Source organism: Bos grunniens, chromosome 8 (genome assembly GCF_055505025.1).
Source record: "Bos grunniens cultivar Pamir isolate PY7600 chromosome 8, Bosgru_T2T1.0, whole genome shotgun sequence".
Lineage (NCBI taxonomy): Eukaryota > Metazoa > Chordata > Mammalia > Artiodactyla > Bovidae > Bos > Bos grunniens.
This window is the reverse complement of record NC_141172.1, coordinates 19123007-19192510: the sequence shown is the minus strand read 5'-3', so window position 1 is coordinate 19192510 and position 69504 is coordinate 19123007. Positions and strand designations below refer to the sequence as shown.

The 69504-nt window shown below is 42.4% G+C and overlaps 1 long non-coding RNA gene across 2 annotated transcripts; it reads right to left on the bottom strand.

Moving 5' to 3' along the window:
- Window positions 1-9542: 9542 nt before the first annotated feature.
- LOC147366720 (uncharacterized) lies at window positions 9543-34398 on the bottom strand. Of its 2 annotated transcripts, XR_015169037.1 has the most exons (3): window positions 33443-34292; window positions 26140-26345; window positions 9543-11630 (listed from the first exon to the last, which is right to left on the bottom strand). It is a non-coding gene; the product is annotated as an uncharacterized LOC147366720 (long non-coding RNA). The 2 variants fall into 2 exon arrangements; XR_015169036.1 differs by lacking the exon at window positions 26140-26345 and having other exon boundaries at window positions 33443-34398.
- Between the last annotated feature and the right edge of the window lie 35106 nt (window positions 34399-69504).

The window sequence follows — 69504 nt, the reverse complement described above, 5'->3', positions numbered from 1 at the left end:
TCTACAAGCAATAAATGCTGGAGAGGGTGTGGAGAAAAGGGAACCCTCTTACACTGTTGGTGGGAATGCAAACTAGTACAGCCACTATGGAGAACAGTGTGGAGATTCCTTAAAAAACTGGAAATAGAACTGCCTTATGATCCAGCAATCCCACTGCTGGGCATACACACTGAGGAAACCAGAAGGGAAAGAGACACGTGTACCCCAATGTTCATCGCAGCACTGTTTATAATAGCCAGGACATGGAAGCAACCTAGATGCCCATCAGCAGATGAATGGATAAGAAAGCAGTGGTACATATACACAATGGAGTATTAGCCATTAAAAAGAATACATTTGAATCAGTTCTAATGAGGTGGATGAAACTGGAACCTATTATACAGAGTGAAGTAAGCCAGAAAGAAAAACACCAATACAGTATACTAACGCATATATATGGAATTTAGAAAGATGGTAACAATAACCCTGTGTTCGAGACAGCAAAAGAGACACTGATGTATAGATCAGTCTTATGGACTCTGTGGGAGAGGGAGAGGGTGGGGAGATTTGGGAGAATAGCATTGAAACATGTATAATATCATGTATGAGACGAGTTGCCAGTCCAGGTTCAATGCACAATACTGGATGCTTGGGGCTGGTGCACTGGGACGACCCAGAGGGAGGGTATGGGGAGGGAGGAGGGAGGAGGGTTCAGGATGGGGAACACAGGTATACCTGTGGCTGATTCATTTTGATATTTGGCAAAACTAATATTGTAAAGTTTAAAAATAAAATAAAATTTAAATTAAAAAAAACATAAAAAATATATATATATAATTGACATACAGCACTGTGTTAGTTTAAGGTATATATAAGACACATGGAGATTCAACCAGTCCATTCTAAAGGAGATCAGTCCTGGGTGTTCTTTGGAAGGACTGATGCTAAAGCTGAAACTCCAATGCTTTGGCCACCTCATGCAAAGAGCTGACTCATTGGAAAAGACTCTGATGCTGGGAGGGATTGGGGGCAGGAGAAGGGGATGACAGAGGATAAGATGGCTGGATGGCATCACTGACTCGATGGACGTGAGTCTGAGTGAACTCCGGGAGTTGGTGATGGACAGGGAGGCCTGGTGTGCTGCGATTCATGGGGTCGAAAAGAGTCGGACATTGAGCGACTGAACTGAACAGACATGGGTTTGATACCTGGGTTGGGAAGATCCCCCGGAGGAGGAAATGGCAACCCACTCCAGTTATCTTTGCCCAAAGAATCTCATGGACAGAAGAGCCTAGAAGACTATAGTTCATGGGGACATGACTGAAGTGACTTAGCACACAGAGTACAATGAATATACAAAACTGTATATAGAGTGAAAATGAAAGAAGTAGAAAAATTTTTTCCCTTGTGATGAGAACTCAGGATTTACTCTCAACAGTTTTCATATGTAATATAGAGCAGTGTTAATTATATTTATCATGTCCCTAGTATTTATTTATCTTTATACCTGGAAGTTTGTAGCTTTTCACTGCCTTCATCCAATTACCCATGCCTCGCAACCCTACCTCTGGTAACCACAAATCTGATTTTTCTATGAGTTTGTTTGTAATACAACATAGTGATTCCATAATTCTACACATTTCAAAATGATCACCATGATAAGGCTAGTTACAATGTAACCATATAAAGATTTTGCATAGTTATGGACTATATTCCCCACACTATACATTATATACCTGTGATTTATTTTGTGTTGAAGTTTGTACCTCTTAATCTATCTCACCTATTTCTTTCCTTCCTGACCCCTCCTCACCTCTGGCAACCACCTGCTGGTTCTCTTTATCTACAACCGTTTGTTCATTTCTTTTGTTTTTGAGATTCCACATATAAGTAAAATCATACAGTGTTTAAATGTCTACCTCTTCACTTAGCATAATAGCCCCTAGGTCTATCCATGTTTTCACAAATGACAAGATTTCATCCTTTTTCATGGCTAATATTCCTTTATATATATGCCACTTTTCATCTATTGATGGGCACTTAGGTTACTTCCATATCTTGGCTATTGTCAATAATATTGGAATGAACATATGTAAGTATTTTTCTAATTAGGGTTTTTCTTTTATTTGAATAAATACTCAGGAGTGGAAGTTCTAAATCATATGATAGCTTTATTTTTAAATTTTTGAGAAAATTCCACAATTTTTTTCATGGTGGAAAAGAGTGGTATTGGTTGTAACTTTTTAATCTTATTGACTTGGGCCCTCTTTTTTTGTTCTTTTTTTTTTTTTCTATTTTAATCTTTCTTCTACTTTATTCAACATATAATAATCTTATTTACTTACCTTAATGCTATACATATTACATTAAGAAATCATATATCTTTTCATTTGAGTAAAAACTGATTTTAAGCATGGTTACAATTCTTGCTACTAACTACTGCTATAGCAATATTGCATAGTTTACTAATTTTAATTTGTTTTTTTATATTTTTTAAACTGGAGGACAATTGCTTTACAATGCTGTGTTAGTTTCTGCTATACAACAGTGTGAATCAGCGCTAAGTATACACATATCCCCTCTATCCCAAGCCGCCTCCCGCCTGTGCAGGTCCTCACAGAGCCCTGAGCTGGGCCCCCTGTGCTGTGCAGCAGCTTCCCACTCGCTATGTGTATTACACACGGTAGTGTATGAATGTCGATGCTACTCCCACTCTTTGTTCCAGCCTCTGCTTTCCTTGCCGTGTCCACAGTCTGTCCCCTATGTCTGCATCTCTACCCTGCAGGTACATTAGCACCTTTTTTCTAGATTCCATATATATGCATTATTATTCATTTTAAAACTTGGTTTACCAATCTTTCATGCAGTGGTTTGCAGAAAACAGATGAGTTTCTGGGCTTAGTCATATTGCCAAATACCAGTATGAATGTGGGCAATCCATAACCTCTCTTTACATCAGATTCCTCAACAGAAAACTGGAAAAAATAATGTGTTCTGTGGTGTTTAGTCACTAAGTCGTGTCTGACTCTTGTGACCCCCTGTACTGTAGCCCACCAAGCTCCTCTGTTTATAGGATTTTCCAGGCAAGAATACTGGAGTGGGTTGCCATTTCCTTCTCCAGTGTGTTCTAGTTACCCCCCAAAATTATTCCTTAGAGCCCTAAAAATGTTAAATTATGAAGTTTTTACAAATAATATGTATTATTGAGATAGTCATCCATCTATTCATCGGAAAGTTTAAAATTCTTACTACATACAAAACTCTGAGGCAGATACTGCAGTGTTTCCAGGATAGCAAACACAGTCTCTGTGCTCCATACCATATAGAAAGGTAAGTAAGTAGTCAACGTTTCTGACCACCAAATAAGGATGCGTGGGAACCATTTCTGCTTTCCTAGATGAGAATGATGGCTGTTGTTAAATATGTTTAAGATATTTTGATTTTCTAAAATTCTACTTTTAGAATAACCCACCCCTTTGGGAGAATCTTCTAAGTGAGAAGTTATAAAGAGCATTTAGGACATGAGCCAATCTGGGAGAGTTAACCACAGGAAGACTTGTTCATTCCTGTAATTCATGGTGATTAGGTTATCCTGGTTCTGAAAAAAGTTTAAAGCTAAAAATGTTTTTCAGAGAGAAGCAAATTTACAGGTCCATCAAGAAGGGAAAACATTGGGAAAGGAAGATGCCACATTTTTCTGAGTTTTGTAATGGCATCAGCTGATCGAAATCATGGATTGGTATGTGGGCGTAAGAAAAAGAAAAAGGTATGGCTGTCACAGTGTTTTCAAGGAACAATTTCTGTGAGTCATAGTGACTGATTACTATGTGTAATGAATGATAGGGAACATCAATAATGATGGAGTTTCCAAGCCTTCCTAAGTGGGGAAATGTTGGTGTTATTGATGAAGGAAAGGAATTTGGCATGCTGAGCCCAGTGTGGATGGAAGAAGGATGAGCTTAGTTTGGCAAGTGTTCATTTGAAGGAAGAAAATTGAACAGCTGAGTGTGAATGTTCGGCTGGAATTTCAAACAACACAGCTGGAACTCAGGTGAGAGAACAAGATGGAAGGAATAGATTTGAGTATCATTTGTACAGACATTATCCAGGAAGCTGACAGAACTTTGTAACAGGAGAAAGAGCCCAGCAATCAGGCTGAACTTTCAGATATGCTCAGAGTTAAGGACAAACAGAGAAGAAAAGCCAGGGGTAGAGACAAAGATCAAGCAAGAAGGTAGTGACTTACCTTGGAAATGAGTAGAAGGTATTTCAAGGTTTCAACACAGGTGATGAATATATCTTTGAGTTTCTTATTCAAGAACTGTGTCAGTAAAGACAAGATAGTACAATTTTGGAGTTTGCTCTGGATACCAAGATTTTCTCTCAAGGTGAAGAAGAAATACACAAGTTGTGCTGAAATACCTCTATGAAGAGGGAGAGTCTGAAGGTGCCAGAGAGAGGGGGAATAAATATAGCAACAGTATCAGTCAGGTGGGGATGTGGCTTGAGAGAAAAATAAGGACACAGATTCCACAGACAGGAGAGAAGAGGGATGAACATGATGGTTGAAACTGATAAAAAAAAAAGGAAGGGAACCTCTGAAGTTGTCATTAAAATGGAGTAAGGAGTCATTTATCAAGTCAAAATGCATATTTCAAGAGAATTAAAGATTCTGGAGTAGACTACTGGTAGACATGTGGTAGGCCATCATCCACAGATAAGGAAAGGGACTTCAGCTAACTAGTAAGGGTTGATTTTGGTATCAAATATTTGTTGAGTTCCCTCTATGTGGCAGGCACATGTGCTTGAAGCCAGAATACAGGGTTTACACCTTTCAAGTGTAATGCCCTGTGACTCAGACTCAGGGATGTAGAGTCAAGAGAGAGGATTATTTAGAGTAGAATTGAGGACAGTATTGAAGAAAGTGCCAGGCAGATGTCCAGAGGATTGTGGCTCCCATAAAATACTGTTTCACATTCTAATTCTTTTTCTTAAACTGACAAAACTCACCCCCCTCCACATTCCTCAAAAACTGCATTCAAATCTTAAATAACACTCAGTTCAGTGTTGCTTTTAAAAGGGGCTGCTGAGAAGTGAGGCAATGAAGCATTGAAGCTCCACGTCTATCGATTTTATATATTTTAGTTTGGATCATGTGTGTATACTAATAAGATTTGTTTCGATTATAACAGAGTACTAACCTGAACTGGCTTAAACTAAGGAGGGATTTAATGGACCAAATAAAAGTAATTATAGGAAGATTTGGTAGGAAGAAATATAGGAAGATAGGGCCTCTGGGATAAATGAAGCCAGGGATACCACCAGGGCATTCTCTCCACACTGTTCTGCCATGTGGTAGCTAGACTTTCTCTCTGTGCAGAGTGACATGTTCCTCAGTGGCCCCAGTCAGATGCAAAGTCTCATAGGATGACTAGCTGTCTGATTCCAAGGTCAGGATTCTTAAAAGAGTGCTCTGATTGTGATAAGTCCTGGACATAGGGATTGTGGGCATGAGCACAGGAACTATGACTGTACTCAAAACATGGTACTGGCATAAAAACAGAAATACAGATCAATGGAACAGGATGGAAAGTCTGGAGATAAACCCACATTCCTATGGTCAATGGATCTACCAACAAAGGAGGCAAAGAATATGCAATGAAAGATAGTCTCTTCAATAAATGGTGCTGGGAAACACTGGATAGCTACACGTAAATGAATGCAAGTAGAACACTCCCTAACACCGTACACAAAAATAAACTAAAAATGGATTAATGCAAGACACGATTCTATAAAACCCTTAGAGGAAAACATAGGCAGAACACTCCTTGACATAAATCACAGCAATATCTTTTTCAAGCCATCTCCTACCATAATGGAAATAAAAACAAAAATAAACAAATGGGACCTAATTAAACTCAAAAGCTTTTGCACAGCAAAAGAAACCATAGACAAAATGAAAAGACAACCTACAGCATGGAGAAAATATTTGCAAATGATGCAAGTGACAAGGGATTAATCTCCAAAATCTACAAACGGCTCATGCAGTTCAAGATCCAAAAAACAAACAACCCAATCAAAAACTGGGCAGAAGACCTAAAGAGACATTTCTCCAAAGAAGGCATACAGATGGCCAAGAGGTATATGAAAAGATGCTCAGTATCGCTGATTATTAGAGAATGCGAGTCAAAACTACAATGAGGTATCACCATACACCAGTGAGAATGGCCATTACCAAACCTCTATAAACATATAAATAAATGCTGGACAGAATGTGAAGAAAACAGAATCCTCCTACACTGTTGGTTTGAATGTAAACTGGCACAGTCACTATGGAGAACTGTATGGAGGTTCCTTAAAAAATTAAAATAGAGCTACCATACGATCCAACAATCCAGGATACGTTCACCCCTTTGTACACTGCAGCACTGTTTACAACAGCCAAGACAAAGAAGCAATCTAAATGGCCACTGAGGGAAGAACAGGTAAACAGGTAAAGAACATGTTAATACATGTATACAGTGGAATGTTACTGAGACATTAAAAAGAAGGAAATAATGGATTTGAAGCAACATGGATAGACCTAGAGCTTGTCATACTGAGTGAAGTAAATCAGAGGAAGACAAATATATGGGATCACTTATACGCAGAGTCTTAAAAAATGATATGACTAAACTACTTTAAAAAATAGAAACAGACTCACAGACATAAAAAAAAACCTGATGGTTATCAAAGAGGAAAGGTGGGGAAGGGGATAAATTGGGAGTCTGGGACTGACATATACACACTACTATATTTAAAACAGATAACCAACAAGGACTTACTGTACAGCACAGGGAAATATTCCAGAATAACCTAAATGGGAAAAGAATTTGAAAAAGAATAGATGTATGTGTGTGTATAACTGAGTCACTTCACTGAACACCTGAGACTAACAACATTGTTAATCAACTATACTCCAGTATAAAACACAAATTTCAAAAAATAGATAAAGACCTATTGCACATAACATAGGGAACTATATTCAACATCTTATAATAACCTATAATGGAAAAAATCTGCAAAATTATATATATATATATATATCAGGCTGAACACCTGAAACATTGTAAATCAACTATACTAAAATTCAATAAAAATCAAAATATTCACATAAATAGTAGAATAGATAAATTATAGTCTGTTTACACAATGGAATACTATACAGCAAGACAAATGTGGTTATAACAGCATGGATGAAGCCCACAAACACAGTAAGAAAAACTAGAAAAAACTAATATATGATAAATTTTTGCATTTATGAGGAACTCTATGATGTTGAAAGAGGAGCTTCTCATTGTTTAAGAAGGCAGGTACCAGAAAACTGGTAACACTCTGTTTCTTGATGCCAGTGGTGTCACATGGATGTGCTGACCCTGTGATAATTGAGTAAGCTGTACACTTCTAGTTTGTGTGCTTTCTGTAGTATATTATACATAAATGAAAAGGTTTTTTCCTACAAAAATGACTGTTAACAAGGGGATGGGAAAAAAAAAAGAAATCCACTTGAGTTTAAAGGTGGGTTACCACTACTGAAAAACCACTGATAGACTATCCTACCTCCTACTTCACAGACTAGGAAACAAATATTCACATGTATTCAATTCCTGATTCTGAGTTTCACAGATAATTAGTAACAGAGTCAGAACTGAAAGCTGTTCTTGAATGCAAACCAAAATCTAGAGCCTTCCACCAATCTGCCATGAAATACATGTAATATACATAAATATATGCAGATCGCTTAGCTCTGCGACCAAAGACTGCATTCAGTCATTCTTTCAACATCTATTACAAGGCAGCCACTGGACTAGGCTTAGGGGGAGCTCCGTCTCCTCCCTGCAGCACAGCGATACTATGACAGAAATATAAACAGGGGGTGAGGAACACACGTAGGGAGCTATTAATTACCTCCTGGGTGGATCAGGGTGTCTTCACAGACATATGTATTTATATTGTGTATTAGATATTTCACAAGGCAGATATTTAGGTGAAATCATGCAATACTGCTGGATTAGGCAGTATGACCAAACCGCACATGATCTCTGTGCTTCAGTTCCCTCAGCTGTAAAATGGGGACAAATTATGGAAGTTAATATATATAAAAGCTTAGGAAGGTGCTGGGCACACGGAGTGGGTACCAAGGATAAAGGGGGCTGAGAAGTCTGCCCCCATGGGGAGGAGTGTTTTATTACTGATGTTGTTTAGGACTGCCAAAATAGGTTGGTCAGAAAAAAGCAGAATCCATTTTTTGTTTTTAATATGTTTTTTAATTCTCTGTAGACAATGCAACTCCTTATCAGCAAGATCTGAAGCAGGTATTCCCACTGCCACACCATTCAACCCTCTACACTACCAGATGCATAGTAACTACTATATAAAGGCTAGCTGCTGCTGCTGCTGCTGCTAAGTCGCTTCAGTCTTGTCCGACTCTGTGCGACCCCATAGATGGCAGCCCACCAGGCTCCGCCATCCCTGGGATTCTCCAGGCAAGAATACTAGTATTGTTATTACTTAGGTAAGGAAGGCCACATGTAGGAAATTCTCTAGAAGTGAGGTGGGGGTAGGGCTGGGGAATGAGGGGTAGGCTTTCCTCAGAGAGGAAATAGTGCATATGAAGGCAAGTAGGTGAAAAGATTATGTTCATTCAAACCATTAGCTAATACCTGTGCCAGGAAGCGAACTGGGCTTTCCTGAGGATAGCAGTTCCAACACTGGAAAGAAAAGTGAAGCACTGTGACTCTTCTCTGACAGCCATCATTAAAGGCCACTCGTAATTTCACATGAGATCCTTCTACCTTCACTTCAACATTTTCCCTACTCCTCAGCATTGTATGTGGTTGCCTTTCTGCTGGAGAGTTAAGGATGGCTTGAAGATATCTGCCCTTGAGAGTGTAATTCTACCAACAAGCTATTTCTATGCAGTACTTGGTGTGCTGATGTGAGTACCTACTTTGATGATAAGAATAATCAACTGCTTTGTCTTTTAAAGGGTTCTTAATGCCAGCACTCCATAGTTCTTTCCGGTGAGTGCAATTAACAAAGGCAGGGACAAAGCCCAGTTAAGTAATTCATAAAAATACATCTACGGAAAGAAAACTTTAGCTTGGTTTTTCCATCAGTCCGTGACTGGGCTGCAACCAAGGTAAGGGGCTGCCTTACAGTGCGGACTGTCACACCACTGTGGGGCCCACAGCAGAGATCAGTCATCTTACTGAAGACCCACAGGAGTACTGTGCTAAGTCTCCTCAGGCTGCTATACAAAAATACCAAACAATGGGTGGCTTAAAGGGCACTGCTTTCTTGCTATGTCCTCACATGGCAGAGAAAAGGAGAGTGAGCTCTAATCCCATCACAGAGTTCCCCCTCATGAACTCATCTAAAGGTAATTATTTCCCAAAGGCCCCCACCTCCAAATACCATTGCATCAGAGATTGAGGCCTCAATATATGAATTCTGAGGACACATAGATTCCATCCACAGCAAGGATGAATGGTGGGATCATAACAATGCAGAACACCAGCATATCATATGGGTGACTTCCCAAAAAATACCCAGAAAACATAAAACTTTATTTAGGTCAGTATTAAAAATAGGCAATAAATTTACTTTACCTTAGAAAATATCAACTGTAACTATAATCCTATATGACTCCTCCTAAGGAGGGGCTCCCCCAAACTAAAAAGTGAAAAAAAAAATAACACACCAAATACAGTAAGATTATCTAGAATGAAATAATAGGCCAAATACAATAATTTAGAACCAAAATCCAGGATCATTTCCATTGGAGACCATAGATTAGACAGAAGAATTTTTAATCCATGGAAAAAAAAATTAGCCTGAGGTAAATACCATATGATATCCCTTATATCTGGAATCTAAAATATCACACAAATGAATTTACCTAAAAACAGACGAAGAACAGACTTGTGGTTGCCAAGGGTGAGGGGAGGCTGGGAGATGGATGAATTAGGAGTTTGGGATTAGCAAATGCAAACTATTATATATAGAACAGATAAATGGCAAGGTACCACTGTATAGCATGGGGAACTATATTCAGTATCCTCTGAGAAATCATAATGAAAAAGATTATGTAAGAGAATGTGTGTGTGTATATATATATGTATAACTGAGTTACTTTGCTGTACAGAAATTTACATGCAAATCGACTACACTTCAATAATTTTTTTAAAAAAAATTAGTCTTTGAATCTGCAAACCTTTGAACACTATGTATTAATAAAATAGTTTGGACCAAATAAGAATGATTTTTAAAAAACAAACAAACCACCCTATTATAAAACACCGTCATGGACAGGACACAGAGGACTGCCTAGACCAAATGACACATCCGAGCATAAAGTTTAGGTCCTGGAGCCCCCCACCTCCATCTGCATCCTGGATGCACCACTCATTAGTTACATGACCTTGCACATGTTAGTTGACCTCCATGAGCTTCCATGTCCTCAGGTATAAAATGGCCTTAATAGTACTACCCACCTTTAGAGTTGATGCTAAAATTAAACAAAACTTGAACAGAAAGCATTTCCAGTAGTGCCTAAAAAAGAGTAAGTACTCTAATTATTAGAGAAAGGGAAAACAAAACCATAGTGAAATACAATATCACACAGGTCAGAAGGACCATCATTTAAAAAAAAAAAAAACCTATAAAAAATAAATGCTGGAGATGATGTAAAGAAAAGGGAACCCTCCTACACTGTTGGTGGGAATGTAAGTTGGCATAGCCACGGTAGAAAACAGTATAGGTTCAGTTCAGTTTAGTTGTTGAGTTATGTCCACCTCTTTGCAACCCCATGAACTGCAGCACGCCAGGCCTCCCAATCCATCACCAACTCCCAGAGTTTACCCAAACTCAAGTCCATTGAGTTGGTGATGCCATCCAACTATCTCAAACTCTGTCGTCCCCTTCTCCTCCTGCCCTCAATCTTTCCCAGCATCAGGGTCTTTTCCAATGAGTCAGCTCTTTGCATCAGGTGGCCAAAGTATTGAAGTTTCAGCTTCAACATCAGTCCTTCCAATGAACACCCAGGACTGATCTCCTTTAGGATGGACTGGTTGGATCTCCTTGCAGTCCAAGGGACTCTCAAGAGTCTTCTCCAACACCACAGTTCAAAAGCATCAATTCATTGGCCCTCAGCTTTCTTTATAGTCCAACTCTCACATCCATCCATGGCCACTGGAAAAACCATAGCCCTGACTAAACAAACCTTTGTTGACAAAGTAATGTCTGCTTTTTAATACGGTGTCTCGGTTGGTCATAACTTTCCATCCAAGGAGTAAGAGTCTTAATTTCATGGCTGCAATCACCATCTGCAGTGATTTTGGAGCCCAAAAAAATAAAGTCAGCCACTGTTTCCCCACCTATTTGCCAGGAAGTGATGGGACCAGGTGCCATGATCTTAGTTTTCTGAATGTTGAGCTTTAAGCCAACTTTTTCACTCTCCTCTTTCACTTTCATCAAAAGGCTCTTTAGTTCTTCTTCACTTTCTGCCATAAGGGTGGTGTCACCTGCATATCTGAGGTTATCGATATTTCTCCTGGAAATCTTGATTCCAGCTTGTGCTTCTTCCAGCCCAGTGTTTCTCATGATGTACTCTGCAGATAAGTTAAATAATCAGGGTAATAAGTTAATACCTTATTAACTTAATAAGATAAGTTAATATACAGGCTTGACGTACTCCTTTTCCTATCTGGAACCAGTCTGTTGTTCCATGTCCAGTTCTAACAGAAAACAGTATAGATGTTCCTCAGAAAACTAAAAAAAGAGATACCATATAATCTAGCAATCCTAATCCTGAACATATATCTACACAAAGCTATATTTCAAAAAGATACATGCACCTCTATGTTCAAAAAAGCACTAGTCACAGTAGCCAAGACATAAAATAACCTAAATCTCTATCAACAGATAAATGCATAAAGAATATGTGGTACATACATGCAATGGAATACTACTCACCCATGAAAAGTAGAATGGGAAATGTCATCTGTGGCACCAAGGATGATAGACACAGAGACTATCATACTAAGTAAGTTAGAAAAAGAAAAACAAATGTGTAATGGAAGCACCCAAATACATAAATATTAACATACATAAAGGTTCTGTTAATGTTCAGAGAAATACAATATAAATAAGAGACATTAACACCCCACTCACATGAATGGACAGATCTTCCAGACAGAGAATCGTAAGGCAACAGAGGCACTAAAGGATACAATAGAACAGTTAGGCTTAATTGATATTTTCAGGATATTACATTAAAAATAAAAAACAGAATAAACATTCTTTTCAAGTGCACATTAAACATTCTCTAGGACTGACCACATACTAGGGCAGAAAACATGCCTCAACAAATTTAAGAGTACAGAAATTATCACAAGCATCTAACTACAAGGGGATGAAGCTAGACATGAACCACAAAAAAAGAAATGAGAATATAGCTATTTCATGGAGACAAAACAACATGAGACTAAAAAACTAATAGGTTAAAGATGAAGTCAAAGAGGAAATTAAAAGATACCTAAAGACAAATGACATTTCATCTGAAAGCAGCAGAACACACTTTATTCTCAAGTGCACATGCAACATTCTGCTGGAAAGATTACATCTTCAGTCAAAAATCAAGCCCCAGTAAATTTAAGAAGAATGAAATCCTATCAAGCATTTTCTGACCACTATGCTATAAGACTAGAAATCAATTACAGGAAAAAGACACCTATAAAAAACACACATGCATGGAGGCTAAACAATCCACTACTAAATAACCAAGAGAGCACTGAAGAAATGAAAAATGAAATTAAAAAATACCTAAGGAAAAAAATGAAAACATGACTCAAAACCTGAGAGGCAGCAAATGCAGTTCTAAGAGGGGAGTTTATAGCAATACAATCCTACCGCAAGAAATAAGAAAAATCTTAAATAAACAACCTATCCTTACACTTAAGACAATTAGGGAAACAAACAAACAAAAAATAAAAGTAGAAGGAAAGAAACAATAAAGATCATGGCAGAAACAAGTGAAAGAGAAATGAAGAAAACAATAGCAAAGATTAGTGAAAATAAGGGCTGGTTTTGAGAAGATAAACAAAATTGACAAACCTTTAACCAGACTTATCAACAGGCAAGTTTGGCTTTGGAGTAAATGAAGCAGGGCAAAGGCTAACAGTTTTGCCAAGAGAACGCACTGGTCATAGCAAATACCCTTTCCAACAACACAAGAGACGACTCTACACGTGGATATCACCAGATGGTGATATTGAAATCAGATTGATTATATTCTTTGCAATCGAAGATGGAGAAGCTCTATATAGTCAGCAAAAATAAGACCAGGAGCTGACTGTGGCTCAGATCATGAACTCACTATTGCCAAATTCAGACTTAAGTTGAAGAAAGTAGGGAAAATCACAGGGCCATTCAGTTATGACCTAAATCAAATCCCTTATGATTATACAGTGGAAGTGAAAAACTGATTCAAGGGATTAGATCTGATAGAGTGCCAGAACTATGGACAGAGGTTCATAACATTGTACAGGAGGTGGTAATCAAAACCATCCCCAAGAAAAAGAAAGGCAAAATGGTTATCTGAGGAGGCCTTACAAACAGCTGAGAAAAGAAGAGAAGTGAAAGGCAAAGGAGAAAAGGAAAGAGATACTCATCTGAATGCACAGTTCCAAAGAATAGCAAGGAGAGATAAGAAAGGCTTCTTAAGTAAACAATGCAAAGAAATAGAGGAAAACAATAGAATGGGAAAGACTAGAGATCTCTTCAAGAAAATTAGAGATACCAAGGGAATGTTTCATGCAAAGATGGGCACAATAAAGGACAAACAGTATGGACCTACCAGGAGCAGAAGATATTAAGAAGAACTGACAAGAATACACAGAAGAACAATACGAAAAAGTCTTAATGGCCTGGATACCCACAATGGTGTAATCACTCACCCAGAGCCAGACATCCTGGAGTGTAAAGTCAAGTGGACCTCAGTAAGCATTACCACAAACAAAGCTAGTGGAGGTGATGGAATTTCAGCTGAGATATTTCAAATCCTAAAAGATGATGCTGTTAAAAGTACTGCATGTAATATGTCAGCAATTTGGAAAACAAAGCAGTGGCCACAGGACTGGAAAAGGTCAGTTTTCATTCCAAACCCAAAGAAGGACAATGCCAAAGAATGTTCAAGCTACCAAGCAATAGCACTCATTTTATATGCTAGGAAGGTAATGCTCAAAATCCTTCAAGCTAGGCTTCAACAGTACGTGAACCATGAACTTCCAGATGTTCAAGCTGGATTTAGAAAAGGCCGAGGAACTAGACATCAGATTGCCAACATCTAATGGATCACAGAAAAAGGAAGAGTATTCTACAAAAACATCTACTTCTGCTTCACTGAATATGCTAAAGCCTTTGGCTGTGTAGATCACCACAAAGTGGAAAAAAGATGGGAATACCAGATCACCTTACCTGCCTCCTGAGAAACCTGTATGCAGGCCAAAAACAACAGTTAGAACCAGACATGGAATAACAGACTGGTTTCAAATTGGGAAAGCAGTACTTCAAGGCTGTATATTGTCACCCTGCTTATTTAACCTATATGCAAAGTACATCATGAGAAATTCTGGGCTGTATGATTTTTTCTAGCTGGAATCAAGATTGCCAGGAGAAACATCAACATTTTCAGATATGCAGATGACACCACCTTAATGGCAGAAAATGAAGAGGAAACAAAGAGCCTCTTGACAAAGGTGAAAGAAGAGAGTGAAAAAATTGGTTTAAAACTCAACATTCAAATAACCAAGATCATGGCATCTGGTCCCATCACTTCATCCAAATAGATGGGGAAACAATAAAAACAGTGACAGACTTTAAATTCCTGGGCTCCAAAAATCATTGCAGATGGTGACTGAAGTTATGAAATTAAAAGATGCTTGCTCCTTGGAAGAAAAGCTATGACCAACCCAGACAGCATATTAAAAAGCAGAGATATCACTTTGCTGACGAAGGTCTGTATAGTCAAAGCAATGGTTTTCCCAGTAGCCATGTATGGATGTGAGAGCTGGACCATGAAAAGAGGCTGAGTGCCAAAGAATTAATGCTTTTGAACTGTGGTGCTGCAGAAGCCTCTTGAGAGCCCCTTGGACAGCAAGGAAATCAAACCAGTCAATCCTAAAGGAAATCAGTCCTGAATATTCATTGGAAGGACTGATGCTGAAGCTGATGCTCTAATACTTTGGCCACCTAATGAGAAGAGCCGACTCACTGGGAAAGATCCCGATGTTGGGAAAGACTGAAAGCAGGAGAAGGGGATGACAAGAGGATGAGACGACAGAGACTGGCATTCACTGATGGCATCCACTGAATCTGTGGATGGCATCACAGATTTAATGGACATGAGTTTGCGCAAACTGAGGGAGATAGTGAAGGACAGGGAAGAGGGGCATGCTGCAGTTCATAGGGTTGCAAAGAGTCAGACACGACTGAACAACAACAAAAAATTCTCATTAAGAAAAAAAGGAAGAGGACTCAAATCAATAAAATTCGAAATAAAAAACGGAGAAGTTACAAAAGACACCAAAGAAACACAAAGGATCGTAAGAGTCAAGCAACTATCTGCCAATTACGTGGATAACCTGGTTGAAATGGACAAATTCTTAGAAAAGTACAACCTTCCAAGACTGAACCAGGAAGAAACAGAAAATATGAGCGGACCAATCACAAATACTGAAATTGAAACTGTGATTAAAATTTTCCAACAAACCAAAGTCCTGGACCAGATGGCTTCACAGGCAAATTTCACCAAACATTTAGAGAAGAGTTAACAACCACTGTTTGCCAAAACTACAGAGGAAGAAACACTTCCAAACTCATTCTAGAGGCCACAATCTTCCTGACACCAAAACCAGACAAAGATAACACAAAAAAGAAAATTATAGGCCGATATCACTGATGAACATGGATATATAAATCCTTAACAAAATAGTAGCAAACAGATTCTAACAACACAATAAACCGATCATACACCATGATCAAGTCAGGTTTATCCCAGGGATGCAAGGGTTCTTCAATATAGGCAAATCAATCAATGTGATACACCATATTAACAAACTGAATAATAAAAACCATATGATAATCTCAACAGAAGCAAAAATAGGTTCTGACAAAATTAGGTTCTGACAAAATTCAACACAAATTTCTAATAAAAAAAAAATTCTCTAGAAAGAGGGCATAGAGGGAACCTACCTCAAAATAATAAAGGGTATATACAACAAAACCACAGCAAACATTATTCTCAGTGGTGAAAAACTGAAAGCATTTCCTCTAAGATCAGGAACAAAACAAGCGAGCCCACTATTACCACTATTATACAAAATAGTATTGGAAGTCCTAGCCATGACAATCACAGAAGAAAAAGAAATAAAAGGAATCCAAATTGGAAAATAAGAAGTAAAACTGTCACTGTTTACAGATGACATGATACTATACATATAAAATCCTAAACACATTGCCAGAAAACTATCAGAGTTCATTGATGAATTTGAGTAAAGTTTCAGGATACAAAACTAATCCACAGAAGTCTGTTGCATGTCACTATGCTGAGAATTAAAGATCAGCAAGAGAAATCAAGAAGACAACCCATTTACCATTGCATTGAAAGAATAAAACACCTGGGAATACGCCTACCTAAGGAGACAAAAGACGTGTACTCCAAAACCTACAAGATGCTGAGGAAGAAATCTAAGACAACACAAACAGAAGGAAAAGTAGACCATGTTCTTGGACTGGAAAAATCAATATTGCAAAAATGACTGTACTACCCAAGGCAATTTACAGATTCAATGTAATCCCCATCAAATTACCAATGGCATTCTTCACATAACTAGGACAAAAAATTTTACAATTTGTATGGAAACACTAAAGACCCAGAATAGCCAAAGCAATCCTGAGAAAGAAAAATGGAAGTGAAGTTATCAGGCTCCCTGACTATACCACAAAGCTGGAGTCACCAAGACAGTATATTACTGATGCAAAAACTGAAATATAGAACAATGGAACAGGTTAGAGAGTCCAGAGATTAACTCACCAACCTATGGTCACCTAATCTATGACAAAGGAAGCAAGAATATACAATGGAGAGAGAGCCTCTTCGATAGTGGTGCTAGGAAAACTGGACAGCTACATGTAAAAGAAATGAAATTAAAATACTCTCTAACATCATACACAAAAATAAACTCAAAATGAATCAAAGAGCTAAATGTAAGGCCTGATACTATAGATCTCTTAGAGGAAAACAGAGCCAGGACACTGACATAAATCACAGCAACACTGTTTATGTCCCACCTCCTAGAGTAATGAAAATAAAACAAAAATTAAAAATGGGACCTAATTAAATTTAATTTTGCACAGCAAAGGAAACCATAAACAAAAAGACAAACCTCAAAATGGGGGGAAAAAACTGAAAACAAAGCAACCAACAAGGGATTAACCTCCAAATGTGCAAACAGCTCAAGCAGCTCAATATTAAAAAAAAAAAAAAAAAAAAGAACCCCATCAAAAGACAGACAGCATACCTAAATAGACATTTCTATAAAGAAGACATGCTGCTGCTGCTAAGTCACTTCAGTCGTGTCCGACTCTGTGCGACCCCATAGACAGCAGCCCACCAGGCTCCATAGTCCCTGGGATTCTCCAGGCAAGAACACTGGAGTGGGTTGCCATTTCCTTCTCCAATGCATGAAAGTGAAAAGTGAAACATACAGATGGCTAAAGACAAAATGAAAAGATGCTCCACATCACTAATTATTAGTGAAATGCAAATCAAAACTACAACATGGCATCAGTTCAGTTCAGTTGCTCAGTCGTGTCCGACTCTTTGCGACCCCATGAACTGCAGCACGCCAGGCCTCCCTGTCCATCACCAACTCCCAGAGTCCACCCAAACCCATGTCCATCGAGTCGGTAATGCCATCCAACCATCTCATCCTCTGTCGCCCCCTTCTCCTCCTGCCCTCAATCTTTCCCAGCATCAGGGTCTTTTCCAATGAGTCAGCTCTTTACAACAGGTGGCCAAAGTATTGGAGTTTCAGCTTCAGCATCAGTCCTTCCAATGAATATTCAGGACTGATTTCCTTTATAATGGACTGGTTGGATCTCCTTGCAGTCCAAGGGACTCTCAAGAGTCTTCTCCAACACCACAGCTCAAAAGCATCAGTTCTTCGGTGCTCAGCCTTCTTCACAGTCCAACTCTCACATCCATACATGACCACAGGAAAAACCATAGCCTTGACTGGATGGACCTTACTTTATACCAGTTAGAATAGTGCTCACCAAAAAATTTACAAACAATAAATGCTAAAGAGGATATGGAGGAAAGGGAACCCTGCTACACTCTTGGGGGTAATGTCAGTTGGATATGGCCACTATGAAGAACATCATAGAAGTTCCTTAAAAGAGTAAAAATATAGCTACCATATAATCCAGCAATCCCAGTCCTAAGTATATACTGAGAGAAAACCACTGTTCCTTTCGTCTGGGTCCTGGTGTGCACAAGGTTTTTTGTAATTGCTGTAATTCAAAATTACAGTTTGAATTACACTGTAATTCAAACAGTGTAATTCAAAAAGAAACATGAATTACAACGTCCACTGAAGTACTATTTACAGTAGCCACAACATGGAAGCAATCTTAATGTCCATCAACAGAGGAATGGATAGGGACTTCCCTGGTGGTTCAGTGGCTAAGAGGCTTTGCTCCCAATGCAGGGGGCCTGGTCAGGGCATGAGATCCTCCATGTTGCAACTAAGAGTTCACAAGGCACAACTGAAGATTCCACACACCATAACTAACACATCCATCATGCAATAAAGACTGAAGATCCCACATGGCTACAACCAAGACCTCGCACAACCAAATGATAAGTAAACATTTAAAAAACAAGGAAGGAAGGAATGGATAAAGATGTGGTGTGTATATATATATATATATACACACGATGGAATACTACTCATTCCCGCAGGAGACTGAGCCAGACCTGCCTTGGAATGTCTGAGTGTCTCCTGGGGAGACATGGGTCAGCAGTGATCTGCCATGGGGACAGGAGCTCTGGCTGCAGCAGATGTGCGAGGAACAGAGTCTGGCTTATGTATTCTTGGAGGAGGTTGCCATTAGCTCCACTATGGAGCAACTGAGCAGAGCACCCACAAACCAGAGAACAATTATACCAAAAAAGTTCTCTCGCTATTGTGAAAGTTCCAGGGCCCACAGCAAACTTCCAGCCTGGGTATCCAGCAAAAGGACTGAGAACCTTCAGGGAAACAGACTCTTGGAGGGCACAACAAAACCTTGTGTTACCCAGACCCAGGAGAAAGGAACAGTGACCCCACAAGAGACTGAGCCAGACTTGCCTGTGAGTGTATGGGAGTCTCCAGCAGAGCTGTGGGTCAACAGTGGCCTGCTGCAGGGTTGGGGGCATTGACTACAACAGTCCTGGGAGCCACGGCATGCTGCCATTAAGTACTTTTGAAGGAGGTCGCCTATATCACCATTACCCCACCATAGTTTGGCCTCTGAACAAACTACAGGGAGGGAACACAGCCCCATCAGCAGAAAACTGGATTAAAGAATTACTGAGCATGGCTCTGCCCACCAGAGCAGAGCAAGACCCAGTTTTACCCACAGCCAGTCCCTTCTTTCAGGAAGCTTCCACAAGCCTCTTATCCTCATCCATCAGAGGGGAAGACAGAATGAAAACCACAATTATAAAAAACAAACCAAACTGATCACATGGATCATGACATCATCTAACCCAATGAAACTATGAGCCATGCTGTGGCCACCCAAGACAGATGGGTTATGGTGAAGAGTTCTGACAAAATGTGGCGCACTGGAGAAGGGAATGGCAAACCACTTCAGCATTCTTACCGTGAGAATCCCATAAACAGTATGAAAAGGCAAAAATACATGACAGTGAAAGATAAACTTCCCAGGTCAGTAGGTACCCAATATGCTAACGGAGAAGAGTGGAGAAATAACTCCAGAAGGAATGAGGAGGCTGAACCAAAGCGGAAACGACCTCTGTTTGGAAGTGTCTGGTGTTGGAAGGAAAGCCCAATGCTGTAAAGAACAATACTGCATAGGAACTGAAATGTCAGTTCCATGAATCAAGGTAAATTCAAAGTGGTCAAACAGGTGATGGCAAAAGTGAACACTGACACTTTAGGAATCAATGAATGAAAATGGAACAGAATGGGAGATGACCATTACATCTACTACTGTGGGCAAGAATCACATAGAAGAAATGGAGTAGCCCTCACAATCAATAAAAGGGTCCAAAATGCAGTACTTGGGTGCAATCTCAAAAATGACAGGATGATCTCTGTTCATTTCCAAGGCAAGCCATTCAATATCGGTGTAATCCTAGATTATGCCCCAACCACTAATGCCGAAGAAGCTGAAGTTGAACAGTGCTATGAAGACAATAAGACCTTCTAGAAATAATACCAAAAAAAAAGATGTCCTTTTCATCATAGGGGACTGGAATGCAAAAGCAGGAAACAAGACATACCTTGAGTAACAGGCAAGCTTGGCCTCAGAGTACAAAATGAAGCAGGGCAAAGGCTAACAGTTTTGCCAAGAGTACGCACCAGTCATAGCAAATACCCTCTTCCAACAACACAAGAGACAACTCTACACATGGACATCACCAGATGGTCAATACTGAAATGAGATTGATTATATTCTTTGCAGTCAAAGAGGGAGAAGCTCTATACAGTCAGCAAAAACAAGACCAGGACCTGACTGTGGCTCAGATCATGAAGTCCTTATTGCCAAATTGAGACTTAAATTGAAGAAAGTAGGGAAAACCACTAGACCATTCAGGCATGACCTAAATCAAATCTCTTATGACTATACAGTGGAAGTGACAGATTCAAGGGATTAGATCTGATAGACACAGTGCCTGAAGAACTATGGACAGAGGTTCATAACATTGTACGAGAGTTCAGTTCAGTTTAGTCTCTCAAGTGGCCCACTCTTTGCGACCCCATGGAAGCATGTGAGGCTTCCCTGTCCACCACTAACTCCCAAAGCTAGCTCAAACTCATGTCCATCAAATCGGTGATGCCATCCAACCATCTCATCCTCTGTTGTCCCCTTCTCCTCTTGCCTTCAATCTTTCCCAGCCTCAGGGTCTTTTCTAATAAGTCAGTTCTTCGCATTAGGTGGCCAAAGTAGTGTAGTTTCAGCTTCAACATCAGTCCTTCCAATGAATATTCAGGACTGATTTCCTTTAGGATGGACTGGTTGGATCTCCTTGCAGTTCAAGGGACCCTCAAGAGTCTTCTCCAACACCACAGTTCAAAAGCATCAATTCTTTGGCACTCAGCTTTCTTTATAGTCCAACTCTCACATTCATACATAACTACTGGAAAAACCATAGCTTTGATAAGACAGACCTTTGTTGGCAAAGTAATGTCTCTGCTTTTTAATATGCTGTCTAGGTTGGTCATAGCTTTTCTTCCAAGGAGTAAGCGTCTTTTAATTTCATGGCTGAAGTCTCCATCTGCAGTGATTTTGGAGCCCAAGAAAATAAAGTCTCCTACTGTTTTCCTTGTTTCCTCATCTATTTGCCATGAAGTGACGGGACCAGATGCCAAGATCTTAGTTTTCTGAATGTTGAGTTTAAAGCCAGCTTTTTCACTCTCCTCTTTCACTTTCATCAAGAGGCTCTTTAGTTCTTCTTCATTTTCTGCCATTAAAGTGGTGTCATCTGTGTATCTGAGGTTATTGATATTTCTCCTGGCAATCTTGATTCCAGCTTGTGCTTCATCTAGCCTGGCATTTCACATGATACACTCTGCACATAAGTTAAATAATCAGGGTGACAATATACAACCTTGATGTACTCCTTTCCCGATCTGGAACCAGTCTGTTGTTCCATGTCCAGTTCTAACTGTTGCTTCTAACTGCATACAGATTTCTCAGAAGACAGGTGAGGTGGTCTGGCATTCCCATCGTTTTAAGAATTTTCCACAGTTTGTTGTGATCCACAGAGTCAAAGGCTTTGGTGTAGGCAATAAAGCAGAAGTAGATGTTTTTCTGGAACTCTCTTGCTTTTTTGATGTAAGATGTACAGGAGGTAGTGATCAAAACCATACTCAAGAAAAATAAATGCAAAAAGGCAAAATGGTTGTCTGAGGAGGCCTTACAAATAGCTGAGAAAAGAGAAGTGAAAGGGAAAGGAGAAAAGGAAAGATATACCCATCTGAATGCACACTTCCAAAGAATAGCAAGGAGAGATAAAAATTCTTTGGAAAGATTAGAGAACTCTTCAAGAAAATTAGAGATACCAAGGGAACATTTCATGCAAAGATGGGCACAATAAAGGAAAGAAACGGTATGGACCTAACAGAAGCAGAAGATATTAAGAAGAGGTGGCAAGAATACACAGAAGAACTATACAAAATTTATCTTCATGACCCAGGTAACCATGATGGTGTGATCACTCATCTAGTGCCAGACTTCTTGGAGTGTGAAGTCAAGTGGGCCTTAGGAAACATCACTACGAACAAAGCTAGTGGAGGTGATGGAATTCCAGTTGAGCTAACTCAAGTCCTAAATGATGATACTGTGAAGTGCTGCATTCAATATGTCAGCAAATTTGGAAAACACAGCAGTGGTCACAGGACTGGAAAAGGTCAGTTTTCATTCCAATCCCAAAGAAAGGCAATACCAAAGAATGTTCAACCTACTGCACAACAGCACTCATCTCACATGCTAGCAAAGTAATGCTCAAAATTCTCCAAGCCAGGCTTCAACAGAATGTGAACCGTGAACTTCCAGATGTTCAAGCTGGATTTGGAAAAGGCAGAGGAACTAGACATCAAATTGCCAATATCCTTTGGATCACCGAAAAAGCAAAAGAATTCCAGAAAAACATCTACTTCTGCTTCAATGACTTCGCTAAAGCCTTTATATGGATCACAACAAACTGTGGAACATTCTTAAAGAGATGGGAATACAAAACCTCCTTATCTGCCTCCTGAGAAACCTGTATGGACTTCAAAAAGTAACAGTGAGAATCGGACATGGAACAATGGACTGGTTCAAAATTGGGAAAGGAGTACATCAAGCTGTATATTGTCACCCTGCTTATTTAATTTATATGCATCATGAGAAATGCCAGGCTGGATGAAGCTCAAACTGGAATCAAGATTGCTGGGAGAAATATCAATAACCTCAGATATGCAGATGACACCACCTTAATAGAAGAAAATGCAGAGTAAGTAAAGAGCCCCTTGATGAAGGTGAAAGAAGAGAGTGAAAAAGTTGGTTTAAAACTCAACATTCAAATAACTAAGATCATGGCACCCAGTCCTATCACTCCATGGCAAACAGATGGCGAAACAATGGAAACAGTGACAGACTTTCTTTTCTTGGGCTCCAAAACCACTTCAGACAGTGACTGCAGCCATGAAATTAAAAGATGTTTGCTCCTTGGAAAAAAAGCTATGACAAACCTAGACAGCATATTAAGAAGCAGAGACATCACTTTTCCGACCAAAGTCTGTGTAGCCAAAGCTATGGTTTTTCCAGTAGTCATGTACAGATGTGAGAGTTGAACCATAAAGAAGGGTGAACACAAAAAAATGATGCTTTTGAACTGTGGTGTTGGAGAAGACTCTTGAGAGTCCCTTGGACTACAAGGAGATCCAACCAGTCAATCCTGAAGGAAATTAACCCTAAATGTTCATTGGATGGACTGATGCTGAAGCTGAAGCTCCAAAACTTTGTCCATCTGATGTGAAAAGCCAACTCATTAGAAAAGATCCTTATGCTAGGAAACACTGAGGTAGGAGAAGTGGTGACAGAAAATGAGATGGTCGGATGGCATCATCGACTCAATGGACATGGGTTTGAGGAAACTCAGGGAGACAGAGAAGGACAAGGAAGCCTGGCATACTGCAGTTCATGGGGTCTCAAAGAGTCGTACACAACTGAGTGACTGAACAGCAACAACAGTTTGTGGAATCTAAAAAAAAGGGGTACCAATGAACTTATCTACAAAACAGAAATAGACTTATAGATGTAGAAAAGAAACAGAGTTACCAGGTGGTACAGGGGGGATAAATTAAGAGAGCTGGGAGTGACACAAACACACCACTATATATAAAATAGATAGAAATAAGGACCTATTGTATAGCACAGGTAACTCCAATCAATATTCTGTAATGACCTATATGGCAAAAAAGTGAACATATGCACCGAAGAATTGATGCTTTCTAATTGTGGTGTTGTAGAAGATCCCTGAGAGTCCCTTGGATTGCAAGGAGATCAAATCAGTCAATCCTAAAGGAAATCAACCCTGAATATTCATTGCAAGGACTGATGCTGAAGCTCTACTACTTTGGCCACTTGATGCCAAGAGCCAACTCACTGGAAAAGACCCTGATGCTGGGAAAGGTTGAAGGCACAAGGAGAAGGGGGCAGTAGAGGATAAGATGGTTAGATAGCATCACTGACTCAACAAACATGAATTTGAGCAAACTCCAGGAGACACTGAAGGACAGGGAAGCCTGGTGTGTTGCAGTCCATATAGTCACAAAGAGTTGGACATGACTTAGCGACTGAACAATAACAAATGCCTGATTCACTTTGCTGTACACCTGAAACTAACACAACACTGTAAACAGCTGTACAGCAATAAAATTTTCTTAAAAAAGAATATACAATGGGAAAAAATCTGCCTCTACAACAAGTGATGTTGGGAAATTTGGAGTGCCACATGTAAATCAATGAAGTTAGAACACACCCTTCTCAGTAATCTCAAAAAAAAAAAAAAAAAAAATCACAAAATGGCTAAAAGACTTAAACACAGACATGACAACATAAAACTCCTAAAAGAGAATGTAGGTAAAACAGTCTCTGATATACATCATACAAATGTTTTCTTAGGTCAGTCTCCCAAGGCAATACACTTCACCGTAGCCAAAAGGCCTAGAAGCCATCCCATGGCAACAGAAACAAAGAAATGGGACCTACTCAAACTTAAACTCTTTTGCGTCACAAAGGAAATATAAACAAAATGAAAAGACAACCTAAAAAATAGGAGAAAATATTTGCAAATGATGTGACTGAAAGGGCTTAATTTGCAAAATATGCAAACAACTCATGCAACTCAATAGCAAAAATCAAAAAACTCTATCCAAAACTGGGCTGAAAATCTAAATAGACATTTCTGCAAAGAAGGCATACGGATGGCCAATAGACACACAAAAAGATGTTCAACAACACTAATTATTAGAGAAATGCAAATCAAAACTACAATAAGGTATCACCTCACACCAGTCAGAAAGGAAATCATTTAAAAATCTAAAAATAAAAAAAGTTGGAGAGCACGTGGAGAAAAGGGAACCCTCTCACACTGTTGGTGGGACCGTACGTTGGTGCAGCCACTGTAGAGAACAGTATGAAGTTCCTCAGAAAACTAAAATAGCTTTCCTTATGATCCAGCAATCCCACTCATGGGCATATATTCATATGAAAGAATAATTCAAAAAGATACATGTACCCTAATGTTCACAGTAGCACTATTTACAACAGCCAAGTCATGGAAACAATATAAATGCCCATCAACTGACGAATGGATAAAAAGGTGTGGTACATATATACAATGGAATACTACTCAGCCATCAGAAAGGATGAAACAACATGCCATTTGCAGCAACATGGATGAACCTAGAGATTATCATACTAAGTGAAGTAAATCAGAAAGAGAAAGAGAGATACCATATGACATCACTTATATGTGGATTCTATAATACGGCATTAAATGACATTCTATATGTCATTTTATACGCATTCTATAAAATGGATCTACCTGTGAAACAGAAACAGAATCACAGGCATAGAGAACACACTTGTGGTTGCCAAGGGGTGAAGGATGGGGGAGGGATGCATTGGGAATTTGGAGTTACCAGATGCGAAGTATTATACAGAGAATGGATAAACAACAAGGTCCTACTGTGTGTGCATATATCATAAATAGGCACATATAAATGAATCATTTTGTTGTATATCAGAAATTAGCACAATATTGTGAATCAACTATACCTTAAGAAATTTAAAAAGGGGGGCTTCCCTGGTGGTCCAATCATTAAGAATCCATCGTGCAATGCAGGGGACATCAGTTGGATCCCAGGTCAGAGAAGATCCCACATGCTTTGGAGCAACGAAGCCTGCATGCCACAGCTACTGATCATGCGCTCTAGCGCCCACAAGCTGCAACAAGTGAAGCCCATGTGCCTCAAGCCTGTGGTCTGCAACAAGACAAACCGCCACAATGAGCAGCCCGCTCCATGCAATGAAGAGTAGCCCTGCTCACTGTGACTAGAGAAAGCCCTTGTGCAGCAACAAAGACCCACAGTAGTCAAACAATAATTAAAAAAAAAAAAAAATCATTAAATTTTTTTTAAATTTCATTAAAATTAGCTATTTTTTTTTAAAAAAAACTTATCATCCATTGCCTCAGCACAGGCACATGACCAATGTCCCTGTGAAGGTAAGACACTGGTGAAACCAGAAAAGCAAAGTGTTATTTGTGCTCTCAAAATCTGCCAACAAGGGTCTCATGAATCCCTGTGGTCCCAGTGAGAACGTAACAACTCGTGCTGCAGCAGTCAGAACAAAATCAACAGGCTCCCGGAAGTCCGAGGAAATGGAAAGTCCTCACACACAAGGACGCAAGAAATTCCAAACTCAACTCATTATCTTCTCACCCCTCTCCCACCCCGTTTTCCACACCCTAGGCCTGCTCCTATTTTCTGTACTATACGCCCAGCAGACAACTTCCCTGTCACCCCCATCCCTTGGCCCTCCCATCACAAGGACCTTTAAAACATCGCTTCCATTCACTCCCAGCACACTGCTGCTCCCCTATACTCTCTCTTGGCTTAGCAGCTGTAACAGCCTTCTTACAAGTCTCTCTTCTTACAAATCTTCCACACTTTCTCCAGGCCAATCATTCTCTTCAAAATCTCCAGAGGAACCTTTCCAGCTTGCAAAACCAACCAGGACACTTCTCCAGTGAAATCTCCAGCGTCTTTCAAGGCACACCCCTCCTCCTCTCTCTGCTCTCAATTCCTTCCACCCCCACATTCTTATTTTACACGCGCCATATGGAATCAAGACAGGTTCCTCAAGCTCCCACACTCTCTCCCACCTCTGTGCCTTGGGCATAGGCTCTTGCTTCTGTGTGGGATTCTTCATTGGTTTCTACCTAGAAAACTCCAGCTCACCCTACAAGGCCCCATTTCAAATGCTGCCACATCTCTGGAGCCTTCAATACCTTCTGCAGGCCGACCCAGATGCTCTATCTTCTGCACATGTATGGTCTCATATGCAGCTCCATAATCAATGTGCTCACCATTTTGTAGTGGTTTGTTCGCAGGAATATCCTCCAGCACTGAGCCTGAATATGTATGCCATGTTAACACTAATGAGAACAATGTAATAACAACCATAAGAAATCCTTTGTTTCTAAAAAATGCTATTAATGTTGAGTCTTTGGTAGATTCTATGTACTTTGCTAAGCCATGATTAGCTTGGACGACATAAAATTGCTAGTTGTTAATTGGTCAAGATGGTCACACATTGATGATTTCATGTACTTCAACCCAAACATGGATCTTTTAATCTTCACAACAACCTTAAGAGGTAGAGATGATATTTATTAAGAGATAAATATGATGCTATTTCCATTCTATGGATAAGAAAATTGAGGCTCAGAGGTTTCAAGTAACTTTGTCCTAGGTTTCAAGACAACAAAGTGACAGAGTCAGGAAAGTGAAAAATAAAGTAAAAGTGTGTCCAGCTCTTCTGTAACCCCATGGACTGCAGCCCACCAGGCTCCTCTTTGCATAGAATTCTCCAGGCAAGAATATTGCAGTAGGTTGCCATTCCCTCCTCCAAGGGAGTGTCCCTAACCAGGGACTGGACCTAGGTCTCCTGCATTGAAGGCAGATTCTTTACTGTCTGAGCCACCAGGGAAACCCGACGGGAGTCAGGACTCTAACCCAAAACCACTGCCTCTCAGTGCTCTTAACCAGGGCTATATCCCAACTCCCAAATTGTTTGTTTAATTGTTTAATCACCTAATGAGGCAATAACATGAGGATCCCTGGAGTTAGGATGATGGTCGCCTAACACTGAGATACAAGTCTGTGTTCAGCAAGCCTAGAAAGGACAAATTCTGATGTGCATGTGTGAGTTAAAGCAGGTTTCTCAGCTGCCAGCGAAGGCTGTTAAATACTGAAATGAGTTAATAAAGGTTATAGAATCTCTTTCAAGGGAAGGATTTCTTCCCCCAACGGGGGATAGATTCTCATCTGTCTGAGATGGTTGAAATATAATCCTCTGTGAAGGTCAATAAATTGGGCTCACCAAGTCCTTTCCAGATTCCATATGATACTCAGATACATGAGCTTAATGTGGCTCAGAGTGGGGCCTAAAATTGGGAGGGGGCTGATCCTCCAGCCGGACATAATCTCTTCTTCCTTTAAATGCTCTCAGCCTTCTGACTTGACCTTCTTTATGACATATGTAGTGATTTTTCTATGTTGTTGTGCTTTCCGAAAGAGAAACACAATTAAAAGATGAAATGTGTGTGGTTCATTTTCATATCTCCCACAGCGCCTCTGTTCAGTGTTACATTTAAAAATTTTTTATTTTCTCTTCTTTCCTGTTCTGAAAGAATCATACAGTCCCAAACTGAAAATAAGCCCCTGATTTTCATCCAAAATCCATTATCAAAACTCAGCAATTCACACCATGGGGCAAAGTTTTCTAAAATATGCTTTTGGTCCAGTCATTACTGGATACATTTTTTTTCTTTCTCCTTGCATCATTTTGAAATATGGTCATTCAGATGTAAATTCCTTTCAGGTAAAATGTCTGAAAAATAAACCAGCATTTCAGCCAATAAGAAAGCAATCTGGCTAGATTACTAATAAAAGATAACACATTTACATATCTAAGTGTTCCACCATTCCCAGTTAGAGTCACCACCAACTCAAAATAATTACAATGGAAAAAATTTTTCCATAATTGTCACTCCACAGAAGCATAATTTTTCATGATAATAGGTACAATAAGAATTGTTCCAGCTGTAAACCTGAAACTAACCACAACATTGTAAATCAACTATACCCCAATAAAAATTTTTAAAAATTGCTCTAGACCCTTATTCTCAATAAAAATAACAATACCTGTACTGAATATTAAGAAAATAAAACTTTTAAATGATCTAGTTCATCTGATCCATGTAACAGTCCTTACCATTTATATCACCACTTTTGAAGATATTTAGAGGAAACTTGGATCAGAGAGATGAAGAAAATTGCTATGACTCACAAAGCTAGGAATAGCAGAGTCTAGACTGGAACCCAGGCATTTTCCTGATTCCAAATCTCATGATCTTTCTACCAAATCTTTCTGTCCACATGGCCAATCTTAAAAAAAAAAAAAAAAAAAAACAGAAAAAAAAAACAGAAAAATTTATACCTCATCAGTATTAAAAAGAAAATCAAGATCCAGAGATAAATTATTAACTTAATAGAGGGGGCATATTTTCTTAATTTTAGTAATTGAGCTTGAACATTAATTTCTCACATCTGGTTAAAAAATACCACCAGCTAACATTCTTAGTATTTATATCTTGCCACTGCACTCAGTAGGAAATGGCACCCCACTCCAGTACTCTTGCCTGGAAAATCCCATGGACAGAGGAGCCTGGTGGGCTACAGTCCATGGGGTCGCTAAGAGTCAGACACGACTGAGCAACTTCACTGTCACTTTTCACATTCATGCATTGGAGAAGGCAATGGCAACCCACTCCAGTGTTCTTGCCTGGAGAATCCCAGGGACGGCGGAGCCTGGTGGGCTGCCGTCTATGGGGTTGCACAGAGTCGGACACGACTGAAGCCACTTAGCAGCAGCAGCAGCAACTGCACTCAGTACTTTATATGGATCAATTCACCTCATAGTTACAAGTTTAGAAGGTTACTTCTCTTTCCATTTTATAAAAGTGGAAACTGTGATTTACAAAGATTAAATTGTGAGGCCTTAGCTGTCTCAAGGTCACATGATTAAGAAAGTTAAGTGGCAGAACTGTGATCTGAACCCGTATCAGCAAAACCTAGAGCCTAGACTCTAAACCACCAGGGGTTCTCAAGGCTTGGTCCTGGTTAGGTAGCATCAGCTTACCTGGGAACTTGTTAGCCATGTGAATTCTCTGTCCACAACCAGATCTACTCTGGGAGAGGTGCCCAGAAAGCTATGTTTTAAAAAGCCTTCTAGGTGCTTCTAAGTTACACTAAAATCTGAGATCTTCTGTGCTAGACTCAAGTAAGAGTAAATAGTAACCATATATATATATGGATTCTGCATATGCTCTGTGCTATCAGGGAATGCCAAAACGGAGTGAGAGGAGTTGGAGATAACTAATAAGGTTTTCGTAAATGACAATATTCAGGGGCTAGAAAAGCCAAAAAGGGAAGGAATAAGCTTAACTAGTGCATGCAGAAGCTGAAAACAGCAATGATGAGCAATTAATCAGGCAATATGTTACACTGTAATCAAGGACCAGAAAATTCCGGAAGGACTAAATGACACAGAGTTTATTACTGCAATGGTAAATGATCATTAATAAAACGTGGCTATTAAAAGAACTAAAGAGATGAGTAATCATAGAAAGGAAATGTCAGCTGTAGAAGGAAAAACTTGCGGTCTTAATCACTTGAAGGAATTACAGGTCTGGACACAGAATCAAAAGAAAAGAATGGAAATTAGCAGTGTTATGAGAATACGGCACAAACCTGATTGCTTTTTTCATATACAAAAAAAGCTAGTTACAAAGACACCATGCACCGGTGAATAAAAAGTCTGGCTAACATCTCAACCACTAAAAATAAATTTACATAATTGTAGTTGCATATTGTTTAGCATCAATTCCTATCTCTGCTGTATAAATAAGAAATTATCTTGTTGAAACTGCTAAAATGCAGAGATTACCTGACTTGAATTTATCTAGCTCCACTGGTTATTCTTCAGATTTATCTGGCTGATGACCTCTGCTGACCTGTAAACTTCCTAAAGGACTAACTGCACAGGAGTTTCCAAAGAGAGAACCAGGAGCAGCTTCCAGGGCATGTCATTCCAATATCATTCATTGTATCTCCACAGAGAACTGCTTTTTCAAAGCATAATGTGGCGGGACTGAAAAGTGATATCAAGAAGAAAAAAAAAAACCTGCAACAAAGTATAAAAGGAAAAAGGATTCCAATAGAGACACCAAAAGTCATTACCCCACAAAACTGTGGGTTAGTCCTTTCATTTAAGGACTACTGGTTTGAGATCTTTAAAAAAGAAAAATTATCAGTTAAGTAGAAGCAAAAAGAATATGGCAATTAAAGATGTCAAAGGAAATACTAACCAGTAAAATCATCTAACTGGAATTATGAGAAGATATCATAATTTCCATGGAGGAAAAATTATGTTTTTCTCCAACTTCGTGTTTTGCAGGAATTTTTCATTTTCTCATAGCAATGAAAATTAGTTAAATTAGTTAAAATGTAGTGGGACTTCCCTGGTGGTCCAGTGGTTAAGACTTCATCTTTCAATGCATGGGTTGTGTGTTCGATCCCTGGTCATGCAACTAAGATCCCACATGCCTCGTGGCCAAAAAAAACAAAACAAAACAGAAGTAATATTGCAATAATTTTAAAGACTTTAAAAACGCTCCACATCAAAAAAAATCTTTCAAAAAATGTATCAACTACTTGCTATGTGCCAGGAATATGATTTTTATACCAATTCTGTGATGTATGTGTTATTTTTCACCCTCTCTCAATTTCCTATTTTATAAAGAAATTTATGGCAGAAAATTATTCTCCAAAGTGAGTCTTTAATAATTCTGCCCCTCCGTATATGTACATGGTGTTTCTCCCATAAACAGGTGGCACTTACCTTCTTTCCCTTCGAATCTGCTGAGTCTAAGACTAATTTAGCCAATAAAATGCAGAGAAAGAAATATTATGAGTATTCAAAGCAAGATATTAAGAACGCCGGGTAGTTTCTACATCTTGAAATCTAGCCACTGTGTTGTAAGAAAGCCCAAACAGCTCTTGTGAAATATAATCCAAACCTCTGGCTGACAGTCTTCATTTGAGCTCCCGGTCAATAGCCAGTACCAACTTGCCAGGTACCCAAGTGCACCATCTTGAAAGTATATCCTCCAATCCCAGTTAAAACACCCCAGCTGGTGACACATGGAACAGAGCTAAGCTCTACCAAATCCTATCCAAATGGCAAAACCATTGTTGTTTTAAGTCACCAAGCTTTGAGGCAGTGTATTACACAGAAACAAACAACTGAAACACTAAGCTACCAAGTTACATAGTGAGATGGTCCAACATCTGGTAGGCCATGCCTTTCTCTTTCGTATAAATTAACAAGCTGCATCTGAGGATGTGCGAAGAAAGGATTTCCAATCAGAGGCAAGGGTACTGGGGGAAAAAATATTTATATGGACAGTTTATGCCAACAAATAGTCACTGAGAACCTGGGAGGTGCCAGGAACTGAGGCTAGATGCTACAGATAAAAAGCTGAGTAGTCAGAGACCTGAACTCAAGAAATTCTCCATGCAAGGCCATTAAGTCAAAATTTCAATACCACAGGAAACTGGGGATCTGAGTTAAAAAGTTAATACTGCCAGGCTTCCCTGGTGGTCCAGTGGTTAAGAATCCACCTTGCAACGCAAGGGACACCAGCTCCTTCCCAGGTATGGGAAGATCCCACATTCCTTGCCGCAACTAGGCCCCTGTGCCACAACTACTGCACCTGTGCTCCAGAGCGTGCTGGCTGCCACTACTGAGTCCATGTACTGCAGCTACTAAATAAAGCCTGAGCACCCTAGAGCCTGTGCTCTGCAAGGAGGGAAGCTGCTGCAACCAGAAGCCCGAGTTCAGCAACTAGAGAGTAGCCCGCTCTCCAGCCCCCCTACTCTCTGAAACTACAGAAATCCAGCGCACAACAATGAAGACCAAGCACAGCCAAAAATAAAAACAATAAGCAAATAAAGTAAAAGCTTTTTTAAAAGTTAATACTCTTGGCACTGCAACCAGGTGGCCCACCAGTTCAGTCTCTGGTTTCAACAGTGTTTAGACGCAAGAGACCCTGGCTCCTGGCCTCCGACTCTACTCCAACCCCCTTTCCAAATGCGACCTTTGGAACCTAAGCTGAGTTTCGTGTCCTCACTCAACCATGGCCTTCCCAGATTCTCCCTGAATTATTCCACCGAGGTGGAGGACTCAGGCAACTGCCTGGTCTACATGTATCTGCAGGCCCCCTTCCACTTACCTTTTGCTGGGCTTTTATTTTGACTACGACCATGTGACTTGGGAAGACATGGGCCACTTCATGGAGTTGGCCGAGGAGAAAGGCGAGAACGCCAAGCCTGTCTTTAACACACAAACGACTGCAGCTGAGCCCTCTTCCAGAACTTGCCATACGGAAGCCGTTCCAAGACAAGCGGGGCAAAACCTTCGACGCTATGGAACCTACCATCGTTATGGAGAAGAATATGAACAAGGCCCTTTTGGATCCGAACGCCCCAGGTTCAGGCGGCAGGCCCCTAGCTCTCTAACTTCCGGGATGAAGGACTTCCGGATTGAGCGGTGAAACTCAACAAGATAGCAACCACGTGACTAATCTCATTCAGCTGGCAGCCCACGGGCTGGGTATCTGCTCAATAGGCTCAGCTTCAAGCATGTACTGGAGAAGGAAATGGCAACCCACTCCAGTACTCTTGCCTGGAAAATCCCATGGACGGAGGAGCCTGGTAGGCTACAGTCCATGGGGTCGCTAAAAGTCAGACACGAGTGAGCGACTTCGCTTTCACTTTTTACTTTCACGTATTGGAGAAAGAAATGGCAACCCACTCCAGTGTTCTTGCCTGGAGAATGGCGGGACGGGGGAGCCTGGTGGGCTGCCGTCTGGTGGGTCGCACAGAGTCGGACACGACTGAAGCGACTTAGCAGCAGCAGCAGGCACGTACAGAAGCCTCCATGGCCCAGCGGGCCTTGAGAGGCCCCTTTGACATCCCCTTGGTGTCAGAGCTTCTGTCAGAAGCCTCCCTTTGCAGACACGAGGCAGCTTTTTAACCAACCTGGGGCCTTCTCCCAAGTGAAGAAAGTGTTAGCAGCTCAGTCGTATCTGACTGCAACCCCAAGGACTATAGCTCACCAGGCTCCTCTGTCTATGGGATTCTCCAGGCAAGAATACTGGAGTGAGCTGCTATTTTCTTCTCCAGGGGATCTTCTCAACCCATGGACCGAACCCCGATCTCCCGTATTCCGGGCAGATTTTTTACTGTCTGAGACGTCAAGGAAGCCTTGGAGCCTTCTCCCACGCTATGAACCAAAGGTAGACAATAAAGATTTTTTCAGGGGGGGGGGGGGGAAAGTTAATGCTCTTGATTTTTTACATCCACCCTAATGCAAGGAATTACTGGGCAAGATTTGAAATAAACTGTAGTGGGGGTAATAGAATAGTGCAAGTAAGCTTGCAGGGTAGATCAACAACAACACAAAAGAATGTGTGTGTGTGTGTGTGTGTGTGTGTGTACATGTGTGTAAGAAAGGGTTAAATGGGTATTAGGGAAAGGAAATTTAAACCATTCAAATTTGTCTTTGTACATGCAACCATACATGCACACGTGTGCACATAGACACACACACACACACACAATACTCTAATGACAAAGTCCATGGAAATATTCTTACCAAATAGCATGTTAGTTCAGTTCAGTTGCTCAGTTGTGTCCAACTCTTTGTGACCCCATGAACCCCATGAACAGGGAGGCACACCAAGCCTCCCTGTCCATCACCAACTCCTGGAGTCCACCCAAACCCATGTCCATTGAGTCGGTGATGCCACCCACCCATCTCATCCTCTGTCATCCCCTTCTCCTCCTGCCCTCAATTTTTCCCAGCATCAGGGTCTTCACAAATGAGTCAGCTCTTCACATCAGGTGGCCAAAGTATTGGAGTTTCAGCTTCAGCATCAGTCCTTCCAATGAACACCCAGGACTGATCTCCTTTAGGATGGACTGGTTGGATCTCCTTGCTGTCCAAGGGACTCTCACCACAGTTCAAAAGCATCAATTCTTCAGCGCTCAGCTTTTTTTATAGTCCAAATCTCACATCCATACATGACCACTGGAAAACATAGCTATGACTAGACGGACCTTTGTTGGCCAAGTAATGTCTCTGCTTTTTAATATGCTGCCTAGCTTGGTCATAACTTTCCTTCCAAGGAGTAAGTGTCTTAATTTCATGGCTGCAATCACCATCTGCAGTGATTTTGGAGCCCCAAAAAATAAAGTCAGCCACTGTTTCCACTGTTTCCCCATCTATTTGCCATGAAGTAATGGGACCGGATGCTATGATCTTAGTTTTCTGAATGTTGAGCTTTAAGCCAACTTTTTCACTCTCTTTCACTTTCATTAAGAGGCTTTTTAGTTCCTCTTCACTTTCTGCCATAAGGGTGGTGTCATCTGCATATCTGAGGTTATTGATATTTCTCCCGGAAATCTACATTCCAGCTTGTGCTTCTTCCAGCCCAGCATTTCTCATGATGTACTCTGCATATAAGTTAAATAAGCATGGTGACAATATACAGCCTTGATGTACTCCTTTTCCTATTTGGAACCAGTCTGTTGTTCCATGTCCAGTTCCAACTGTTGCTTCCTGACCTGTATACAGGTTTCTCAAGAGGCAGGTCAGGTGGTCTGGTATGCCCATCTCTTTCAAAATTTTCCACAGTTTATTGTGATCCACACAGTTAAAGGCTTTGGCATAGTCAATAAAGCAGAAATAGATGTTTTTCTGGAACTCTCTTCCTTTTTCGATGATCTAGCGGAGAAGGCAATGGCACCATGGGGTCGATGATGGTCGGACATGATTGAGTGACTTCACTTTCACTTTTCACTTTCATGCATTGAAGAAGGCAATGGCAACCCACTCCAGTGTTCTTGCCTGGAGAATCCCAGGGACGGCAGAGCCTGGTGGGCTGCTGTCTATGAGGTCGCACAGAGTTGGACACGACTGAAGTGACTTAGCAGCAGCAGCAGATGTTGGCAATTAATTATTTAAAAATAGTTACTGAGATGTTTAGTTCCAATATTGGAGTAGCCCCATTTCCACCTCTGCAGAAGGCTTGGCACCCCACTCCAGTACTCTTGCCTGGAAAATCCCATGGACAGAGAAGTCTGGTAGGTTCAGTCCATGGGGTCACTAAGAGTCAGACATGACTGAGCGACCTCACTTTCACTTTTCACTGTCATGCATTGGAGAAGGAAATGGCAACCCACTCCAGTGTTCTTGCCTGGAGAATCCCAGGGACGGGGGAGCCTGGTGGGCCCCCATCTGTGGGGTCAAACAGAGTCGGACATGACTGAAGTGACTTAGCAGCAGCAGCAGCATTTCCACCTCTTAGAGAGGCAGAGTTCCTCCCTCTTCAAACTAAGATTTCGAGAACATATATTCCAGACATGGCAGAAGCCTCAAGCCAGAAATCACCAACAAGCATGGACAAAAAAAAAATTACTTGAAGAAAAGCCTATTCCCAAGTCAAAATATTTGAAAAGAGGTGGCCTATCAACAGAAAGCCCTTTGGTAATGCTGCGTTACTCCAGGCAAATTCCTAAAGAAAAACTGCATTTCTCCCACCCCACAGTTTAGGGAGGACTGAATGGAAAGCTGATCTGCCACCCTACACCATTCTGGTAACCCTCAGACTCTTCCATCAGGATAGCATCCAGTGAGGTCCAGCAGCGAGCAGATCATCCCACCCCCATCAGGCAGCAATGAAACTCAATGAACAGTGAGGCACATCTAGTTGGTACCTGCTTTCACCATCACTCATGTGACTAGAGCCCAGTAGATGGCTGAACCTCCATGCCTACCTGGGAACAATGAGGTGTGAGATGCAGTCAGTTGGCACTCAACTCCCTTCCTCTCCCTCATTGTCAAGGATGCCTTGTTGAATTGCCTTCCTCCCCTGTAGCAACAAAGGACTTCCCTGGTGGCTCAGGCGGTAAAGCATCTGTCTACAATGAGGCAGACCTGGGTTTGATCCCTGGGTCAGAAAGATTCCCCTGGAGAAGGAAATGGCAATCCACTCCAGTACTATTGCTGGAAAATCCCATGGACAGAGGAGCCTGGTAGGCTACAGTCTATGGGGCTGCAAAGAGTCGGACACGACTGAGCGACTTTCACTTTCCTGTAGCAACAAAGCAGGTGAATCAGCCCTCTGCACCCCCATCCCTGATGTCAGCAAGACCTGGTTCTACACCACGTGGAGGCAATGAGGTGGTATCAACTGATGTCCCACTTTCACTGGGAAGGTATCAGTAGGACCAAGTGGCAAGCATCCACTTGCAAGGAAACGTGTAAGCCAGTCCTCTACTTCCTGTATCAGCAGAGACCCTTTAGGAAACCTGACACATACACCCATCCAGTCCTCCCTTAAGCTACACCTTAGCAGGGAGATTACCTCATAAAGATGAAAAAGGATTCAGTTCTCAAGAAAATGATATCCAAATTGTCCAGGATACAATCAAAAATCAGTTATTATACCAAGAACCAGGAAAACCACAAGGTAAATGAATAAAGATAAACCTCAAGAAAAAGAAATGCAAAAAGGCAAAATGGTTGTCTGAGGAGGCCTTACAAATAGCTGTGAAAAGAAGAGAAGCTAAAGGCAAAGGAGAAAAGGAAAGATATACCCATTTGAATGCAGAGTTCCAAAGAATAGCAAGGAGTGATAAGAAAGCCTTCCTCAACAATCAATGCAAAGAAATAGAGGAAAACAATAGAATGGGAAAGACTAGAAATCTCTTCAAGAAAATTACAGATACCAAGGGAACATGTCATGCAAAGATGAGCACAATAAAGGATAGAATGGTATGGACCTAACAGAAGCAGAAGATATTAAGAACACGTGGCAAGAATACCCAGAAGAACTATACAAAAAAGATCTTCATGACCCAGATAACCATGATTGTGTGATCACTCACCAAGAGCCAGACATCCTGGAATGTGAAGTCAAGTGGGCCTTAGAAAGCATCACTATGAACATACCTAGTGGAGGTGATGGAATTCCAGTAGAGCTATTTCAAATCCTAAAAGATGATGCTGTGAAAGTGCTGCACTCAATATGCCAACAAATTTGGAAAACTTAGCAGTGGCCACAGGACTGAAAAAGGTCAGTTTTCATTCCATTCCCAAAGAAAGGCAATGCCAAAGAATGTTCAAACTACTGCACAATTGCACTCATCTCAACGCTAGTAAAGTAATGCTTAAAATTCTCCAAGCCAGGCTTCAACAGCACGTGAACCATGAACTTCCAGATGTTCAAGCTGGTTTTACAAATGGCAGAGGAACCAGAGATCAAATTGCCAACATCTGCTGGATCATCAAGAAAGCAGGAGACTTCCAGAAAAACATCTATTTCTGCTTTATTGACTATGCCAAAGCCTTTGCCTGTGTGGATCACCACAAACTCTGGAAAATTCTTCAAGAGATGGGAATCCCAGACCATCTGATCTGCCTCCTGAGAAATCTGTACACAGGTCAGGAAGAAACAGTGAGAACTGGACATGGAACAACAGACTGGTTCCAAATAGGGAAAGGAGTATGTCAAGGCTGTATATTGTTTAACTTATGTCCTGAGTATATCATGAGAAATGCTAAGCTGGATGAAGCACAAGCTGGAATCAAGATTGCTGAGAGAAATATCAATAACCTCAGATATGCAGATGACACCACCCTTATGGCAGAAAGTGAAGAAGAATGAAAGAACATATAATGAAAGTGAAAGAGGAGAGTGAAAAAGTTGGCTTCAAACTCAACATTCAGAAAACAAAGATCATAGTATCTGGTCCGATCACTTCATGGCAAATAGGTGGGAAAACAGTGTCAGACTTTATTTTCTTGGGCTCCAAAATCACTGCAGATGGTGACTGCAGCAATGAAATTAAAAGACGCTTGCTCCTTGGAATAAAAGTTATGACCAAGCTAGACAGCATATTAAAAAGCAGAGACATTACTTTGCCAACAAAGGTGCGTCTAGTCATAGCTATCGTTTTTCCAGTAGTCATGTATGGATGTGAGAGTTGGACTATAAAGAAGGCTGAGCACCAAAGAACTGATGCTTTTGAACCATAGAGAAGACTCTTGAGAGTCCCTTGGACAGCAAGGAGATCCAACCAGTCCATCCTAAAGGAGATCAGTCCTAAATATTCATTAGAAGGACTGATGCTGAAGATGAAACTCCCATACTTTAGCCACCTGATGCAAAGAACTGACTCATTTGAAAAGACCCCGATGCTGGGAAAGCTTGAGGGCAGGAAGAGAAGGAGATGACAGAGGATGAGATGGTTGGATGGCATCAGCGACTCAATGGACATGAGTTTGAGTAGATTTCAGGTGTTGGTGATAGACAGGGAGGCCTGGCGTACTGCAGTCCATGGGGTTGCAGAGTCGGACACAACTGAGTGACTGAACTGAACTGAAAACTCTAGTCACCAACAGTGGAAATTAATCAGATACTGGAATTATCTACCAGGATTTTAAAGCAACCATTTATAAAAATGCTTCCATAGAAATTACAAATTCCCTTTGGACAAATAAAAAACCAGTTATTATCAACCACATCATCTCTTAAGTTACTAAGTTTATATAACTGGCACCTTTTCTTCCAGAGATACACAAGTTCTTTGCTCCTTAAGTGACTGCAGCCATGAAATTAAAAGACGCTTACTCCTTGGAAGGAAAGTTATGACCAACCTAGATAGCATATTCAAAAGCAGAGACATTACTTTGCCAACAAAGGTCCGTCTAGTCAAGGCTATGGTTTTTCCTGTGGTCATGTATGGATGTGAGAGTTGGACTGTGAAGAAGGCTGAGCGCCGAAGAATTGATGCTTTTGAACTGTGGTGCTGGAGAAGACTCTTGAGAGTCCCTTGGACTGCGAGGCGATCCAACCAGTCCATTCTGAAGATCAGCCCTGGGATTTCTTTGGAAGGAATGATGCTAAAGCTGAAACTCCAATACTTTGGCCACCTCATGCGAAGAGTTGACTCATTGGAAAAGACTCTGATGCTGGGAGGGATTGGGGGCAGGAGGAGAAGGGGACGACAGAGGATGAGATGGCTGGATGGCATCACTGACTCGATGGACATGAGTCTGAGTGAACTCCGGGAGTTGGCGATGGACAGGGAGGCCTGGCGTGCTGCGATTCATGGGGTCACGAAGAGTTGAACACGACTGAGCGACTGAACTGAACTGAACTGAACCATAAGAATACTGTATCCAGTTGAAAGTATTTATAGTTCTGGTCTTCATTTTCTAAAGAACCTAAGACATTATTATGCAACTGAATCTTCTAAAGAACCCATAGCCAACGTGATGCTGTTGTAGGAGTTCATCAAGGGGATATGACCACCAGTTGAACAGCAAGTTAGATGTGGGAAATTGGAGGCTCCTTACAACCTCCCATCCTCGGAATGTACACTCTGCCCACCATTCCCACACTAGGACTTTCAAGGACATAGTCTAGAGAGAGTGAGGTGTTCTTAAGACCATTTGAACTGCATAGTGACTGAAGCAGTTAAAGCCTGCATGTAAACTTTTAAGATTCTGGCAGGTGGACAAGATCGCCCTGTCTTGTGACTGCCCAAGACAAGCCTCATGTGTAAGTTTCCTTGCTTATTAAACCTCCACCTACCATTCTGGACTAATATGCCTTTCTCTTCTCTCCCCTTGCCCTCAGTGTATAGGGGCCAGTTTTAGATTTCACCTGGGAAATTCCTCAGTTTTTGAAACAGTAAATGCACAACATATGCCCAGTAATGAATTCCATTGTCATGTTAGCTACTCACCAATTTCCTATAAATTTCATGCCTTGTATTTATTTGCTTAACATCTCTCTCAAAACTTAAAAACCTCTAATTAAAATACTCTGTGCTGTGCTTAGTTCCTCCGGCATGTCCAACTCTTTGAAACCCCATGGACTGTAGCCTGCCAGGTTCCTGTGTCCATGGGGATTCTCCAGGCAAGGATACTGGAGTAAGTTGCCATGCCCTCACTCAGGGATCAAACCCAGGTCTCCCACATTGCGGGTGGATTCTTTACCGTCTGAGCCACCAGGGAAGCCAAAGAATACTGCAGTGGGTAGCCTATCCCTTCTCCAGGGGATTGTCCCAACCCCGGAATCAAACCAGGGTCTCCTGCATTACAGGCAGATTCTTTACCAGCTGAGCTACTAGGGAAGCCCAGTAGCTCTGCTGCTGCTGCTGCTGCTGCTAAGTTGCTTCAGTCATGTCTGACTCTGTGCAACCCCATAGATGGCAGCCCACCAGGCTCCCCATCCCTGGGATTCTCCAGGCAAGAACACTGGAGTGGGTTGCCATTTCCTTCTCCAATGCATGAAAGTAAAAAGTGAAAGTGAAGTCGATCAGTCCTGTCCGACTCCTAGTGACCCCATGGACTGCAGCCTACCAGGCTTCTCTGTCCATGGGATTTTCCAGGCAAGAGTACTGGAGTGGGGTGCCATTGCCTTCTCCTCTAGTAGCTCTAGAACATAGTAAATAAAAGAAATCCTGAGTATTTTGGCTTGGTACTGACTTTTGTTTACCTCTGACACATAAAAGTGTACTTCCTTTTTTTCTGAAAAAAAGTATTTGTCAAATGCTTACCATGGGATAAGACTTCAGAGGGAGAAATGCTTCTGATGATCTTCCTTAAGATTTTGGCTTTCATGGTATAAATCAAGAGGTGCCACCAAAGTATATCTTTAGCTAATTGCTGCCATAAAACCTGAAATTACACAGTCAGAGTCTTTCTGCATTAAACACCTTTCCATCATCAGGTATATCTTCTCTCAACGTGAAACAGTGAGGAAATGTAGCTCTGTGATGAATGCCATTAGGACTCAGAAAACACCAGGTCCATCTGACACCACTGCTCACTGCCCAGTGTGACTTTGGGCAAGTCTTTTAACCCCTCCAGCCCTGTATTCGAAGAAGGTGATGGCACTCCACTCCAGTACTCTTGCCTGGAAAATCCCATGGACGGAGGAGCCTGGTAGGGTGCAGTCCATGGGGTCTTGAAGAGTTGGACACGACTGAGCAACTTCACTTTCACTTTTCACTTTCCTGCATTGGAGAAGGCAATGGCAACCCACTCCAGTGTTCTTGCCTGGAGAATCCCAGGGACGGGGGAGCCTGGTGGGCTGCCGTCTATGGGGTCACACAGAGTCGGACACGACTGAAGCGACTCAGCAGCAGCAGCCCTGTATTATTACTGTTTGTAAAATGTGGATAACCTACCTGTCTGTTCCACTTGGCAGTTAACAAGAAAAATAAAACAGTGCATATGATGGTACTTAATATAATGAGTTACACAAATATAAGTGATTACTATCAGCAGATAATTTTTTGCAGAATTGTATAAAGGTTAACACATCAGGACAAATGTTTGGTAATAAAACATACAAAAAGGATTTGGAGGGCTGTAAGAGGGCTCGTACGTATATCAAAAGGAGTTAGAGGGCATGAGAGGGAAAGGGGGATGTTGACAGAGACACATTTTGCTCCGTCGCAAGTTGCCCCTGCAGGTCTTTCTTTGGAACGAATGGTCCTTGCAACACGTCCATAGACATACGCTCAGGACTGAGAGGAGGCCTGGAGCGAAAGATGCTGTGTATGCACAATACGTATGCACGATACATGGATTCAAGCATGTGGGCAACCTCAAAAGGGCTCAAAACTTACAGACCCTCCCTCTACAGTCAACACTATTCCTGGAGTGTCTTAAACACTTTTTCCTCCACCATTCATTTTCATTAAAAAGTTTTTCTCTCCCGATACCTGAGAAGCTGCAGAGGAAAAAGTAGAATCAGGAAAAAGTACTGGAATGAATGTCCAAAGGCTGGATATGATTCCATTACTAATTTACTGTATGACTGACCTTGAGTATGTCTCAACCTTTTCAGAACACTGAACTAAATATTATATATACTATACTTATTTATTCTCTGGGGTTGGGAGGCTTTTTTCTTCTTCACTCGTTTTTTGGGCATGTTTTTATACATCCCCTCCCCACAAAGGAAATGGCAACCCACTCCAGTACTCTTGACTAGAAAATTCCATGGCCAGAGGAGTCTCATAGGCTACAATCCATGGGGTCTCAAAAAGTCAGACACAACTGGGCAACTTCACTTTCTTTCTTCCTTTCTTTCCCCACAGAAGTTACGGGTCTTGGGAACTATTTCTTGACAGGGTTTAATTTTCTTGCAGCCAAACTACATGTAATATCACTCAAGAGTAGTGACTCGCACTACAGTTTCACAAGTATGCATATGTGTGGATTCTCATAATTTTGTACTCTCTAGGGGAGGAAGAAAAACACATCTCAAGTTGAGAAAAAAATTATCCTCAAGGATATTTCTTTATAAATGTTTTTAGAGACCTTTGTTAAGATTAGAGTTGGAGATAGTGCTAAAGTGGTAAACGAGGCCAGAGGACAATGGAAAAAGGGCAGGTTCAGTGGCCAGAAAGACCCAGGTTGAATCCTTGGTTCTGCTACCCACCAGCTAGTGATTTTTATACAGCTGTAAACTGGGTAACATCTAGATTACAGATCACATTTTTAATAGTGATTAAAAATAATGCAAATAAAGTTGTTGCACATATAGGGAAGAAAGACAATGATACCTCTATTATGACAACAGCTGTGGGGAGCAGAGAGAGAGCAACGAAGGAGGAGGTAATTCTTGGTTCCTATAGCAGCAAAGTCAATCTCAGTGTTGTAGAGCCTCCCAAGAGGGACCTGGAAGCCTGCCATGCATTTTGAGAACTTCAGTCCATGCCCTCTGGTTTCTTTGCAACAGACCCTAGTATACCCTCTGAGACATCAAACTGTCCTCCATGAGTTTCCCTGTGAGGAGTAAAAGGCCCATCTTCTAACTTTTGTAACAGAAAATGGTAATCATAGCTATAATAAGAATTACTATAATAATTATCACTTATTCAATTATTGGGTCCTCTCTATATAGGCCAAGCATTGTACTAAGTCCTTTACATATATTATCTTATTTCATCTTTTCTTCAATTTTGTGAGATAGATATTATTACTTTATTAAAAGATAAAAATCTCAAGTTTCAAAGAGGTTAATAACCAGAATAGCCAGATTCAAGCTCACTTGCTTATTCACTACTCTACTCTGCCTTATGTAATGCACTAAAATACTTAGCCTTGTTTAATACTTAACTCAGACTCCCCAGCTGCTAAAAATTTATGATAATTATATAATTAGAATTTCAAATTTAGGGCAGTGACTGAAAATTATTATACTTCATTATGTGACCTTACAAAAGTATTTACTATAATAAGTTTGCAGAAGTCTTTTGCAGAAGTCTACAGTCTTCTTAAACAGAGTCACATATACTTAAACAGAAAAGGAGTATGAATGAGACTATATCCTCAACAAAGAAGATTCTCAAATTAATAACTGCAAATATTGTCAATGGAAATATATATGAGCAAAAAACTAAGTGCCAGGCACAATTATAAATATCTTACACATATGATTTAATTTAATCCTTACAATAATTTTATAAAGTAGATACTATTAAAATTCCCATTCTCCAGATGAGGAAACAAAGACAAAAGAAGTATAAATAATTTTTAGAGAGTTAACATCCAGGACAGGAAAAAGTCTTTAATAAGAACAGAAAAAAATGCAAATCCAAGAATTATTCTTCATTTTTAACTGAGAACAAGAACAACATAGGAGTTGTGCCTTGACCAAGGGACATTGCTGCTGCTGCTAAGTCGCGTCAGTCGTGTCCGACTCTGTGCGACCCCATAGACGGCAGCCCAACAGGCTCCTCTGTCCCTGGGAGTCTCCAGGCAAGAGTACTGGAGTGGGTTGCCATTGCCTTCTCCGAAGGAACATTAATGTTCAATTTACAAATAAATTGAGTCTGTGTATCGCAGATTTGTGGACACCATTGAGCCAAAGTCATCAAACCCTTTCATTTTGCTAAGATTGACTTCTCAGAAATTTCGACTGCACACCTATTATTAATATTTGGTCTTAGACATCCACCACACTTTTCTGTACTTCTGGAATTGTTTTATAAGAACCATCACTTAGGTTTCGTAATCTTACTTCATCAGTTCTTGTTCTCATTTTTCTTATAAAATTTAACAATGGATTGTGATGCCTTCATTTATGGAATTAGTGATACACACGAAGTCATGTGGCTAATCCATAGTTAACTTCCCTCTTGTGTCTTGTGTCTGAGCACCTGTGTCCTCAGGTGCTCAGTTGTGTCCAATGCTTTGCAACCCATTGGATTGTAGCCCACCAGGCTCCTGCGTCCATGGGATTCTTCAGGCAAGAATACTGGAATAAGTTACCATTTCCTCCTCCAGGGGATCTTTCTGACCCAGGGATCAAACTTGCATCTCCCGTGTCTCCAGCATTGCAGGCAGATTACTTCTTTTCAAATAAATCAGTACCTGCTTGTGCTACTTTTAATTTGATTAAATGAACAGAAACCTGGCCCATCCTTTATTATAGGGAGTCAGCAATTTCAAATATCCCCAAAGTGACCTTGAATCTGTGAGATCCATTGCCAGCCTCTGGTAATTTTTAACTGGAACACTTTATTCCAATAATGTGAGACACAGCCTGAGGGATGCGTAAGTTCACCATTTGAAAATGAAATTAAAAAGATTTTTAAACATTAGCTGATTGCCCGTCTCTTTTTTCCTAGAAGTTGTGCTGGCTTTAATATACATGTTCCAGAAATATAAATACTAAATACCTACTAAAAGCCTTGTGCAAGGTGCTAGAGATACAAAGATAATTAAGACATATCCTCAAGGAACTGAACCAGACAGGGCACCAGATCTACTCAGCTAACCATCATCTTGAAATTCTGGATTCTGTGTCATAACTAACTTACCACGCACATTCAGCCCTAGCCTTTCTCCTACTTGGCGTGAATTTTTCTTGTTCTCAGCCATGACCTCTCCTCTCCTATTCTCTTCTCCCATGGCGGCACAGGGAACAAAGGTCCCTTGGAATGGATGTAAAACTCAGCTGTAACCAAAGATGTAAAGATCAAAGTTGGCAGCGACACTGAAGTTCAGGATTAAAAGATTTCCTCTTTAGGATCAAAATTCCAGATGATCCAAATACAGGCAAATGAGCCCCAGTAGAACACTCAGTTTTCTGCGCTGATTCCAGGAAAGAAGCAGACATCACCACAGAAGCAACTCCGTTTCACTCTTTCCAACCCTGTGGGCTTGATGCTAATTGCCACCCCAACAGTGAGATCGCATTTCAAAATATGGTCAAACACAAAACAGCCAAGTCAATCAAGCATTAAGTATTCAAGCACAATTACCCCCACACATGCCCAAGCACCAGCGGTGAAGCAGCTTCGTTTGGGAGCAGCTCGGTAATCATCTCTCCGGGCAGCTGAGAGTCTAACCTCTCACCCCAGGGCCTTCTGTTGGGGATGCTGGGCGGGCTCCCAGGGTGCGAACGATCACAGCGCCAGCAGCGGCTCCCCGCCCCCTACCCAGCCTCATTTAAATGAGTGCTCACGGTGGGGGAGGGGAGGGGCAGAAGGTCCGCACAAGTCCCTATTGTTGGGGAGCGACGTGTGGAAGCAGATGGTGAGGCTGGTCACTCAGTCTGTTGGCAGAGGCTTTCTGCCCGGGTCCCTGGGGACTGCGGGGCTTTCTTTCCAGGCTCCACTCTGGTCATGTTTTCTCAATGTGAGCAAGGGCGCTCTTTCTTTATCGCCCCTCACATTTCAAGGAGGCCGAGTTGCTGCCTCCTTCCCCTATTCCTTCCTTCTGCTTCCTCTCGCTTTTTCTGGACTAGCTAGTTCCGAGCCTCCGAGGGCCCACTTGATGCAGAGAAAAGCGAGCGGTTCCCTTTGTCTCTAATTGATGCCGCGCTCTCATCCGGCGGGCTTCCGAGTGGCATGCTCACTCGGTTATTTAACAAATTACTCCACAGTCCTTGTTAGGACTATTGACATTTACAGCTAACCAACCCCTACAGTTAGGGGCGATGTGGTGAATGACTTGCACAGTCTTCCTTCCTTTTATTTCAGTCCTGTGATGGGGTGAGTAGAACGACCTCCTACTTTGGTTTGACCTGATGCTCTCCTTTCATAGTAATGTCAGCGGCTAAAAAAGTAAATAAATAAAGCCTGGGTTACAGATGCAACTCTTAATTGCATCTGTGAAGGACAAACAGGAGCCTCTGTATATATAACTGTTGTCTCTAACGTATTAGCTGTTGAACATAAATCTTGGCCTCAAAACCTACTCCATTGAAAGATGCCACACAGCTTATGCCAAGGCAGCTCTCCCTAGCAGTTCTCAATTCAGATTTCCTGCAGCTCAGGGTGTTAAATTTGTTTTAGTTTTTAAACCATACTGGCAGCCTGGTGCTTTGCTAATGTTGTCTGTATGAGCTGGACAAAGTCAACATAAGCCCAGAAGACTGCTGTCTGGGGTTGAGTGGCAAAAATAAAGTCAGAAATACCATCTATTCCCCCTCATCTGCCTGGGATTAATCTTTTCCTCCCCAGTACTATTCTCTAGGCTTAAATGCTTCAATGTTTCATTTTGCACTCACCAACAGAATTTCTGTTTCATATGTCTTCCCTTCTTCCTAAAATTGTGAAGGCTGTGAAGACCAGGCTTGTAGTATTCATATTCATCAGTTCAGGATTTAATATTAATTCCCTGGTACAACCAAGCAGTGCAGTAAATACTGAATGAATAAATGAAATTTAAAAATGAGAGAAATTAACAAAAGGGAATATACTGAAATATGAAATAAGAGTATGTCTAAGTGTCACATATTTCCTCCAAATACCAACTACTTCAGGTAGTCCTGTAGTAAAAACTACATTTTACTTCTAAGTAAAATAGCAGTCAGGAATTAGAGAGAACACCTGAAATCACTGGAATATTCATGGCCCAAACTATCTAAGAACTCAGGTGTCCAAGGAGACTGGACTCTTGCTAAAGTCCCAAGGAGACCGGCCCCCCAACTGGCAATCTGTAGAAGCTGTGTTGCAAGAAGCACCAGGGATACACCTCGGGGAGATGGAATGGGAGCTTAGTGCAGCTTCTGGACCCCACCTAGTCTGCCATGTGAGCCCTCTGCAGACAAGGGCTGCAGTGCAGAAGTTGTATATTCACCACATGAAATGCTGCTGCCTTGGTGCCCAGAATGCAAAATGTGTCCATCTCCCCACTGAATAGCAACTGCCACAAGCCCGCAGAGATTTATGGTTTCAGAGCATCTGTAGATGGCATCCTTGGCACTGACATCAAACTTTTTCCATGGGTACCTGGAGCAGCACGACACCATCAAGTGGCTTCCCAGACATCAGCATAGATGAGGGTAAGGAGAGAAAAAGGAGAAATGGATGTGTCCCACTATGGGAGAGAGTACTGTTGCAAACACCCCCCAAGGAAAGTGAAAACTTGATTGAAAACTTGAAGTGTATAAACCTTAACTTTAGCAGACAGAGGTAAAAGCTAGGACATTGATTATGCACATTTAAACACACAAATTTTCCTTTTCATTGCATGTAGACATAAGCACCAAGAAAATCCATCTTGCACACATAACAATGAATCCTCCAATTTGAAATCATAAAACACTCTCCTTAGGTAGGGATGAGTATCTCTTTAGTTTATGTTTTATCACTTTTCTAAGAAAAGCTCCTCTAAACCATTCAGTCTGCTATTTTGTACCTTAAAAAAGGTTATTGTCTGCACAAGAATAAAAAAGACTGTAAAATAGGATTGGCAAATGCATTATGGGCACACTGCCATCATCCCTTCCCATATCCATTACAGACATTGCTAATCAATCAAGGCATGGATTGTAGCCTTAGAATCCTGATAAAGCACAATAAAGCAGCAGCTTCTCTATCAAGCAATCTGTGCTGGTATGTGAGGTTACTCCTATTTGTCACATTCACTTTAAAGATAATAATCATATACTTCAAAGATTAAAGAGGCTTCCCTGGTGTCTCAGTGGTAAAGAATCCACCTGCAATGCACAAGCCACAGGAAAGTGGGTTAGATCTCTGGGTCAGGAAGATCCCCTAGAGGAGGGCATGGCAATCTACTCCAGTATTCGTGCCTGGAGAATCCCATGGACAGAGGAGCCTGGGGGCTACTGTCCATAGGGTTGCAGAGAGTCAGAGATAACCGAAGCAACTAAGCACACCAAAGATTAAAACATAGAAAATGAACTTCATTGCTCAAGAGGTACTGAGAATAACCTATGACGCAGCCTTTACTGTTAAAAGGGCATTGTCTACCATTGCTGGTTCCCACAGTCCATACAATACACCCTGGGGGATGGGGATAGGAGTCAATATTCAAGGAAGAGCTTGCTCAGGTGGCAACTTGGTAAACTTGCACTAGCCTTAGTACGTGTCCCTGTGGCACTGTTGAGTATTCAGCTGCATTGAGGAAACCAGGGAAGCCTAGAACAATTTCCAAGGAGGTCATTTCTCAGGATTAGCAGGCTGCAGGATAGGAACAGGAGGTCCATTCTCTCCCCGACCATCTCTTTCTAGAAGTGACAAGGCAAAACATTGGGTCTCATTTCCTTTCTCCTGGGACATGACCTTTTCAACATGTGAAGGCCCTGAGTCAATATGCCCATACATTACAAAGGCCATCACAGAAACAGGCAATACAACATAAAAAGCGCCTCATGTCAGGATCGTCTTCCCAGTCCTCTCTTCACATTGCCTAGAAGAAAAAAACTGAAGAGCAAGTTGCTTGTTTTGCAGTTTTTGTTTCAGTTATAAATTGAGTGTTATGTGTTTTGCGTACACACCTTACCAATGAGTCCATGCAGATCCAATGGGACTAAAGTGCCCACAGTCACAGAAACTAAAGTGGCCAGATCAGTACTTAGAGCAGGTCCATCACAACAAAGCCAACGTCTTCTCCCTGCACACTGGAAGTCCACCTTGGGGATAAATCATCTGAGCACCCAGAAGACTTTGAGGACCAAGTATGTCCCTTCCTTTCCTCTCTGTGGCCTGAAGTTTTGAGGGTCATCTTTATCCCTGGCCCATGCTGACTGCTCTGCATGCCCTGTTGGGGTCTGGTAACAGAACCAGAGAGATGACCCACCTCTACAGTTTCACTCTCTGCAACACTAAAAAATCTAAGGGACTCTTATTTGAGGTTTTATTCCCTGATCCAGGTAGTAACTAACCAGGCTATTAAAAACCTCTTGTGGAGTCTGTCTCTGGTTGTTTTCAACCAGCAGTAGATATGATTTCATGAAACATATGTTATTGATAGGCTGTTCATTAGTGGGAGTAGGAGACAGTGCGAAGAAAATTAGATCATTGTCTGAGATTTCAGCTCTTCAATTGCAATAGGAAACAGGTGTCAAACAATGAGATCCTGGAAGCTCCCATGCTGTGGCAGACATCATGAAACTACAGACTGCTGAATTATGGAGAAATGTGGCAGGATGGTGGGGTGCAATGGGAGAGCTCAGGACAGTGACTGCACCCACAAGTAAGAAAGTATTTCAATATTTTAGAAACTGGTAGGGCCATGAAGGTGGTACAGCAGTGTGATATCAGCCCTGGAGATGTTCCCAATAACGTGACTGGACTGAACATTTTAACACTCAACAAGAGTATATTGATCAGACAAGGGAGGTGGTTAGTCACAGAGTCAAATGCCAGTATCCAGGCCCATTCTGATGCTGATTTAATTTCTCTAATCTAAAGAGATTTTGGTCCATTCAGCAAGACTAATCAACGGTGGAAACTGACCCAGCTTGCTCTCTGCACCTGTATCTATTAAACACTCAAGCTACATAACATTCTATTTCCATATCTGTTTTAAAATGTTTTGTTTGAACTTCTCTGCTGCTTTTGCTCTGTTAAACAGCTAAGACGAAAATATTTTTATACAGTCAAGTGCGTGTTGAGCTAACATGAAAGAAGTAGGAATACCATCTCTGCTTTCAGCACCCTTCCCCAATCAAGTTTAAGCCCAATAACTGACACAGATCTTGGGCGAGGGGATATTCCCAGGAAAAGCTTGATTTTGCCATGCCTCATATGTTTAATCTGGTGAGTCTTGAAAGAACTGTTAGGGTGACACCAGCCAAGTCTTACATTAAATTTGAGTTATAAGGAAAAATAAAAAAAGACAAGTGGAATTATTTCCTTAGCGTTGGTAATGCTGAAAATGTTAACAGGTTCAAGGAAGGTTTGATGAGGCCAAGGATGTCAAATCTGAGCAGATTAGTGTCTTCTAAAGTCCTTTGACATTTACGTGATAGAGAGATACTGTCTTTCAGAAAGATGGTGCTATCAAGGGGGATTACTGGGCTGGCTGAAGAATAAGATGCCAAATCCTAACCACCAGGCCACCAAGGAGCACATTAAAGGAGGAAATTGGACCCATCTGATGACATGCTATGGGACCATGGAAGCTGTAGTCAAACTAGCTAACAGAACCAAGCCCATACCCCAGCATCTAAACTTCCAACATTTTAAATGTTCCAGACACGAAGGGTTTGAATCCAGAGATTCGGAGGCTTGCACTGTCACTGAACAGGCTCATACCAAGCAGGACCCTGCGGAGCTCCAGGCCACAGAAGGGCTTCTGTGTTCCCCCACTTCTTGATTACAGGAAATAGGCTTCATTTAGCCTCCAAGTCCTTCCCTAGGGTCCAAGAGCAGGTTCAAATAGTTGCTAATTAGGGAAGGGAGGGGATGTGGAGGAACAGTCAAAAGAAACAATAGTGTAGCCTCAGGGACAGTTCCCCCTCAAGGGATATAACAATAACTGTGAGCTGTTCCACAGATATTGAAGCTCCCCCACCAGGTGCTGCCCACAAGCACGGAGATCCTGGACAGGTTGAAACCGGAAGGTTGATGATGCTGACTCCCACTTACCTCACCACCAACTAATCAAAAGAATGTCCATGAGCTGACCACATCTTCTTTGAACCATTAGTATAAAACTTCTCACTACCCTTTCCAAGATGGGACATTTGTTTTCTGGTCATTAGCCTGCTGGGTCCCCTTTGTCTGGCAAAGCAACAACGCTATTCTTTTCTGTGTGTGTATGTGCTGCTGCTGCTGCTAAGTCGCTTCAGTCGTGTCCAACTCTGTGCGACCCCATAGACGGCAGCCCACCAGGCTCCCCCGTCCCTGGGATTCTCCAGGCAAGAACACTGGAGTGGGTTGCCATTTCCTTCTCCAATGCATGAAAGTGAAAAGTGAAAGTGAAGTCGCTCAGTCATGTCTGACTCTAGCGACCCCATGGACTGCAGCCTACCAGGCTCCTCCGTCCATGGGATTTTCTAGGCAAAAGTACTGGAGCGGGGTGCCATTGCCTTCTCCGGTTATTTGTTCAGTAGTGTCCAACTCTTTGGGACCCTGTAGACTGTAGTCCGCTAGGCTCCTCTGTCCATAGGATTCTTCTCCAGGCAATACTGGAGTGGGTAGCCTATCTCTTTCCCAGGGGATCTTCCCAACCCAGGGATCAAACCCCAGTCTCCTGCATTGCAGGCAGATTCTTTACCATCTGAGCCACCAGGGAAGCCCTGGTAGCTATTCTTTTCAACTTCACCCAAAACTCTGTCCCTGAGATTTAATTTGGTGTCAGGGTATAGAGGCCAGATTCGGCCTCAGGGCCAGGGCAGCAAAGAATACAGAAGCCAGCAATGAAGACCTCCACCTGCTGCAGGAAAACAACAGCTTCCCAAGAAGCTGCTGCAAGCGCCAAGAACCGAGAAGAAGCTCCCTAGAAGACACAATGGTCTAGGCTGGTGACAGGGAATCAAGGACTCAGACACAGCCACACTAATCATCCCCACTGCCTAGAGCACAAAGCAGGTAATTCACAGGTGCTTGCCAGAAGATTCTGCAAGCCTTGAGTCTGCCAGCTGTCCACACATCTGCCTGAACTGCCTCTGGAGTGTAATGGCCTTTTGTTTTTCTATCCACTTTCTAAATCTCATGTGAGTGGCTCTCACTGGCAGACTCTAACTAGGAATCACTTAGGGAAGGAGATCCTGGGAAATATGACTCCCAGCTTCTCCTCTGTAAGACCTTAGATGCGGAAGGATGTTGATTTCGAGCTGACAACAAAAATAACTCAGCACAACACAGTAGGTCATATTTGCTGAATAAATTAGTACAAGAACTTGAAACTTCCACCCTGAATACCCTAAGTGGTCACATCTTCACACAGCCTTTTAAAACTGGTCAGACATACAGATGGCACCCCCCGCCCCCCAAAAAAAATGTTCAACATAACGAATTATTCAGTTCAGTTCAGTCACTCAGTCGTGTCTGACTCTTTGCGACCCCATGAATCACAGCACACCAGGCCTCCCTGTCCATCACCAACTCCCAGAGTCTACTCAAACTCATGTCCATCAAGTCAGTAATGCCATCCAGCCATCTCATCCTCTTCCGCCCTCTTCTCCTCCTGCCCCCAATCCCTCCCAGCATCAGGGTCTTCTCCAATGAGTCAACTCTTCTCATGAGGTGGCCAAAATATTTTTAGAGAAATGCAAATCAAAATTACAATAAAGTATCATCTCACACCAGTCAGAATGGCCATGATCAATAAATCTACAAACAATAAATGCTGGAGAGGGTGTGGAGAAAAGGGAACCCTCCTACACTGTTGGTGGGAGTGTAAACGGATACAGCCATTATGGAAAACAGTATGGAGATTCCTGAAAAAACTAGGAATAAATCTACCATATGACCCAGCAACCCCACTACTAGGCATATACCCTAAGAAAACGACAATTCTAAAAGACACATGTACTTTGGTGTTCATAGTAACTCTGTTTACAATAGCCAGGACATGAGAGTAACCTAGATACCCATTGACAGATGAATAGATAAAGAAGCTGTGGTATATATATATACAATGGAATATTACTCAGCCATTAAAAAGAACAAATTGGAGTCAGTTCTAGTGAGGTGGATGAATGTAGAGCCTGTTAAACAAAGTGAAGTCAGTCAGAAAGAGAAAAACAAATACAGTCTATTAACACACACACATATACATGTGGAATCTAGGAAAATAGTACTGATGAACCGATTTGCAGGGAAGGAATGGAGATGCAGATGTAGAGCAAGGACTTGTGGACACAGTGGGGACACAGTGAGTAGGACGGATGGAAAAAGTTGCATCAACATGTATACATTATCATATGCAGAATGGACCGTCGGTGAGAAGCTGCTGCATAACACAGGGAGCCCAGTCTGGAGGTCTGCGATGACCCAGAGGGGTGGGTTGGGGGAAGGGAGGGAGGCTCAAGAGGGAGGGGATATATATATAATTATGGCTGATATGTGTTGTATGGAAGAAACCAACAAAACATTGTAAAAATTAAAAAACAAATAAGAACTAGTCAGAAACATTCTAAGGTTCTGGTAGCTGAGAGAAACTTATTTGCAGACTTTCTAAGAGAGAGACTTCAGCTGACCCTTAAAACTCAATGGTTCCCAAATTATGAAAAGAAGAATCTGGAAGAAATGATGCTCTTTGCAAAATGCCACACTCTGCTGAACGCCTTAAAATATCACCAGCGTGAACTCCATCAGGCGAAGTACCAATAATTTTCCTAGGAGAAAAATTCTATATGTAGAACTGGGAACCCGCATGTCCACAAAGAAACAAGCTGTCAAACCAAGCATTATCAACTGTCTCAGAATTTTTCCATTAATATTCATTTGCTGCTTGTTCATTTCTTTGGTCATCTGCTAGTGCTTGCTACCAGACAAGTGGGAGCAGGCATCAAAGTTTAAGAATAACTTTTGGGATAAATTTGAGAGAAAATGATCTTCTTTAAAATGACAGGGTATTTTCCCCCTGCAAATTTTGAAAGGATTCCCACTATCCTGGACTAACCCCATGCCACTCCAGCTCAGTGTTCCCCTGGGCCGTTTGTTATAATGCAATGGATTTGGGCCAACCACCTGAAAGAGTATTAAAGTGCTGGCCTAAAAAATATTTTACAGGCAAAACAATGGTAGTATCTTGTCACCCAATTACCCCAATAAACCGTTCCTAAAGAAGTAACATTGAAAGGTGGGAATCTTTACAGATTTTTCCAGGCCTAATAAGATGCCATGAACTGCACATCTCTACAAGTCCCATGCTAAAAAGCTCTTATAAGTGGCTCCAAATCATGGAAATCTTCTGAACTAGCAGACAAATGTCACCAACCCTACATAAGAAACCCACAATGAGGGAAGTTAGAAAAGAGTCTTCGACCAGAAAAGCAGAATAAGCATAGACACTGAGAACTAAGAGAGGGAGAGAGAGACAGAGAAGATGTACTCAGGCATGCAGCGCAAGGGCATGGCCTGGAGTTTAGACTTTGATCTATCATTAGCTTCCTTGACTTAACTCTTGGTTTTAAGGGAGAAATGAAGTGGAGCCCTCTCCTGTGTGCCATATGCTAAGTCGCTTCAGTTGCATCCAACTCTGTGAGACCCTGTGGACTGTAGCCCCTCAGGCTCCTCTGTCCATGGGATTCTCCAGGCAAGAATACTGGAGTGGGTTGCCATGCCCTCCTCCAGGGGATCTTCCCGACCCAGGGATCAAACCTACATCTGTTCCATCTCCTGCATTGGCAGGTGGGTTCTTTACCACCAGCAAGCCCTCTCCTAAGAATGTAAAAACACATGCAGGGGGGTAAGGAAGTCCTCTAGAAAATATGGGAATGGGACCTTGACTCTTCCCAATGTTAAGTATATTTATTTTGAAACTTATGTAATGAACTGTCCTGCTATAAGCAAAACCAGATGATAGAAAAAGATATCACATACCCTCAGAAAGGAAATTCTCCAGGGAACAGACTCTGGACTCTGTGACTCAGACCCAACAGCCAAGGTCAAGTTCAGTGGAGTTATAGGCCAAGTACACACAGTGGATACTGAAACCTGAGCCACCGGGACCCTGCTGGCCGGGTTCCATGGAGGATGTTTCCATAGTCTTCCAATGAAATCTAAGTTCCATACCATGGAACTGCAAGAAATAAGTGATTAGACTTCGACCCGCCACTCCAGGCTCCTTTCCTATTCTCTAAGCTCCAGCCACTCTGGATTTCTCAGTGTAGCTCAGATGCACTAAACTTACTCCAGCTTCAGAGACCTGACACCTGCTCTTTTCTCAATTCTTCACTTGCCCACGTCTTTTGAAACAGACTGACTTCTCCAAATACTCCATGTAAAAGAATTTCCATCACCCCAGCCCAGCCACTCTCTTGTCTGCCTCTTGCCTTTATTTTCTTCAGAGCACTTACCAACATCTGAAATTAAAGTATGTACAAACCATCTGTCTTTATCACTAGAACATAAACTCCATGAAAATGAGGATCTTTCTCAGAGATGACATGAATGAAAGTATGTATCAACTAAAGAGAGAACTCCTGAAGTCATACATGCCTCCTTGACTACTTGATCATTTATTCTTTCACTCATTTGAAACAAATCTGCCCTGTGTCAGGCACTACTCTAGGTGCTGGGGATAAAGCAATGAATAAAATCCCTGTTCCCCTGGAGCTGACATTCAGTATGCAGAGATAGCAAGTACATAAATATAACAATGTCAGGTGCACCATGAAGAAAAATAAAGCTGGGCATGGAAAAAAAGAGGTTTCAGTTGGTATTTCATATGGGATGTTCAGCAAAGACTTTTCTAGGGAAGTGACACTTAACCAGCGACCTAAAAGAAATGAGGAAGAGACTATGTGATACCAGACAAGAGTCAATATTTCTCCAGGCCTTGTGGTGAGAGCCACACAGTGGAAACAGTGTCAGACTTTATTTTTTTGGGCTCCAAAATCACTGCAGATGGTGACTGCAGCCATGAAATTAAAAGACGCTTACTCCTTGGAAGGAAAGTTATGACCAACCTAGATAGCATATTGAAAAGCAGAGACATTACTTTGCCAACAAAGGTCCATCTACTCAAGGCTATGGTTTTTCCAATGGTCATGTATGGATGTGAGAGTTGGACTGTGAAGAAAGCTGAGCACCAAAGAATTGATGCTTTTGAACTGTGGTGTTGGAGAAGACTCTTAAGAGTCCCTTGGACTGCAAGGAAATCCAACCAGTCCATTCTGAAGGAGATCAGCCCTGGGATTTCTTTGGAAGGAATGATGCTAAAGCTGAAACTCCAGTACTTTGGCCACCTCATGTGAAGAGGTGACTCATTGGAAAAGACTCTGATGCTGGGAGGGATTGGGGGCAGGAGGAGAAGGGAAAGACAGAGGATGAGATGGCTGGATGGCATCACTGACTCGATGGGCATGAGTCTGAGTGAACTCTGGGAGTTGGTGAAGGACAGGGAGGCCTGGCGTGCTGCAATTCATGGGGTCACAAAGAATTGAACACAACTGAGCAACTGAACTGAACTGAACTGAACTGTGGTGTGAGCACAGTCAAGGAACAGCGAGGGGCCAGGGTGGACTGTGTGTGGGTGAGGCAGGGTGCACTGAGGGTGTCAGAGCAGGCAGGTAGCTATGTACCAAGCAGAGAAATGCAAGGAGGGGCCAGATGGCAGGAAATCATGCATCTTGTAAACAGAGCGGGTCCATAGGCAGATGAAGAAAAGCAGGAACCTCCAGACTGATAGGAAACCACACATACTGGGTGATAAAGTTTTGGGTAGCAGACAAAGAAAGGTGAGAACCTCTTGCTTCTGAATGTAACCTGTTGCTCATTATGCTCTCATTACAATAAAAATAACCTTGTGGATAAGAAGTACCCATGATGAACTGATGCCATGACACTTCTGATCTAAGTTAAGTAAGAACAAAAATCCCTCCTCCCTTTGGGAAATTGGAACTGGGGTGAAAAATTACAGAATATGATGCCCAAATGCCCCTTTCCCCAGTGAATATTCCACTCCTTCATCTGTATGCTCCTCATAAGTGGGCTTTCCGGTAGCTCAGCTGGTAAAGAATCCACCTGCAATGCAGGAGACCCTGATTCAATTTCTGGTTTGGGAAGATCCCCTGAAGAAGGCATAGGCTACCCTCTCCAGTATTCTTGAGCTTCCCTGGTGCCTCAGACAGCAAAGAACCCACCTTCAGTGCAGGAGGCCTGGGTTTGATCCCTGGGTTAGGAAGATTCCCTGGAGGAGGGCATGGCAATCCACTCCAGTATGCTTGCCGGGAGAATCCCCAAGGACAGACGAGTCTGGTGGGCTATAGTCCATGGGGTCGTAGACAGTTGGACACGACTAAATGAATAATATTTGTACCTTTCTTCATAACCGGCTTGCCAAATGGACCCAGGGAAGCTTCTCACCTGCCTGCCCACTCTCCCTTGGAAAGTGTGCTGATGGTTTAGTTGCTAAATCATGTCTGATTTGCAAACATTTCCTTCTCCAGGGGATATTGCTAACCCAGGGAATAAACCTAGGTCACCTGAATTGCAGGCAGCTTCTTTATTGATTGAGCCAGCAGGGAAGCCCTCTGAGACTGTATTCTTGCTTAAATAAACTCTCACTTTACTTTCTTAATCTTTCTGCTTCATCTCCGAATTCTTTTGTGATGAAGAGAGAACCTTAATTTCACCGGCGACAAGGGGGCAGAGGTAGAAAATGATGCTAGATGATTAGTAGGGTCAGGTCATCAGAGAGGAGCCATGGAGGCTCACACTCGGGTCTTCAGGGAATCAAGCAAGTCCCTGGAAGGCAGGGCTTTGAGGCCTGGTCAATCTCTTTGGGACTTCCAGCGTTTCAGCATGAATCTCATTACTTGATCAGACGTCCACATTTCTGGCAAGCAGCCTTCAAGGCTGCAGTAGATTTCTATCCTCCTGGAAAGAGGTGGCAAATAAGCAAGGAGAAGTCCTCTGTAGAAAGGTGGCAATCCTGATGGGTCACAGGGAAGTTTGGGGAGGGAATCAGCTAGAGGTAAAAAGCCTGTGGTTCAGCTATTAAAGGAATTTAGGGCTTACCCTGACCTTGTTTAGGGAATCTCAGATAACTGACAATGGGTTATTTGTGAAACATACAACTGAATAGGTCTGTGTGTTCACTGTGGTGAGAGTCTATGTGAATACATGCTATGAAGTCTTACAGATACTTACTCTATGATGGTCTCAATGGGGACAAATATGCATGCTCAGTCACTTCAGTCCTGTCTGACTCTTTGAGACCCCCTGTTGCCCCCACTGTAGCCCTCCAGGCTTCTCTGTTCACGGGATTCTCCAGGCAAGAATACTGGAGTGGGCTGCCATGCCCTCCTCCAGGGGATCTTCCCAATCCAGGGATCAAACTTGGGTCTCTTATGTCTCCTGCATTGGCAGCTGAGTTCTTTACTACTAGTGCCACCTGGGAAGCCTGGAGACAGACATGGCATCACACTAAGTCCTTCCTTTACATGGAGGAAACTAAGGCCCGGAGAATGATGTCACTGGGCTAAGTGCCCACAGCGCTCAGGAATCCAAGTCTAATCGATTCCTGCCTCTGTCTTCCCTTGAACGAGCTCCTCCAGGTCACAGCCCTGATCCCTGATTATCACACTCAGTCCACACAGTGTGGCACAGGACACAGACAGCCAAGGAAGGGAGCAACATGTGAGCATCAGGGAGAATTCCCTGAACTGCCACCTGGGTGCCACCAAACCTAACGTGAGGGAGGCGCGGGGGGTGCTGATGCAAAACCTTTTCTTGCTCTGTTCTGCACCACGCTGTTACTTCCTTTCACGCTCTAAGACTATTCTGGAACTCGCTGACAACACAGAATCCCAGAGAACGGAGATCTCCTCAGTAGGCAAAGCAGAGTTAAATATTTGCTTAAAGTTTTCTCTTCCAAATTTACCCTTCAAAGCAGAGTCCAGACTATGTGGCCCAGACCAGCTGACTGTGTGGCTGAGGGGTGCTCTGTGTGTGCATGTATACGCATGTGCGTGCACGCACACGAGCCTGCTGGCATCCGATTTTCACTTAGCATCAGCAGGTCTTCTTTGACAGTTTTAGTATGGCCACGCCTGGATGAGATGACTGATCTAAGTACCGTGATCCTGCTTGTCTCCCTCTTCTGACAAAGGTTTAGTCATCTTAAATCCGGCTGTCTTCAAGGATATGCTTGAAACCGCAGGGAGGCAATTCAAGACTTATTAATAGCCCTCCCATTCCTCACATGCCCTTTAAACATTACTAAGCTTCAGTGTTTCTTCCTCTTCATTTCTGACTCTCCCATCCATTCACTCTCCTTTCATGGTGTATTAGTTAGGACACTCCAGAGGGACAGCAGAACCAAAGGAGATATACAGAAATATATAAACATATGCACACACGTATAAACATACACATATATATGTTTGAGTGTATTTAGCTCTATCTCTATACATAGAACCAAAGAGATATATATAAAATGCAAATGCTTATATATAAATATATTAATACACATATGTATGTGTATCACTCTCTCTATATGTGTATGTATATACACATATGGGCTTCCCTGGCAGCTCAGCTGGTAAAGAATCCACCTGCAATGCAGGAGACTTGGGTCGATCCCTGGGTTGGGAAGTTCTCCTGGAGAAAGGATAAGTTACCCCACTCCAGTATTCTTGGGCTTCCCTCGTGGCTCAGATGGTAAGGAATCCACCTGCAATGCAGAAGACCTGGGTTCAATCCCTGGGTTGGGAAGATTCCCTTGGAGGAGGGCATGGCAACCCACTCCAGTATTCTTGCCTGGAGAATCTTGCCTGGAGACAGAGGAGCCTGGCTACAGTACATGGGGTCACAAAGAGTCAGACACGACTGAGCAACGAAGCACATATACACATAAATAGAGAAGAGAGAGATTTCCCGTAGGAATTGGCTCACGTAACCGTGGAGGCCGAGAAGTCCCAAGCTCTGCCATCTGCAGGATGAAGACTGAGGAGACACAGTGGTAAAATTCAGTCCAAGTCTGAAGACTTTAGAACCAGGGCTGCTGATGACGTAACACCCGGTGTGAGGCCAAAGTCCTGAGAAGCTGTATGGGGGAACGGGAGGGGAGTGGACAGGCTGCTGGTATAAGTCAGAGTCCGGAGGCCGAGGGAGTTTCCCCCAGGAACTCCTTCATAGGACGAACCCAGAAATAATGCTTTACCAGCTGACTGGGCATGCCTTAGCCCAGTCAGATTAACACATAAAATTAACCATCACACTTGGCTCCTCGGATCACTCATCTACCACCAGCTCCCAGCTCTTGGACAGCTGTTCTGAACGCCCTCCTAACTTCAAATGCCAGCGCAGCATGCCTTAGGTCTTAAAGGGAGCACGCATCCTGCCCACTCCCACCTCTCAAGAAAATCGTGCCTATTCCTCCCACACCTAGTTAGGAAGCTGTGGTAGCACCATCAACACAATTTCCCAAGCTGGAAACGCTTCTCCCCTCCCCTCTCTCGTCAGGTCAGTCACTGCGTGCTTTCAATTCTCTCTCACGTCTGCTCTCACCTCTGCCATGGCTGCTCTTGACCTCAGCTCATCTCCTGCCTAGACTTTGACAACAAAATCCTAACCATGCCCTCGACCGCTTGTCAAACCCACCTGGCAAGTGGCAGTAACTCACTGTTAGTGACTCTCTTTACGAGAATGAAGGAAACTCTCAACAGGAATCCAATAAAGTGTGAACAGGGACACTGCTTGTGGAACAGGGCCTGCCAGGGGTTCCTCTTTGAAGACGACAGTCACATAGGTAAGTGCTGGTATGCCTGTTGAGGAAAGAAAAGCCACTGTTTTTAAAGCACTGTTGTTTTAATAGGGGCTACATTTCCTGTTACTGCTTGCTTTAAAAATGCTCACCCTTGTAGTGAGTATATCTTTATTATATCTTCTATCATTTTAAAAATGAATGAAGCTTGAGAATTTAACACAATCTCCTTCAGTTTTTTCTATGATCCAATGGATGCTGGCAATTTGACCTCTGGTTCCTCTGCCTTTTCAAAATCCAGCTCTATATCTGGAAGTTCTTGGTTCAAATACTGCTGAAACCTAGCGTGAAGGATTCTGAGCATTACCGTGCTAGCATGTGAAATGAGGGCAACTGTATGGTAGTTTAAACATCTTTGACATTGCCTTTCTTGAGGATTAGAATGAAAACTGACCTTTTCCAGTCCTGTGATCACTGCTGAGTTTTCCAAATTTGCTGGCATATTGAGTGCAGCCCTTTAACAGCATCGTCTCTTAGGATTTGAAATAGCTCAGCTGGAACTCCATAACTTCCACTTTTGGTAATTTATCAATCTTGTGCTATATTCAGTAAGAGATACATGCTAAGAATCTCTTCTGAAAGTGAAAATTACAAGAAAAATATGCTCTGGGAACTTCCCTATCATTCTTATTCTCTTTTTCTTAAATGACATCATAATGTCAACCATAACATTTTTGTTTAAGCACATGCCCTATGGAATCGAAGGAGCGTTGGTACACTTCAGATTCTAAGAGATTTTGGATGACGAGCCTCTGATTTTGATTTTTCAAGCCACAAGGCCTCTTTAAGCTTTGATCATCCCATCTGCAAATTCAGATACTAATACTGCCCACCTACCTGGCAGGGCTATCATCAGGAGTGTGATAGTATGTGCAGGGGACATCTCTGTTTGCCTGACTCAGAGCAAATGATGCGAGATTCCGCTTTCTCTTCACACTGCCTGGCTACTTCCTCCTCAAGCACACTCATGCTGCTCCTCACCAATATCTGCCCGGAGCGCGAGAGGCTGGACTACCTTGCTGATGTGCTAACCTTGAGGGGACTTACAGGTAAGCAGCCTTTGCTTCCACATCCCTAGCCTGGGTATCAGGCAAATGCTCCCAACGGCTGGCTGACATATGTGGCCACTGCAGACTAATTCCTCCTGACATGCTGCCTTGAACGCACAGTCACAGAGCATGTGCTGAAGTGCTAAACACCCCCAAACTGTGCACTTTCCAATCTGTGAAAGCTTTTCGCTGTGTCCAGGCTTTTTTTTCTCGACCCGAGGCGTCATAAGGAGAAGCACATGGACACTCCATGCAGGCATATGGCGCCCTGCACACGCTCCAGAGCAGCAGCACTACCTGTGTGTCCCCCTCGGCCAGCTAGAGCCCCCCCTCCCAGACAGCTGCTCTTCTGTGGGAGCTGTGGCTGCATTATTAATAATGAGCTTGCACACAAAGAACTGACTATGCATTAGGTGGCTCGAGGTCCACATGCAGGCTACAGCGGAGCACAGAGGGAAAGTTACACTCTAAAACCCTGTTACCTCATGTACAGAAAATGGTTTGGAACCCAGTGAGAGAATAGGTTCCCTAAAACTTCAGATTTAGAAAGGGCTGGACCATCCCTCTGCTGTCTTGAACCATCAGGAAAGCCAACTAACGGTTATCTGGCATGGAGTTTACAGAGTGTCTTTACACTTTAAACCTCTGAAGGGTATTATTTCACAGATGAGGAAACTGAGTCCTTGAAAGGTTCAGCAACATGCACAAGTTCATGTGGCTAATAAAAGGCAGGGCAGTGTGCCAAGTGAGATCTGTGTGACTCTAATTCAAGCCTTTCTGAAGAATCAGCACCAAACTTACTCCCAGCTCCTCCATCTATTGAGATGTCACTGCAACAGCTAAAAGGAAGCCTCTGAGAGCAGGAGCTTCCAAGGGACTCAGCTTCTCTGTGAAGATGTTAAATCCCTTATCTGCCAGAAAGTTAAGGGGAAACACGAGGGCATCACAGAGTTTTTCAAATTCTACCATCACATCATAAAGGAAGTGGCTCTTCTGACTTGCCTTTGTGGACACTGCAGGAACACAGAGAGGAATACTCACGTGACACTCTCTGCTACCAATACCTGAGAGTAACCACGGAAGACTATAGAGCATGCAAAACAGATTTCAAAATCAAACCCCAAACAACTCCCATTACTACTATTGCTGCTGCTGCTACTACGATCTCGAAAATATTAATACAAGTAAAGCAGCAATAACAGAAATACTAGTACTAATAGGTAGCATCTCCTTAGCCTCGGCCATGTGGCAACGCTTGGTATTCACATGCACTGAAACTAGAGAGGACACAGAGCTTGTATACAACAGAATGAGGCCAGATGCTCAGGCCTCCTGATCCCAGGGCAGTGCAGTTCGCACCAGCCCATTTCTGTCCCCACTCTAAAGAGGACAGGCAGTCACTGGATCAGTGACTAGTGTCCAGGAGGTTAGCAGCTGTTCCTTCCAACCATCCCATGGTAACCATTATTTCTAGATGTTTAGAAATTCGGTTTTTATCATGTTTCACCTCCTGACCGGTTGCCAAGAAATAATGGATAAAAGGATGGGTTCTAAAAGAAAAAAAAAAAAAAAGAGTCTGGCTTTAGGTGTGAGTTCAGTCAAATCCTCTGACAGCTGTTTTAAAATAAGTGTGCACACACACCCACATCCGTGTCACACGGGTGGAGGATGCGAGCAGAGAACGTTAGGCTGATTACGTGTCCTTTTCTGCCTCCTGACAGCTATGAAACTACAAGTGGGTAGATTATAGTTGAAGATAAAAATAGGCATCATACTGCCGCTTTCTCTTCCCAGCTTTTGAGTTGCTCCAGCTTGAAAGCATATTGCAGCATTTTATTGTAGTCTGCGCTCTTGTAGCTTCTCGTGTTTGTGATTCCTTTTTGGAAAACTAGAAACATTCCCTCTCCATGGAGAAATGAACTCCAGTGAGAGTGAGAGAGAGGCAGCTGCGTGAGTGTGTGTGTGTGTGTGTGTGCGCACACACGCATTTGTGTCCCTCCCAGCACCTCTAAGAGAAGAGGGGAGGCTGTGAATTGAATGGAGCGGAAATTGGGAATTGACACAGCTGTTTTTGTTTAAATGTAACCATTTTTAGAATTTCAGGATGCACTAAGCTTCCAAATTAGGCAGCCCAGGCAACCTTAGCTGGGGATGGATAGAGATTTGAATGTATAGGACGTATCATCCCAAGGGGTCCCTCGGTACACTACACGTTTAGCACCCGTTATGGTAATTAAACAGAACTCTACAAGGAGCTGCTCATCAGGTCTCATTTCAAACTCCTTCCACTTCCACTTGCCATCTCCATTCTTTCTCCTCAATTTTTATCTTGGGGTCACTTCAGACACAGCCAAGTAATTCAGTGCTTCTTAAAGAAGGTTCCCTGAACCATGGCACCCCCAAGCCCTGTGAGAGTGTGTTATAATACACAACCCTGCACCCCCACAGGTCTACTGGATTCCAATCTATCTATCAGGAATATGAATTTTAACAAGCTCGTCCAGGTTATTCTCACAAACACTACATTTTTCAGATTCCTGGTAAAGTGGCAAGGAAAAAAGGACTTTAGCATTACACTGAGTCTTAATACAGGATCCACCACCTTAGAAACCTGGAAAGAAAAAACAAGACAGAGATGCTATGTATTCCCAATTGATTTACAAGCTGTATGACATGGATCAACTCAGAGTTTTTCTAGGTTCTGTACATTTATCTTCAAAAGGGAAATGATGATAGACCCGGTATATGGGGTTGTTCTGAGAACTGAGAAAACTTAAGTTTTATTGTGGGCTTTCAAGGCGGCACTAGTGGTAAAGAACCTGACTGCCAAAGGAGGAGATATAAGAGACTCGGGTTCCATCCCAGGGTCGGGAGGGCAAGGCGAACCCACTCCAGTATTTTTGCCTGGAGAATCCCACGGACAGAGGAGCCCAGCAGGCTGCAGTCCATAGCATTGCAAAGAGTCAGACACAACTGAAGCGATTTAGCATGCACGAACACATGTATTATTGTAAGATAGTGGATCTCAGCTGGGACTGGAAGGGTTTTGTCTATCAGGGGGCATTTTTGGTTATTTCAAGCGGGTTTTTTTGGGGGGGAGGGGGGAATTATCATCTAGAATAAAAACCAAGAACACTGCTAGAACTTCTACAAGCACAGGGCAGCCCCAAACAACAAAGAACTATCATCCATCAATGTCAGCAGTTGACATTTTGAAAAACCCAGGTATGGAGCCCAGCACATCAGGCCTGGCTTTGAATCTGGGGTGCCGCCAGTCCAGCTGTGCAAGCTGGGATAGGTTTATCAGTTATTTGGAATTTTGATATCTCCATATATAAAACAAGGATAAAAATATCCACCTTACAACGTTAGTGAGGGTTCAATGAAGTAACAGAAAAAAACACCTCTAGTATATTTGCAGTAGAGTTCTTTCTCTTAGTTCTTCATGCTGGCCTGACTCTAAATGGACTGATTCCCACACTCTTCTTAAGAAGCAAGAGAGCCTAAGGCTTCCTCACCTTTCATTTGTCAAGTGAGGTGCTCTGTGAGTTGGTGCCAGGCAGGGCACAGATGGCCCATCATCTGAGCATGCATGGATGGCCAGGCCCTGTTACAGAGGTGAGGAATCACAGGGCCCCCTGCCAGGCCACAGCTCCAGGACAAACCCACAGATAGCCCCAGGCTGCAACACTTGCCTGGAATGCACTATTAACCCCATGATGCTATTTTAAAATAAGGGTGAATCAGTTACACTGGGAAAGGATAGTACAAAATCTCAAAATAAATCCTGCTAACGAGATGAAGTTTCCTAACTGGAAAGAACAGAAGGGCTGTCCTCTAACATTTAGGCCTTTGGATCTAGGTTCCCCCAAAATTACCCTCAACTGCTCAATTATCTGGGCTTCCCTCATGGCTCAGTGGTAAAGAAGCCTGCAATGTCAGAGACACAGGAGATGTGGGTTCGATCCCTGGGTTGGAAAGATCCCCTGGAGGAGGAAATGGCAACGCACTCCAGAATTCTTGCCTGGGAAATCCTATGGATAGAAGAGCCTGGTGGGCTGCAGTCCATGGGGTCGAAAAGAGCTGGACATGACTGAGTGAGCAGGTATGCACTCAATTATTAAGATGAATGGAAGAGGGCTGAGCTTTGCAATGATTCAGATTTTACACATGACCTCATTGTAAAGGCTATGCAAGATTTAGATGTATACTTCTGACTCCACTGGTGATTTGGGGTGCCCCACCCAGACATTCTCACATCAACCTTGGCTTTACTGTCAGTGGGCAGGAGAGGCTTTGAATTTCACTACTCTGGGTGCAGTTTCAACATAATGGTCACAAACACAGGACAGGGCTGCTGCTGCTGCTGCTCCTGCTAAGTCGCTTCAGTCGTGTCCGACTCTGTGCAACCCCATCGACGGCAGCCCACCAGGCTCCCCCATCCCTGGGATTCTCCAGGCAAGAACACTGGAGTTGGTTGCCATTTCCTTCTCCAATGCATGAAAGTGAAAACTGAAAGTAAAGTCACTCAGTAAGTGTCCAACTCTTCGTGACCCCATGGACTACAGTCTACCAGGCTCCTCCGTCCATGGGATTTTCTAGGCAAGAGTACTGGAGTGGGGTGCCATCGCCTTCTCCAGGACAGGGCTAAGTCATTATATTAACTTGCATGAGTACAGAGACCGCATCTCACTCTATTTCTCTGCAGGTCTCAAGGTCACTGAAGTCATCTTCATCTCCCTTCTTCTCTTTTCAGCATAACAAATCCTAACTGATCCTCGGTCAGTTGAACACACAATTTTCTGTCCACCCAAGCTGTTCAAATCACAAAATAACCACAGGCATGGTTCAGGCCCTCCAGGAGTGGTAAAAGTGGCTCAGACAGTAATGAATCTGCCTGCAATGCAGGAGACCCAGCTTCGTTCCCTGGAGAAGGAGATGACAACCCACTCCAATATCCTTGCCTGGGAAATCCCATGGACAGAGAAACCTTGAGGGCTACTCTGGGGTCACAAAGAATTGGACATGACTGAGCAATTAACACTTTCTACTCTCAAGATGTTCAAAGCACAAAATGACCTCAGGCATGGTTCAGGCTCTCTAGGAGCGGTAAAGGTAGAGAAAAAAGATCACCTCCCCTACCCCAGAAAACCAAGGACTGCCATGCCACACCCTAAGATCCAAAGCAGAATCTGGCTGCTCCATCTGCGGCTTGAACCCAGTCACCAGCCTCCCTCCTGGGATGGGATGGGTAGGGAGCAGGTGAAGGGCTCCGTGGTAGGAGTTTTCCTCCAGATTGAGACAAAAACAAGCAAATACCACAGCATGCAGCCCGAGATGAAGTCAGCACGCATACACAGCTGCATCAGCCTGTGCTTCTCATTGCCTTCAAACCAACTCTGACTGTATCCCGCGCACTAGGAGGTCTCCCGCTAAAGAAAGCAGGCAGAGCTTTTTGATGCTGGCAGAGCACAAAGGCCAGAGAAGCTCTGGACCCCTGGCTAGCGCTGGGCCCTGGGGATTCAGCCCCAGGTTCGGTCATGATTCTAGGAGATTCTGCCTTGTCAATGGAAAGCTGTTTGTATAAAGGGGCTCCTGCCTGGGGTTTCTTTCTGTCACTGTCTACTCCCCATCTACTCCTTACAGCAGCCTTTGAGGGATGGAAGTCATGTCTTCATTTCAGAGTGGAACAAACTGAGCCTCAGAGAACAGGAAAGGACCTCTTTCCCCAAAAGGCTCATCAGCCATAAACTTCACTTTCCATTGAAATACATGGTGAAGAAAGAATCTTATTTTTCTCCTCTCTTGCTTAAAGCCTTCTAAGAGCTTCCCCATGGCCAGAGGCTGTATTTCTCAACGCTGGCTACACACTAGAAATACCTGGGGAAATTTCAGGAATGCTAGTGTCCTGGCTCCAACACAGACCAAATAAGCCAGAATCTATGGCCGGGGGGGGGGGGGGGCGGGAGGCTAGAATTCAGGCTCAGCATTGGTGTGTGTTTGTTAGCTTGTTTGTTTTGAAAGCTGTTGAGTGATTCTCAAAGCAGTCAAGAAGGAGCACTGATATCCTAACGGATTTGTGTCAACCTCCTTAACATCTCTGGCCAGGTTCTATGCATCCAGGCCCTTGCTTATCTCTTCAGCCTCATCTCTTACCCTCTCTCCCATCAGTGCTTCATCCTTCTGGGCTGACAGGGGCTTCTGCAGAGGAACACACACACACACACACACACACACACACACACACACACACACACCTATTTTGCTTTGGTGCCCCACTGTCTCCCTAGAATGCCCTTCTCTCTCCTCTTCACCTAATTTCTATTTTTTTTTCTTTCAGACTGACTTTAGCACCATCTCCTCCAGGAAGGAGGCCTTCCCTGACCCCACCTGGTGATCGTCTAGGTACTTTACATGAGCATGCCCTGTCACTCCAAGAGATCACGACTGATCTTCACTTGTCTCCTCCCTCACCCAAGCGAGTGCCACAACTGGCTCAGATCCTACACAC